This window comes from Ascaphus truei, chromosome 2 (genome assembly GCF_040206685.1).
Source record: "Ascaphus truei isolate aAscTru1 chromosome 2, aAscTru1.hap1, whole genome shotgun sequence".
Classification (NCBI taxonomy): domain Eukaryota; kingdom Metazoa; phylum Chordata; class Amphibia; order Anura; family Ascaphidae; genus Ascaphus; species Ascaphus truei.
This window is the reverse complement of record NC_134484.1, coordinates 41,034,763-41,106,851: the sequence shown is the minus strand read 5'-3', so window position 1 is coordinate 41,106,851 and position 72,089 is coordinate 41,034,763. Positions and strand designations below refer to the sequence as shown.

General features: G+C 42.7%; 1 protein-coding gene across 1 annotated transcript; it reads right to left on the bottom strand.

Annotated features, from left to right (window-relative positions):
* Positions 1 to 13,475: 13,475 nt before the first annotated feature.
* Positions 13,476 to 40,112, bottom strand: FBXO32 (F-box protein 32). The gene is made up of 9 exons (XM_075582238.1): positions 39,840 to 40,112; positions 33,741 to 33,850; positions 33,535 to 33,584; positions 32,630 to 32,722; positions 25,938 to 26,031; positions 23,526 to 23,710; positions 21,872 to 22,054; positions 20,344 to 20,487; positions 13,476 to 19,936 (listed from the first exon to the last, which is right to left on the bottom strand). The coding sequence occupies exons 1-9, from the start codon at positions 39,950 to 39,952 to the stop codon at positions 19,847 to 19,849; spliced, it is 1,062 nt and encodes a 353-aa protein (XP_075438353.1). The 5' UTR covers positions 39,953 to 40,112; the 3' UTR covers positions 13,476 to 19,846.
* Between the last annotated feature and the right edge of the window lie 31,977 nt (positions 40,113 to 72,089).

Here is a 72,089-nt window from a genome sequence, read left to right as displayed (position 1 = left end):
CTATGGACTCCTCATCAGGCCCACCAGAAGATACCCCAGACGTACCCTCAGATCGCTCAACAACTCCTTTATACTGGGAGGTGTTTCTCACTGTAATACTTAGCACACTAGGGCAATCGCTGGATACCGACACTTGTCGGGACATCCTCCCTCTTCCCTCCGACCCATCATCCGAAGTTCCCAAGTCCAGGCTTCCAGTCCGATCATCGGAAGGACCCCGTGACTCCCCAGACAACCCTAAGCTGGAACTGGACCCAAATAAAATAGTGACGGGTACAGGGGCTTTAGCTAGGGCCTTGGGGCTAACCTTGGGTGTGGACGGGGTTTGGGGACGGCACCGAACAGTAGGCATTGACAGGGTTACGACCTGCTCTCCAGCGATACCTGCCTTAACGTCGCCACAAAGTCCGTTCTTGTCTCCAGCAGCTGGGCTTCTGGTTCTGCAACTCGAACGCCCGTTCCCCCTGGTAGTAGGGGATCGTTTCCCGCTGCTCGACCGCAGAGGCGCCACCATCTCCCACTCGATGCCGCTCTGGTCCTCCGGAACCACCTCCGCACACGCACGTGCTGCGACGCCATCTTGGGTTGGATCCCCAATCGGGATCTCTTCCTCCACGAGGACATCCGCCAACGCCCGTCTGCTGCGCGATCCAGTCTGGCTCTGGACTCGCTCTTCCTGCTCTTCCACCCCTTGGGTCTGCAACAAGCACGGTGTCTTAGTACCTCGCAGGGTCGGGGTGGATCGACCTCCGTCCGATCCACTAGTCACCACGGCAGTGGGACTCCGGCGATCGGGTGGTCGCGGTACTGGAGACACTCGACTCCGTGTCTCCACACCACGAGGAATGGCATCCCTCCATGGCGTACCAATGGTATGACAGTCTCTTCTTATGACTGTCTTACTCGCCAGCCTAGCACACTCCTCGTCCGAGGATTCTAGCTTGCAATTCGGCTGAGGCATCCCAGTAGGAGACCGGCGATGGGCTCCTCGGTGATCACCTCTCCGATGGCTAAGTTTCTCCGTCGGAAGCACCAGACCTGACTCCGACTCCGCGGGACTTGCACTCTTGTTCCAGAGGACTCCCGGCTGTTCCTCTATCGGCATCGGGACATTTCCGGCCACTCCCACAGCTTGCACCGGTACGAACGTGGTCATAGGCCACATATACTGCAGTCCACAGTGGGGGCATCGGGCCTCGCTGCCCACGGCTCCGCCCGGCAGTCTGCACTGCAGAGTTTTCTCGTTGGCGCCAATCCTGGCCAACAATTAGCAAACTGCAAAGTTGCAAGACCTTCTGCAGCATGCCCACGCGGTGTCCCGGGAACGCGGGAACCGCCATCTTGGTAAGCATTGTCCCTTTTCCCATTGAAGGCAGCGTCTGGCTGTTTGTTAATTGGGGTATAACAAAGTCCATTTCGTTCCTCCCATCGGATCACACTGTCATGCTCATTATTCTCAGGGGTATCATCCCGAGAACAAAAACATGATAAACACGGCTCAGCCACGGCTTTCACGCCATTCCAGAGCAAACACACAAGAGTCTCTCCTGTAGCTTGTTCTTCATCCACGCACAGTTCATATGCGTGTTCTTCCTCTGACCGCAATCCTGGACCTTCTGCTCTATGCAGATCCTCCATTCTTGTGGTTCTCTCTCCCCGCCATCCTGGACCTTCTACTCTGTGCAGATCCTCCATTCCGACAGGTCTCTCTTGATCGTTGAACACCGATTTCCTGTACGTGGAGCTCCACTCTGCGGGGCAGCTACCACATCTGTACAATAAACATGCCTTGTGCACCACCTTGTGTACCTAATGTAGATCTGACTCGTGTTTGCACTACCTCAGGCTAGGCTCACTCTTTCTGTGTCTACTGTAACACGTTCCTCCAGTCTGTGCTCCTTGGTAAGTGATCTGGAATGAAGACTAGAGTACTCTGGCTCTTCCATGCAGTACCTTGGGCGTCGACCTACTTTTGGCTAGCCTAGTGCGGACCCTTCCAGAATTCCTGCCCTAAGTTACCAGTTTACCCCTTCAGGCGTCCCCCGCTAGCGCTACCTCAAGGCGACTAGGACAGCAATAGCCCCCGGCTCCAGACTCACTAACCCCTTACGGATCCCAAGGCGTCTGTGCGGCATGCAGCTCCAGCATCTCCCTGACTACCCCTGGCTCCGTCCCACGCAGCACAAAGTGGCAGCAGACACTCTCTCTGTTTCCTAATGTGTGCCTAGCAAAAGCCTGTCCTGTTAACAGGCATCTCAGCAGCGCCTCCAATTGTAACGGCTGGACCCCCCTTGTCTGACCCACCCAATCTCACATTGGCCCGTGTGGTCTAACCGGTCCCCATTACAAGGTCGTGTGTGGTGGTGCACCTGCAAGTAACAGGACTCCTGAGTCTCCCGCTTGATGGTATTAGGGGATGTCATCAGGACAGGTAGCTGAGGTAGTGGGTGCGAGTCCAACTTACTTCATGTGCAGCGCCTCCACCTCATCAGGATCTATGCTTCCGCAGGGAGATGGTCCTGGTGAGGAACTCCTTCTCGGTGGTGACCGCCACTGCAGAGTAATCTCACACTCACACAGTGGGGGTTTCTTTGAACAGGGCACCTTTATTATAGACTTGGATGCAGCAGACTGCCCCATGCAGCTGCCGGCTCTAGCCGCACATTTTTCCGTGCTGTCCCTTTGCCAGGTACGCCCTCCCGTATTGAAGTGGGATTCCCTTTCTCCTAGGGAGATCACCACTGCGCCAGGTCCCTGGACACAGTGTGGCTTAGACAGACTTGATTGGTCACTCTGCTACCGCTAGTTACAGCACTAGGGTCACAAAAGTGTTCCTCCAATCCCTTATGCAGGAAGATACATTCTACCAGATGCTTCTCTGCCAACCTTGCAACAACACTAACTGACAGTGTTGTGCCCTTTATACCTCAGGGGGCAGGCGCATCTCTGATATCACTATCCAGGGACTCAGAGCATACAGCCACTCCCTTCCTTACACAGGGCACCACACCAGGGTGTGAGGGAAAACCTCCATAACTACTGCTGGCAGGCCTGTACTTACCAGGACTTACTGCCAACAGGGAAGATGTATGCAGTCATTATTATGCATGGCTACACTGGAGTCTATATTTATACGTAAAATTTTACTACTGCAAATCTTGCTGTATGTGTGATCAATGCAATATAGCTATATATGTGAACTAGAACCAAAAGCGCTACAATAAACAATTATCAACAGTGCTAAATAACACAACATTAAATTAGTGACTGAAATGAAACAATTAATAAAGGGAGGCGCTAACCCGTGAGGACTGTACTTTCCCTAATGTTTGATGCCAATTGGGTCCACAACCCCACAGGTGCCGAGAGGATTTACACGATGTAGATAGACCTAGGTGCAAAAAATAGCAGAAATAGCAGGGGGTGGGGGGAACAGATATAGAGTAGTGTGTCTGTACTAAGACCGTGGTGGGTGGTTAGTATTGCACTTACAATTAGATGAAGATTATGGAGCCTTCATCCCAAATGATGGGCCAGGAACAGTACAAGGGCTTGTACTTTGCTGTAAACAGAAATCTTGATGGAGTCTCGGGTATATCCTTATGCAGTTCAGCTGCCTCAGGATCTTGGACTGCTTTCGATGCAGATATTCTATCTCCGTCTCAGGGAAATGTCATGGGGGGTGAAACAAAGGTGGTAAACAGACATAGCATAATACTGTTTATTTAAAAATGTATTTAAAACCAGAGACAAAACATAAAACACAGACAGAGCTCAGTGCACATCCAGTGAAACTCATACACGGTACAGTGCCTAAATATATATGTATAAATATCTATTAAATAAAATTGTCTTTTAGTTTAACATTTTTGGCCAAAATTGTTGTAACCCCCTGAGCCACTGCACGGCAGACCACGTTTCCAGGGGTCCCTAACCTTAATATAAATTCTTAATAACCTGTGCAATACCAGGAAGAATGATTTATAATAAATCTGTCAAACAGACGTAGCATAATACTATTTAAAAATGTAACCTATACATACAGGTATAAAACTCACACTTTGCGAGACAATAAAAGGCAGTAGGAGAGTTTGTGCAGACTGAGTCTCTCACACTCTATAGCTGTCCCGATCTGCCGGTATCTGCCTTGTGTCACGTTGGGGGTCTCACCGGAGCTCTCCTCTCTGTGTACCAGCTCTAACTCAGTGTCTCGGCCCAGAGTTTCAGAATTAACATTGGGGACCAATTCTTGAAGCAGACTTGGCACAGGTTGATGGCAATAAAGGCGCCCAAACTCAATATGATGAGAAGTAGGGTAGCACATAGTTAAAAATGCATCAATATGTATTGCAGTAAATGGAAGGTAATACATTACTATTTGTTATCCCTCTTTTTTCACTGTGTATTCAATAGGGGGAGACTCTCTAATCCTGTTCTAGTCTTGAAAATACCAGAAAGTGGTTCAGATACAGTATCATACAGATATTCAGACTAGGTATGAACATGCAAATAATTATACTGAGTACACCTGTAATGCTACAGTTTTCAGGATCATTTTTCTTCTTCAGGTGGCACAAAGATCTGCAAAAACATGTTGTTTTGAAAGCTCCTGTGCAAAAACAACTGTAAATAATTGTAAATGTAGTAACAATTATTATGATAACAACCGACAAACAATCCCGGAGACATTAAAGAGATGAGGCACAGCTACAACATCTGTGCTGTATGTTGATACATGGTTTGTGCTTAAAGCTGCATCTACTGGCAGTATTTCAATCATTGGATCAGTGGATGCGAGCCAATGTATTTATGCACAGACAAACCACCTATTAACCGTGACCTCAAATTATTTGACTAGTAATTCATTCTGTTTAAATAATACATCATTCTTTGTAGGCTGTAATGGCTTTTATTGGTCCAACATAACAATAAAAAATACGTACATAATGTTTTCAGTCATTGGTCCAATTTTTTTTTCACGTGAACTGCGATTTCCTCCTAGCGCCCTGTTTGCTTAGTCTCCATGGATGTAATAAGTTGTGTTTTTGGTCTTGTTGGCAGTGAAGGGGCAAGTGCCGCTTCCATGATTAAAAAGAGTAAGATCCCTCTTAGGCTGGGATACCTTTTAGTGGACCAACATATCAATCGTACAAGGTTTTCTAGTGCATGAGCTTATGATGCTGCAGAGGTCTCTGTAACGAAATTGTGGGTAATCAGCGCGTTAATAAAGGCAGTGTGCTCCGCTGCTTACCCCTATTTTCGCATTGGGGATGAAGGGGTTAATTTTCCATGCACTGTACATGTATGATTTTTCCCTCTGTCCCTTGTTGTCCCCATTTTGCAGGATTGTATGTGCTTGCATTGGTGTATACAATAGTAAACTGACATTCTTGGTTTTGGACACAAGATGCCGCTGCGAGCGCTAAACCATGAGTTAATTGGATACGCGTGGCACGGTCTCTTTGTTCCATTGCCAAGTATAGGTATCCATTACTGAGACTGGAAGCCGTAACCGTATAATTTGGTGTGCAGTCCCAGAGTAACACCCCAAGCACATAAATATCAAAATTATAATTGTGGGATAAGGGGAACACATATTTTTAATAAAGTGGATTTTTGTGGCAGATTTTAAAGGACAGGCAGGGTGCCTTTTTTCTATCTGTCTTTGCTATTCAACTAGCTACCAAATGTTTTGCATACATGAGCTTGGGGCTACTTCCTACACAAACTTCACAGACACCCTGATTGAGGCGACGCCTCTGGGTCTGGGGAAGATTTGCAGTTGAAAGACCCCAGAGCCGCCAAGTGTGAAATAGCCAGTATGGTTGCTCAATGAGAGATCCTGGGCTAGTTCACACCTTGGGGGACAAACCCTAGCCTGGAAGACGCCAGGTAAAGAGGGGAGTGCACCTATGCTAAGTAGCCAAAGTGGCATTGTCGCACAGGCGCTGTGTGAACAGAAAATCCCAGATTGCCCACTTTGCAAACTGTGGGCAATTCGGGATTGGTGAGTGGGAGAATTCCCATGAGAGGGATTGGGTGAGTATGTTGGAGATAGGCTCTCAGACCATATATACATGCCGCCCAGGCTATCCACGGTGTCTTTCATTTTTCATTTAACCATGTGAGCGGACTTCCATCACGCTTCTAATAGCGGATAAGAGCAGCATCAGCGAATTCAGAACGCAACAAAATCTTTCCATCGGAACCAAGTACAGGACTCGGCTTCAGGAGTTCGTTAGTGCTGGGGGTTATCTAACGAACCCCAACGGACCAGAACGAACGTTGCCATTTTCACGGAGATATTGAATTTACAGTGTGCGCCGCTCGCAACAGGACTGCATGTTAAGGAGACAATATTCCGGGGCTTTGTTTTATTTCTGGACATTATATCCCGTTCCCTGTTCAGTAAGTGTTTTTATTAAGTGTATTCTAAGGTTGTCATGTGTCTGTCTAGTAAGGAAATAAATGACAGTTTATTTTGCTCAACTTGTATGCTCAATCTAAACCCAAAATATAAATGTGTTGATAATAGTTGTGTCCATCGTGACAGTCACATCATCAGATGTGCAAGAGGAACCACAGTCAGTGACATGTAGTATTCCTGTTTCCCTTTCAAATCAGACCTATTTTAATTCACATTTCAAAGCTAGCTTGTAAACATGGTTATCTGAAGCCATGCAGGCCTATCACTTCCTTTAACTCCAAAGTGAACTCTTGAATGATACTATTCTATGATGGGGAGGGAGCAGGACAAGTGCGGAGCAAAGACTTGAATGACACTGTCACGATCAGGGTGGCTCGAACCACCGAGTGTCTTCGAATCGCCAGACAAAACACAGAGGTTTAACAAACCGGAGTTTATTTAGCCAGAGCTACTGTAATAGTAAAATCATACCATACATATAAGCACAATGATGCAGTACCAGCACAAGGGGACAACGGGAAACGTCTAATCTTACTAGGTGCAAGGTGCTGCCGTAGATAGCTTACCTCCTGGAGACCTCTTCGTACCAGAACAAAGAGTAAGCGCAATCTACAAAGTCCATAAAAGTATAACGATGTGGTCCCGGCACACGGGGACAGCTGGGAACACCTATTCCCGATAGGACGAAGCTGGCTTGCCTCCTAGGATCGTTTTAAAGTCGAACAAAAAAGTGTTTCTTTTTAGGGCACCATCCTGAAAAGGACTTGCATGTTCGCGCTCAGATAGTAACACACACAGCCTTTACAAAGGCTGTATGTACCCAGGTAACCTGATCACACGGGATGCAGGTCTGAGCATACGTACTCGGGGAACATGGGGTCCCGGGACAAATTGTTATACCCCTTACCAATTAGCAAGGTGACTAGGGGTCTGGGGGACTACAAAGGATTTCACACCAGCCCAGGTTCCCAAGTGTGAAAAGGTGTTGCATACGGTCACTGTCAGCCAGAGTAGCAAGTTGGTGGGCTCAGGATCTATGGAAGGCAGGGCCGCCGACAGGGGGGGGGGGGCATTGTCCCATGCCTGGGGGCTGTGGGGCCTGACCGGCGCTAGCATTTGGGCCCAACATTCACATCTGGCTGCTGGGCCCCAGCTCTCCCCGCTGGGGTCCAGCCTTCACTGAGGCCCCACCCATGTGTGCTGGAAGTTGGGCCCAACTTTCCCATCTGCACGGAGCGGCACCCAATGCTTCCCCCCATGGTAAAGTGTGTGCGTGTATTGGGGGAGGGTGGTGTGTAATGAGGAAAGGTGAAGGTGGGGGAAGAGAGCAGGGATAGAGGAGAGAGAGAGAGAGAGGGGGAGAGGTGGGTAAGGGAGAGGGTGGGGTGTAAGTGAGGGGAGGATGAGAGGGAGTTGAGAGAGGTAGGTGGAGATGTGAGAGAGAGGAAAGGGGGAGAGGTTGGGGTGTGAGATAGAAGAGGGTCTTGCCAGGCTGCCAACATGGGGGGGTGGGAAGGGGAAGAAGGGTCAGTGAAAACTCTAGTTCTGGGCCCCGGGAAAGCTGTCTGCGGTTCTGTCAGAAGGCATGGCCAGGGATAGCCCTAACCTGGGGCGCTATATACCCATATACCCGGCGGTCACACATTGGAACCACAGGCCTCATAGAAATAAATTGCCACCATAGGGAATACATTTACAGGCATGGAAAATATATTACAATCAATGATAACACAGTATAGCCATAGGCATATAGTACAACTATGGGAACACATTACAAGCGTCCGGGAACCTAATCCAGGCTTGTTACACCGGGGCCTCCAGGGTCACACTTGGCAAGTGTGGAGGGCAACGGGCAAGTCTGGGTGCACAACCGGAGCAGAATTAAAGCAACTTTCTCATGCATCGAGAAAAGCTTGGGAAATACGGAGCCGGTAAGTATAAAAAGAAAATGAAAGATGGTGCAATTGTGTATGTGCAATGGAGCAAATCAAACAATTCCCACGAAATGCACACACACAATCTCACAGCAGTATTCAGGCCTCAAGCTCCCATAGGGACTCTCAATATGATTCTCCTGATGTGGTACTTAGATGTGATGATGCATCGTACAAGAGAAGCAGTATATGGATTCCATGCAAAAAAAAGAGAAAAGCAGCATAGTGCAGATGGTCACAATGTATTATCACGGGTAACCGCAAGTCAAATGCCAACTCACATTTGAACCCTAGACATAGGGCATTGCATGTACAGCAAAGTGATCTTAGGAGGGTGTATCACGGTCGGCGGGATTCGAGTAGGGGGCTGGTGAGGCGTAGGATGGCGTGCAGCAGGGACGCTACAATTGAGTTTCATTGTTATGATCGCGAGCGCGCTCTCACCCTGGACGAGGCCTAACATCACTTTTTTTCTGTTGAAAGACAATGCAGTTTTATCCTGAAATAACCTAATGTTATACCCCATAACTTAGGAGCTGGAGTACGGCCATTGCTTCTGCATATTATTGTCTTGGTTAATAGGTTAGTAACTCAGGGAGAATTACGTCTGTTCCTGTTTTAGGTTACATGAGCGCTAACACATGCCGAACCTGTGCCTTCTGCGTGGCACTACCCTGCATGTTTTTACTTATACTACACTGCACTATTCAGTCTTACATTTTAACTTGAGTGTGACACAAACCTTAAAACTCTAGTTTGTGGGTGCAGTTTTGAAGTATTAATTTGGGCAGAACATTTTCTGTGAGTAATTTACTTCCGTAAAAAGTCTCAATTAAAACATTTACTAATGCTTAGTAAGACAAGCTTTTAGGACACAGTAACTTCCATTCCTAAACCATCATTTATAAATGAACATTTATTTCTTATTTACAGCATATGTATACATTTTATGTTTCTTGCTTCTTTCCCATATTATTCATACATTTTGCTTACATGCTATTTTCTTTACTCATTTTCCTTTTACCTTTAATAAGTGTAGAGATAGTTCAGAGCAACTAAAAAAAAAAAGTTAATTTATTGCGCGAAGGTGATCTACTAAATTGAATAAAGAATAAAGAAAACAGATCGTCCTGCCAAGTACAATAGCACAGATTGCTCCAACTGAAAACAGACTTCACGGGAGGGATCCAATCCAAATACACAAAGCGCTCCGATACAAGTGTAACGGGTATTCCACCCCACCCAATCTCATATATTGTGTGGGTGAGTAGAACATGTGGTGTTACCAGTGTGGTGCGTATACCTGTAGGCTCACAGGAGGTCTGAGCCTCCGCTAATGAGAGCCTGGGGTGAATCCTCTGGAACGTTTCTTGTTTCAGCGCCTCCACCTATGTAGGATTCTAGGGAAATGTAGAATGACCCTAACATAGGAACCCACTCAGAAACCAGATACACCAGTATTAGGGATAACAGGGTTACTGAATGAACAAACACTAACAAGGACAACTATTACATCATCTCTAGTACCATCACAACAGTATAACATCCCCACACGGTGCCCACAGCCCAACCCTTGTCCCGTGGTCAGCGCTGCCACTATGTGTTAATAGAATGTTACGATCTGTTGGTGCACTTGTAGAGTACCTGCCGAGTGCTCCTGCACTCGGGCCTGCAACTACTTCTCAAAGGATCTGTCGACCTGGATCCCGTCTGATCCGGTGCTGTGAATCTTTGCTTGGGTTCCGCCAGGGGTGATCCCACCCGGGAGATAGTCTTTATCTTTGAACACCGACTTGAGCCCAAGTCGCCTTATGGGAACTGCAGCATCCGCTGATCCCTATCTAACCTTGGCACTACATGACAGGGTCCCTAACCTAGGGCATGTCCCTGATGTACCGCAACCTGAGGTGACTTGGGGAAAACTCCTAGGGCCTGCGGGGTTAATAACCTACCCCCCTCCCCTACTACCCCAAGTCCAGAAACCTCACTAACCACTAGCTCCTAACTCATTAATCCTAACACTAACACGCCTGCAGCCGACACAGTTCTCACAGTCAGTTCTCACAGTTATCCAATCCAAATACACAAAGAGCTCCGATACAAGTAAGAAACATGTTGTCTAGTGGCAGGAAGATCTACAAAGACAAACATCCAGCTATAGGGGCTCGGAAGTGTGTTACTGAAATTGGTACCTTGATGTGTATTACTAATGTGTATATCATCTATTAGCATCAGCTAATATACAGTTGTGTGAAAAAGAAAGTACACCCTCTTTGAATTCTATGGTTTTACATATCAGGACATAATAACAATCATCCGTTCCTTAGCAGGTCTTAAAATTAAGTAAATACAACCTCAGATGAACAACAACACATTACATATCATGATGTAATGATTTATTATTACGTGTCATGATTTATTTAACAAAAATAAAGCCAAAATGGAGAAGCTGTGTGCGAAAAACTAAGTACAGCCTTACTGCTTCCATAGGAATTAAAATGCTAAGTAGCAGACAGGTGCTACTAATCAAATGCCCTTGATTAATTGATCATCAGCAAGTGTGACCACCTCTATAAAAGCCAAAGTTTTAGCAGTTTGCTGGTCTGGAGCATTCAGGTGTGTTAACAATGCCAAGGAGGAAAGACATCAGCAATGATCTTAGAGAAGCAATTGTTGCTGCCCATCAATCTGGGAAGGGTTATAAGGCCATTTCCAAACAATTTAAAGTCCATCATTCTACAGTGAGAAAGATTATTCAAAAGTGGAAAACATTCAAGACAGTTGCCAATCTTCCCAGGAGTGGATGTCCCAGCAAATTCACCCCTAGGTCAGACCATGCAATGCTCAGAGAAATTGCAAAAAAAAAAAAAAACAAGAGTTACATCTCAGACTCCACAGGCCTCAGTTAGCATGTTAAATGTTAAAGTGCATGACAGTACTATAAGAAAAAGACTGAACAAGTATGGTTTGTTTGGAAGGGTTGCCAGGAGAAAGCCTCTTCTCTCTAAAAAGAACATGGCAGCACGGCTTAGGTTTGCAAAGTTGCATCTGAACACACCACAAGACTTCTGGAACAAAGTCCTTTGGACAGACGAGGCCAAAGTGGAGATGTTTGGCCATAATGCACAGCGCCACATTTGGTGAAAACCACACACAGAATATCAGCACAAATACCTCATACCAACTGTCAAGCACGGTGGTGGAGTGGTGATGATTTGGGATTGTTTTGCAACCACATGACCTGGAAACCTTGTAGTCATTGAGTTGGCCATGAATTCCTCTGTATACCAATGTATTCTAGAGTCAAATGTGAGGCCATCTGTCCAACAGCTAAAGCTTGGCTGAAATTGGGTCATGCAACAGGACAATGATCCCAAGCACACCAGCAAATCTACAACAGAATGGCTGAAAAAGAAAAGAATAAAGGTGTTGCAATGGCCCAATCAAAGTCCAGACCTCAACCCGATTTAAATGCTGTGGCTGGACCTTAAGAGAGCTGTGCATAAACAAATGCGCACAAACCTTAATTAACTGAAGCAATGTTGTAAAGAAGAGTGGGCCAAAATTCCTCCACAACGATGTGAGACTGAAAAAGTCATGCAGAAAATGATTACTTCAAGTTATTGCTGCTAAAAGGTGGTTCTACAAGCTATTGAATCATAAGGTGTACTTCGTTTTTCACACATGGCTTCTCCATTTTGGCTTTATTTTTGTTAAATAAATCATGACACGGTGTTGTTGTTCATCTGAGGTTGTATTTACCTAATTGTAAGACCTGCTAAGGAACAGATGATTGTTATGTGCTGATATGTAAAACCATAGAATTCAAAGAGGGTGTACTTTTTTCACACAACTGAATATATATAAAATAAAAAATGAGTAGACGATACTGTTCTATGTCTAACAAAATGCTTTGATTTGTGCAAGCTTTTGAAATACACTGATCTCTTCTTCCGGCGTTGTTACAATGGATAACGCAGGAGAGGTTTTTACTTAAAAACAGTGCATCCTGGAATAGATCTGTGACTGAAGCCTATCCCCTCCCCCACCTGTGCAGTATGCGATTTATGACTTACAGTGTTAAAAGGTCCCTGAATGTTACTGATGTAAGAGTATGTGTGTGTATACGTATGCAGCCAGCAGTATTTGAACACTTACCTGGGAAATCCTGGGAGATTCTGGGGCAGTCTCACAGTAAATGCCTCAACATTTCTGTGAGATTCTTAATGGCCCGTCGGATTAACACAGCGGGTGTCCCTGCAGTCCCATTCAGTTTGATGCAACGGAGGGTGCTCCTGTTCACACTCCACGCCGTCGTCGCAGGGACATGCGAGGGGTTAACAACATCAATTACTTCTCACCTGCGGTGCACTCTGTCCCTGCCTATCACTGGACAACCTATCTGTAATTATTCATGACTCAATGCCTGCAAGCCTTCCTATTGGCTCCCTGCTCCTTATATGCTCAGCCAGCCCTGAGGCAAATTGGCTGAGCATAAACTTCTGTTTATGTTTCGAAGTGCTTGCCTCAAGCATCCTGCTGCCCTGCTGTTGCTCTTGCACTCTGCCTTGATTTCTCAATATTTATTCTATTGGTTGTATGTATGGTGCTTATGACGAACAAGCAATATAATAACCACAGACACCAATAAAACATCAGACTCCGTGAATATTCATTTATTGAATGGGCTATCAACTAGTCTGAACATTGATCCTCAGTGCATGATATTTGACTCGCACACTCTGCTCAATAGCAGTAGTCCCTTCTCTAGCTACCTATGAAGTTGACCCTGACTAGGGACTGCTTTACAGTGGATACCGAAATACATTTCAGGAACCACTATCATTGTTAGGATCCTGAGCACACACACGTACTCAGTACTTAGATCCGGCAAGCTTTCAGATAGTCATTTTAACACCCAATATTTTAGTTTGTTGTATTAACAAAATTAATTTTAAAGTACCTCCACATTGAATTAAGGATTTTTCCATAAAAAGAAAAAGGTTGTTTAATTAGTCCAGAACCCCCAAATATCATGATTGGATCCTTGGAAACCAATACCTAGCAAATGGTATGAAATACAGTATACAAAATCTGAAAAATAAACAGACCAATTTGATTCAGAGTACCTTTTATTGCCATTCAGTGTCATAAAAAAAATCTAAAATATACATCACTTATTTAACAGTAAATAGATATTGAACATAATAAAAAAGGCTTGTGTGTCAAGTCCCTCATGAAATCTGTACATGCGAATTCATATGAAAGGTTTTCCCATTGCCATCTTACATACAGTATATAGAGATCGGAAAATGAGTTGATACAAGAAGATTTTCTGCAGCCTTTTGTTTATCACTAAAGTTTTTTTGCAGCTGAAGATACGTACAGTACCTGCAATTTTTAATTAATGGCTAGATTTGGACACATCTAACATACAGTACCAGCTCAAAGCAGCCATACGACAAATTATTCCTGACACACAGTTCTATTACTTTGCTTTCATTATCCTAAATCACAGTTGCACTGCTTATTGGGTGTTTTATTACAGTGTTTTCCATTTGACACACACAAAAAAAGAAAAAGGTCTGCAAATGTTTTGTATTGTCAGCCATTTTATGCATGCAGCCTCATCACTGCATTTTAGGAATTGCAGATGTATTTTACCGGCCGCATCCCAATAGTAGTGTATCGGTTAAAAATTCTGTTTGCCATTATGTATTTTGAGCTGCAATTATTTCACAAAGGCTAATTTTCGGCTTGCATTAATATTTATCCAAAACAATGTGAGCACGATGCAAAGTTAAATCATGTGGGTGATATGTAATGATGAGCCTCTGAAACGACATTTATCTTCATGACTCCGACTGATATATAAATAACAATAAAAATGTTAAATGTATGTCAATTTTTTGACAGAGCATGTATAGTGTCAAGTAGGATGCCAGTGTCCTAGGCCCCACTGGCAGCAAAGGAGTTAATAAATAAATTAAATTAAAAAAAATGAGCAGTTCATTCAAAGCCACGGGCAAGGAACATTTGGACTCAGAAACATAAGTATCAGATAGTATTTTATTGCCGTGTATGGATGCGTTAGCCAAAAACATCACTTATTGTGTCAACAGGTTTCTGCTCCTTTTTTTTAACATGATGCTCTCAAAGCAGATATTTCTTTTTAACATGCACATCAAATTGAATGTCATTTGCAAGTTGAAAAATGCATCATGGCATTTGCTTTACAATGACTAACTGGTTTTGCACTAGACCCTTTCTAAAAGCCATACATCAGTCTCCCTTCAAAGGCTGCAGAATGACTTACAGGAAGCCCCAGATTTACTGAGCTGCACAGTCACAAGGCCCCTGATGGCCCATTTAAATGAATAGACCATAAACAGATTATTAATTTCATTGGCGACGATCAAGACACTAATCGCACAAAAACTCCCATTGACTTTCCATGCGGTACTCTTCCAAAATCCGGAACTGTTGCAGTTTAATGAATAACCAACACAGGCTGGGAATCACAGCTCGATTTGTGCCCAAATTGGCAATATCTGCCATTGGCTTTATTGGCAGGTATCGCCGATTTGGTAGTAATAGCACAAATTGTGCTTTGAGGATCATGGCCCCGAGTTTCCCACACTTGCAGTATAGAATAACTTGTATGAGGACCGATTAAAAATGTCTGCATGTAAAGTTACATGAGGAAAACAAAAACCATACAAATCGGAATACATAGGAAAACCATCACAAAATGTGCATTTTGCAAAGTTTGCCATTATGGCAAAAGATACAAATACAGTATAAATGAAGTGCATGGATATATTAAACATCGATCATGTAAACACTCAATAAATACAAGCAAAATGTCATTCAGCGCCATGTTTATGTGAACTTTTACGGAAAAATAAAATACTATTTCTATCATAAGAGAAATATCAAGGATCATGTTTTATAAAAGAATAATCTACATAACCTAGCGTTTTGCTCCGAATGGTAACTATAAAACGAAAAACCTTTCCGAGCTGAAAGTGCCTGCATTGCAAAAAAAACAAAAAAAAAAACAATCACACATTTATATTATAATCGGGCACTTGCATCAAAAAAATAAGATTCTGTTGCGTGGGTATTTTTTTTGCAATTGCTTAGGAAATTATACAACAAAAACAGAAAGTAGTTTAAAGCACGTTGCACCCTTTCTTAGCACATTGTCCTGCAACAGATTGCTCCACACAAATTGAAGTATTTTTCTGAAGCAAAAATAAATAAAAAACTATTAAGAATCAAACATTCTCTTGAACATCTTTGTTACAAATGTCATTTTTTTTGTTATAAAAAGTGTCAGCACCTGTAGTGTTGTTTGACTTCCTCAGCAAGAAAATGCATCAGTGACTGTACCATGATTAATACAAAAAGGAGGACACAGAAGTCCAGGAGAAGCAGCCACAGGTGCTTAGATTTCCACAAAAAGCATACCCGTTAGATAAAAAGCCGGCACTCCAGAGGACTCTTGGTGTAAAAGGTTTATTGAGAGATCAACTTTTCGTTTCCCATTTCGACCTTCGTTAAGACCATTTTGATTAAGGTCCAAATAGGGACAGAAATGTTGATTTTAATAAAACCTTCACACCAAAAGCCCTCTGGAGAGCCAGCTTTTTAATCTAACTCATCAGGGACAGTACCAAGCATGCCGATTCTACAGCCTAAATTCACTGAAGGTCGATAAAATTTGCATTATTGGTCTTTAACGATTTTTTGAACACTTTACCGTGATACAGTATTTTTGCGTTGTTTTTAGTGCAGTGTATGCAGGTGAGTAATAAACACCAAATTACGTATTTACGTATTTACATGCTTTACACTGGACTCCGATACCTGGTGATATCGGACTATCCCCAATATTTAATGACCCATTGTGTGTGTGTGTGTGTGTCATAATGGCCACTATATACATAAACAAGGTAAGACTACTAGCCAAGAATTTTAACCCAGGGAGTATTAGGACCTGCAAACAGGGTCTGCCTTGATGTGGCTCGCAGGCTTACAATGCTTTGGCCAAAGGGTTAAACTAAATGACCCTTTTTCAAGAGAATATATAGGTATTGCACTGTGTATTTCTGTCACTCTGGAAGTAGCTTTGGGCATTTTTGTCTGTTTTTGTTGTTGAAGACTTCTAGCCAACCTAGAATGGGTGGTAAAAATATACAAGTATTTCTACAATGTTAATGTCATTTATTTAGAGAGAGCCTACAAAGTATGTAGTGCTTAACAATGTTATCCACTTACAAAGGCCCAATTGTCTTAATATTTAAATATGAATATTTGGGTATTATTTGCCGGTTGTGTACATTGTATGTTAAACCCCCTTTCTTTTGCAATGCATTGGGAGCCTCAGGCATCAAAAGGGGGGGGGGGGGGAATAAAGAATTTGTTGCCATGGGGTTTTGTAAGAAACCCTATTACATAACCCTGTGGTAGAAAAGTGCGATACCTCCTACCTCCCCCACAATTGATTTACAGAGTTATCACTTCTTTGCAATCGCTCGCATTATGTGCCGGAATTAACACATTTTTCATGCACGCAAATAAGCCGCGCATCGCAGGCCCATGGTATGAACAACTAATTAGTGGTGAATACAGCAGTAATTCCAAATAATATTGTTGCAATACCATTTTTATTTCTTCATTACACCGGGTTTTAAACATGGCTAGATTGACCTTCAGTGAATCCAGACCTACGGGCCTCATTTATTACCCTGCGTGAAAACCGACACTTGCCAACCTGAACAGCAGGTTTCCCGCCATCTTGCTGTGACCGGCAGTAGTCCGAGCTCAATTAATAAGGCCTTATAGAACCAAATCAGACTTCTGTAAAACGTTGTCTCCCATTCAATATAATGAAGAGACGCGGTAACACAGGTAACTGTCAACGTTGAATTCGCCTCTATTCAAGTAAGCGGTTGCTACCCTGCATCTCACTATATCAAATGAGATGGAATCAACGGTGTTTAAGAGAATTTAAGATTTTAGAAGCATAAATACGAGAGTAATGAAGCAAAACCGTCTACATAGAATTAACACGATACTTCAAAGTGGCCGTTTTCCGAGCAAAAAAATCCCCACTGACTTAAATGGATATATGCAGCCAAAAACAGCCACTTCATACACTCCCAAGTGCTGCTTCCCACGTGGCTAACAATTTAACAACTCAAGCGATTGCAGTGTACAGCTAGATCCACACTCTATGGCTGCACCATTGGTGCATACAATATATGCTCACATGCTGACAAAACAAAGCACTGTTGTGCTCAATCAGACCAGACGGAAATATTTCCCTTGTTATGAATAGTGTGACCGACGCTGCAAATAACCCTCAAGAAGTAAAAAGTGCATTTTATTTTTGATTAGCGAATTGAATGCTGGTGCTTTACAATGGGACGGGACTATTGTGCCATGCGCTGGGATCAATGAAGGAAGATTTGTTTTTAACCAAAGGCGAGATGCCAAAAGGCAAATGTGGAATGCCAAGGATGGCGGAGGCGGGAGCCCACCAGTTAGTTTCTTTCTGTTTAGGTTTCTGCCTTCTAATGTCTGCTATGCACATCTACTCCCATGTGTTAGGCTGCGGCCCCAGTGCCTGCGCTGCACACGCGTCTGCGAGGCTGGCGGCGCGTGCAGCAGAGTCCCCCGGTCTGCAGTGAGCTGCAGGGAGAAAAACAGGGGGGGGGGGGGGAGAGCGTGGCCGTGACGTCACCTGGCAGGTTCGCCCTCCTTGGCTGAACCACCGGGGAGGGGCGTGGCCTAGCGCTCCGTTGCGAGTCCTGCTCTCAATTTTCTTGAGAGCAGGACTATAAGAGCATCTATAAGGCACCAGTGCGTTCTGCAGCGCGGTACGCTGTAAGGTAAATTACAGTATTAAATCAAATGCAACCGAAATGGCAGCTGGGTTCAACGCGGTGAGATGCTAAATGGTTTTTTTTGTTTTTTTTTAACCGTTTCCCTAAACTCCTCAGCAGAGATGTGCAACCCTTGGCTGTTAATTTAGCAATTTATTTCCATAAAAATCTCTATATAAAAATCTATTGGCTTCTGGTCTCTGCCCTTTCAGCGACTAAGTGATGAAGTGTAAAATATGTTACAAATATGACAAGTTCACTGATCATGCCCTACCCATCCTGAGCATTTCAAAGCCTCTCAGCCCTCTCTGTATGTACATACATTTGCTTTATAGAGGCTGTGCTAATATAACCACAAATAAAAGTTTAAAAAAAAATAAAAAAAAGTGCTTTCATGTGAACCAATACATGTTATATCATTTGTGCTAAAATTATATTATTTGTGCTAAAAAAAGTGCTGTGAATGGACTTGGAGATTACCTGCTTGGAAACTGTGTTTACCTTTCTCAGTTATTCTTAAGACATGTAGGAAATGTTTTAGGTACCGTAGGCACATCAAACTCGAATGCTAGATTATTTCTAACATAGTACAAGAAGAAAAAAAAAAAAAAAAAAAGGCATTATGATAAAAACGTATTTGTTTAAAACTTCAAAAACAATGGCATGATCCATCAATCCCCCTCCCCACTTTTCTTTAATAATAAAAAACAAACAAAAATAAAACCCTTTTCCTCTATGCATCAAGCATATATTTCACATCTTAGTCTAGGACACATGGATCGTTCACTATTTTTCAGCTACTTGAGTACCAAAGAGAAAATTAACATCTTGTGACCCCTACTGTACAGAGTAGGTTAAAAAAAGAAGTGCTTTCTAAGCAAGAGGTAGAAATTGGTGTGGTATGTGAGAACGTATCTTTGGGTTGCGTGCTACTGACTAATTAGCAGAGTTACAGAAGGAAATCATTTGGTATATAACCAGTCACCAGTTTGTTTTCCAAGAAAATACAAAAACATCTATGTATAAATAGTTCATCGTTTCTCAGTCATGCTTATCAATTCATTCACATGCTTAATATCCTTATTCACCCATGGTTTAAAGAAGGGGAGCTCGAATCCAGTCCTCACACCCCCCCTCCTCCAACAGGTCAGGGTTTAAGGATATCCCAGCATCAGCACAGGTGGCTCAGTCTAAGACTGATTGAGCCACATGTGCTGAATCAGGGAAATCCTAAAAATCTGTCCGTTTTGGGGGGGCCTTGAGCACCCCGGTCTAAAGGATCTTCTTCAAACACATGCTTTTCGAACCATTATTAATGTTGTCTTCTTTGCAACGCGCTGAAAATTCCCAGTTTATTCAACGCAGTCACCTTGAGAAGTCCAATGTCCATATTACTCTTTACGCAATAATCCTCTGATATACTTCTTTGTTACAAACCTTCCCTTTATCTTTTTTCCCATATCCTGATCTTGGAGGGTTAGTCCTTCGTGAAATGTACCATATTTACAGATGAAGTGTCCAGCTCAGCCTGGAAAAGTGTCCCCCACAGGAATCCAATGCAGTTCCCATAAAAACAAAGTTCAACCAACAGGTCAGAATCGGAACAAATTGATGTAGTCTTGTGGTGAGAGACACACCAGGCAACTCTCTGGGTTATTGGCTGTACACGGGTGCTCTGTACCCTAGATGGGAAAATACATAAATTAGGAATTGTGTTTTGTGCCAAGCAATGTGTTAATTGTGCATAAAAAAGGTGTAAACCCCTTCAGTACACAAAGTGTGACTCTACTTCTGTTTCGCCAACCGACTTAGGCCAGTTGGTCAGAGGAGTTGCTGGAAGGCCGCATCTATAAAAATGTGGAAATCTGAATTGTAGGCTTGATCATATTAAAATCTAGCCTTCTCCACACTAACTCAGATGGAAAGGTAAAATATGGGATGTTTATCAATCCAAATCTGGCATGAAGGGGACAATGCAAGCTTTTTCTGGGCACACCCGTCAATATACTGGATTTACACATTAGCTATTAAATATCACACCATAACGGAGTGAGGATGCCAGCTGGTAGAGTGGTGTATATTGGCTCACCTTCCAGGACAGGATGTGGCAGTGTCGGCAGAGCTGAAGTGTGTCTCCGTACTGCTCTCTCCTGGGATAACACCGCACCAGCTTAAAATACATCTTCTTCCAATCCAGCTGCCCTTTGTCCGACAGGATGAGTCTCTTGCGAATCTAAAGAAAACACAGACATGCATTTTTACATACTACTTGTTATTTTGTGACTTTCAAATAAGAAGATCTTGCTAGATGTGTGACCCATTATCTATGTTACACCAACCACTCGACTTTTTCATTGCTATACAGGACTCACCAGCACTCATGAGATTAAACCCCTTCTTGGTCAGAGTTTCTAATGCCTTGCAAGCTACCCTGGCACAGCTTGTTCAATAACTGGCTGCTATCCCTGCCAAATAATGAACAAACTGCAGTGTAAAGCAAGAAGCATTAATTCCAAACATAATGCAATGATAATAAAAATGGAAGTAGCCAAAATACATAGGCCAGACGGGTGTATGTCTATAGATCTCTCCTTTCCCATAGCAGTAGTGTCTGGAAACTGTTAGAGGTCATTAGGGCAGCGAATGGAAATCAGCTACTGTATATAATTATTGACGGCATGTAAATAAGACCCTTCTTTATGCTGCCAGTCTCTTTAAACCTCTCTTTAAACCTGGGAGCTGCTGTAGAAAGGCAGGTGCCACATTCAATCCTGTTATTTGCTGTGGGATTAGCTTTTTCTGGGGATCTCACACCCTGTAAAATTTGCGGTTGTTAAAACTCTGAAAATACTGGCGGTGATATTTTGGCAGAATCGGACGTCTGGCCGCCACCCGTGTTTGGCCGCCGGGGGGACCCTTACCGCAGCCGCTGGACACTCAGCCGCATTGCCAATATAGCAAGTACATTAAGGGGTTTTAGCAGTTAGGGCAGTGGGTTAAGGATAGGTGTTGGGCTTTTAGGGTAGGCAGTTGCATTAGTAGGAGGGGTCAAGATTAGGTGTTTTTAGGGTAAGGGGTAAGATTAGGGGCTTATCTTGGTGGCAAAATAGCTGGGAGGAGAGATGTCCCTACGGCAAGGTGAGTGCCGGCTAAACAACGGCAGTGACTTGGCCGTGGAAAAACAGCCATGACAAAATGTCCTAGACCAGGGGTCTCCAAACTCAGTCCTCGAGAGCCGCACACAGGCCAGCTTTTATGGATATCCCTGTTTGAACTCAGGTGGCTCAATCAGTGGCTCAGTGCTTGACTAGGCCACTGATTGGCTATCCCTGTGTCAGCACAGATGGCTCATAAAAGCTGGCCTGTGGGCGGCTCTTGAGGACAGGTTTGGGGACCCTTGTCCTAGACCAATATTTTGGTGTTTGCATACGTTACAAACTGGCAGGACACGAGTCAGTCACTTTTGTATAGTTTGTGTTAACCAAGGTATGTAATGTGGTTATATTATGCAAGCCAACAGGTTGTATAAACGAGCACCTGCCTTTATTGCATGTTCTAGGTGACATGTATGGCAGGCTACACATTTTGTTTTTTTGGTATCCGCTAGTGTAAATTACCTGTCTCTCTGTGAAATGATACTGGCAGAGGTTTTTCCAAAGCAGACGGTCCTCACTGAGCACTTGCAAATCCGATGACACCTGGCCGAGGCTTACAATGTCTCTCCCATCTGCTAGCCTCTGCATGATATTCAATTGTAGGCACAAGGGCAAATCTGTTAAGATCATTCCCTTCACAGCAGGCTAAAGATAGAAGAACAACACGTAAGCTCTGTGGAATGTGGAATCAGGCGCACAGACACAGACTCTGGTGTCAGAGATTAGAGTTTCAAAACAAAGGCAAGTCCAACCAGCATTTTCTGATCAGGGAAGATGCTGTGGCCACTGGAAAGGATAGTGATAAGGAGTACCACTATACATTCCTAAGTCCCCCATACATACATAATAGATATTGGAATATACAGAAAAAGGGAGGGTGTACCCGGGCGCTCCTATCTGCTTATAGGTTTATCTGGAAATTGCAACTGCAAGACACGTGCTAGTGTCCCATACAATTAATATATAACCAGTGGAAAAACCTTAATATAAAGTGTATATAACCTTCACCAAAAGTGAAAAGGTGAAAAATAGCAGCTCTAAACCCTTTAGATGGACCGTCCTCTGGTCCAAAATTGATCACGATGTCTTCCAGGCAAGGGGAGCGCTTGTGGATAACAGCGTAGATATGTGAAAATAAAAAAACTACAAATAATGGTGTAGCCAGTCGTGAATAAGTGACAATCTATCTATATAAATGTGTTGGTTCCACTTAGATTTCTTGGTGTATTATATAACAAAGATCCACCTCTCTCTGATGGGAGGACTGGGTAATGATTTCTCCCAAAAAGGTGTACTTTAACTTCATCCAGTGTGACTCGAAAAAACAAGGAAACTCACAAATGGTGTGGTATGTCTACGAAAAGGTGTATTCTACAAACTATCAACATTACACGCACATTTTGCATATGGGTAATGTTCGTTGGACAGTACTAAAAACGGAGGTCTTTGGCCCTCTGCTGGTCTCTGCACGCCACGATCCTTGCTTCTGCATACATCACTTCCTGCGACGTCTTTACTCAGGGCGGATGTAGCAGTCATCCAGTCCCTCAGCTCCAGGGATTCAGACTCCAGTCCTCTCGGCAAGATTCAACGCATTTCGCCTTAGCTTCATCAGGAATCGACGATACATCACAGGAAGTGGACGTATGCGGAAGCAAGGATCGTAGGCAGAGACCGGCAGAGTGCCAAAGACACTTTTTTTTAGTACTCTCCAACGAACATTACCATATGCAAAATGTGAGTGTAATCTTAATAGTTTATATAATACACCTTTTCGTAGACATACCACACCATTGTGTGTTCCCTTGTTTTTTCGAGTCACACTGGATGAAGTTAAAGTACACCTTTGGGAGGAATCATTACCCAGTTCTCCCATTAGAGGTGGATCTCTGATATGCTATAATACACCAAGAAATCTGTGAGTGGGACCAACACATTTATGTAGATACTGTAGATGGTCACTTAGTCACGGCTGGCTACACCATTATTTGTAGTTTTTATTTTCACATATCTACGCCGTTATCCACAAGCGCTCCCCTTACCTGGAAGGCATCGAGATATTGGAATATGTATTAAATAAATTATGTAAAGTATATCACTTGAGATGTCATCTTACCCTGGTGATTTGGATGTTGTTCAGCTGTTGTTGCCAATTAACAATAGTCTCCATTCTGTAGACCCAGAAGTTAATGTTTCCAACCAGAACAGACTTGCCCACCCCTTGGACCAGGGTGCACAAAGATGTGTAAAGGGTCTGCAGCAATTCCTTAATCAGGCGAATGTTTTGCTGATCTTCAAGGACTGAGAAAATAAAAAATAAATTGTAAGTTTACAAATAAAAGTTAAATAGCTTTTATATTAGGTGTATTACATATTGCAACTTCATATTTGAAATCAAGGTCAAGTGTGACAGTTTAACCTGAAACCCCTATTCTACATCATCTAAAGCCCTTTTCGATCCACTGCTGTATAAAGGACTTCCCAATGATCTTTCAGGTACTGCGGTAGAAGCTGCTCTGACAACATTTCTGAATTTCATTATCCCATCTTATTTTTGGTTGTCGTCTTGGTCTTATGATACCCCCCTTGGGATCCAGTCACGTACCATCCCTGTCCAATGATGGCAATTTCTTCTTGCAATATGTCCAGTCCACTGCCATGTTCATTTCTTCACCCTTGTGATGTCACAGGCTGTTTGGTTTCGAACCCATGCATTCTTTTTACTGTCTCTTTGGGTGATATTCAGCATACATCTCTCCATATTTCTGTGAGTTGTCTGAAGCTTCAGAATTATCTTCACCTTTAGGGTGCAGGTTTCACATCCATACGTGAGCACCGGCAGCATACACTGACTGAATACTTTCCTTTTGAAGCACAGTGGAAGTTTCACTTAAAATATGGTCTTGTTTCTTCCAAATGCTCTCCATCTCATCTTCATTGATTTTAAATCGAAATTGGTATTTGCTGGCCAAGGTAGACAGTCTTTGACGTATTCTAATCTTTGAGCATTGGACACATATGCGAACAATCACTTTGGTCTTGCCGAGATTCATATGAAGACCAACCTTACTCTCTTCGCTGAGCTCTCGGATTTGTTGCTAAAGATCTTCTGGCAAAAATAATGCCATCTGCAAACCATAGGTGACTCAAAGTATCCACTGTTGAGTAAATTGTCTTTCCTTTACAATGTCCTACACAATTCTTTAGGTGTTGCTGTGAAAAGCTTTCGTGACATGGTATCACCCTGTCACACTCCTTTGCTGATCCTTATCTTTAGTGTATCTTCATGTAATTTAATGGCAGATGTCGGAATTTTTATAAATGTTCTTTATAATATCTTTAAATATAATGTCTTTAAAAACATGAAGTTGTAAACAGAATCAAATCCTTTTTTGTAATCTATGAATCTTAAACGGAGTGGTAAATGGTATTCGTTGCTTCGGGAAAACACTTCTTGTACGACTGGCCTCTGACTGTGGTCCATGGTGTTGTATCCATGGCAAAATCGCGGTTGTTCTCTAGAGTGGACAAAGTCCAGGGTTTGGGGTAGCAGATTAGTATCTTTGTAAAAATCGTGTGAGTGGATAACTATAGCATTGCTCCATTGTTCTAGAAATGTCATTAGTCATGCAGCATATAAAGAATTTTGCAAGGATGATCTCTACTTTGTCCCTCGCTTCTTTCAAGATTTCATTTGTAATAGCATCTTCTCTGGGGGCCCACCCCATTCTTCATGGATTTTATTATTATTAATATGCATTGATTTGCTTCTTCCAAATCATAAGTCACTGCTTCGTCTTCTTTATGTCTCCATCATATATCAGTTACATTTTCTTAAATCTTCAGTTACATATACGCTTGCAGATCGTCTTGCACAACTCTGCATATTCAATGCTTCTTGCACCTTGAACGGGTTTTCATTCCTTAACGTTTTCACAGTAACGGTTCTGTCTCATTTGATATGTTATGATCCTGTTTGATTCCCCTGTTATTCACTGCGCTTTCAACCACAATCTTCATCAACTGTTTGTTAAAGCATCCACATGCATTTCCAGCAAGCTGAAGCGATTTTTCAGTTCACCTTTAAAATTATCTGCTGTTATTCTTAAGGTTGATCGTTTGTCGTTATAATCAGTTTTCTTTTCATCTTTGTATTTAGATGTAGAGTATGATTTAGATATATATATCTATCATGGTCTCTACATCTAAATGCAAAGATGAAAAGAAAACTGATTGGTTAATTATAAAGACAAAAACAATTATAATATACATATTCTTTTTTAAATTGGCTCCCTTTATTAAAAAAAAACCAAAACCTTTCAATAGAGCTTTACCAGCACTCCAGTAATACGTGCTTGCAATGTTAGCATTTTTGGTGTTGGCATTTCTTTTGTAAGAAGTTAGCCAATGTTAAAAAAAAAGAAAAGAAAAAAAAGTTTTTTTTTTTTTTTTTTTACTACTTTTCCTTTTTTTTCTGGTTCTGACAGGCTGCATGAAATGTGTATGCAACACTTGGACGTTTTCCTACCTTTCTGAACCACTTTTTCCAAAATATTCATATAATTCTTCTGGGCGATGCCACTCAGGGACGTGAGCTGTGACTTGGCGATCAGCTCCAGCAGCTGGAGAGAACACAACACAGTCAGCTATATGGCCAATATTAACCAAGAAGTGCTATGCCAGTACAGGAAAACACCTTACAACCCATTCAAAGACAGCCTTTTCTAGTAGGTTCTGAGTGACTTTCCTGATATATATTTATTTTATAGTACTATGGCGATTGCATACATACTGGCCCAGATTTACTAAATGGTGCTAGTCCAATGGACACTTACCAGACCACACAAAATGATATCTCCCCCCCCCCCCCATTCATTTATTTATGATGGATGTACATATTTCTCACATTCATATATGCACAACAGGAAATCCCCTGAGAGCCTCTGATAATAATAATTTTATACATTATGGAAGTATTCTTTAATTATATAATGTACCCTACAAAAGGGGCATCCTCATGTAGACGTGATAATGGGAGACGTCACTGTGCTCAGTCAGTGGCAGCGCTCTTTCACAGAGCCGCCCCCAAGGTCATCAGCAAATCATACTTATTTGAAGCTTGCGAAGGTACTTGTGTTGGTTTGTTACATCGAACGCTTAAAATCAACACAGTTGAGTGGAAACTATGGTGATATTCCGGCTGGTTATCCCAGGTCCAGCGTTTGGTTATTATTCATTTTTTGTTTTGGGAGAAATACAGGGCCATGGTTTTCTAAGCAGTGCTAAGTTGTAAGGCATCTTGGATCGTGTTTACTAGAAGGCAGCTTATGGATATACATCCCTATGCTCTATTCACTTAGCACCCCTCAGTAAATATGGAGAACAGTCCTTTAAAAAAAAAAAAAAAAAAAGGACAACATTTGCTTTGCAGTGGGGTTCTCGTGCTTTATTTTTCTTTTATTTCTGCCCATAACTCATAATATACATATTGAATAGTGAGACATTAAAACCATTATATTTTATGGAGGAAATAATAAAAAAAAAAAAACAATTATTCCTTTATCCCTCGAAACTCTGTATTGATCTCTGAAAAAAAGAAGATCTTTGAAGGTTTTTAAGGCAACTTAAAAAACACACACAAATAATATGGTGCCTTGCAAGAACCTCAGAAACCAATGGTTTCCAACCTTTTTATGTTTAAAGAACCCCATGTGAAATTCTGAGGAACCCCAACCCTCTCTAATAGCGCGTCTGATGCATTGTAAGGAACCCCAACCCTCTCTAATAGCACGCCTGAGATCCGATGCATTGTAAGGAACCCCAACCCTCTCTAATAGTGTCTGAGATCAGATGCATTGTACATTTTTCTTTATTTGGTACAATTTAAAAAATTACCTCAAAATTACATTGAACCCTGGTTGAAAAACACTGCGCTGAAGACCAACCAAAAATCCAACATGACAGAGCAAAAAAAAAAAGTGCCGCTTTACAACTGTGACGACAGTGAAAATCATATGAAAAATAATTTCCTTGACGAGGAATGGCTAGAATCTACACTTCTAAAGTCTTGCAGTGAGCTCGTCAAAAGGCATATGATATCAAGCACTTGCTCCTGTCATTCTGCTCTGTTACTGGCAATGTGACTTGTTGTCACCTACGCACCACTGGTAGCTCAGCATGACTAGTGACTCAGCAGGACTGCTCTCAACTTCCTTTCCACTCTGTGAGCCAACTTGAAAGTCTGTTGGCGTTAGTCCCTTTAGAGTGCCTGATTGGAGCTGTGCACATTTGGGGATCCAATAATGTAACTAAATTAGTAATAAGAATATAGAGTTTTACATCATTATTATTGGTTCGTGTTGTACTTCTAAGAAACTGGATAAAATGTTTGTTTGCATTTGGGTAAACTCTCCCTGGTCCTATTCTAAGCATAGTCGTCTTTTAGAGTGTAAGCTCTTTGGAGCAGGACCCTCCTTCCTTGCCTCCCATTGCATTAATTAAAAAAAATTCAGATGAGGTCCATCTCCAACGACCAAAATGACATTATTTTAATGGTAAATCCCTGTCTTCTATTAGTGAGAATCCTTACCGTTTATGAGGCTACTGATTGTTTTTTTTACAAGCATGGAGCCCGACTGCAAATCTTTGAGAGTTAACAGGTTCTGAATACACAAATGGTTTTAGTTTGATAAGGTGACTCAGATATTGTTAAGTGTTCATTAATAGGGCGACACCTGCTCCCATTGTGGAGCAAACTTCCCCCCAAAAAATCACGAGCTGTGCTCCTGCCCCCTGCATTGACTCACCCACATTAACTTATCTAGCTCCAAGCTACATGTTGTCATCACCACAGAGTTATTGATCATGTGATTTTTAATCCACATGTACTTAAATTTATTGCCAAGTATGTTTTCAACGATAGCGATAGAGATATATATTGTGAAATCCTTTGAAGGAGAGAAGTACTCTGATCTCTTGCTTTAATAGGTCTTATAAAAGAGTTGTTGTCATATGCATTTAAGTAAAGGTGCAATACACCACTAAGTGACTACTTACAAATACTATGCTACAGTTTTTTCACCAAAAAAAAAAAACAAGTTAAATCTCCAGACTGGAGTACCACTGTATTTGAGGCTCCATGGGTGCTACTTCCTCTGCCAGAATCCCCTGCTTTTCTCATCCTCAGAGTATACTGAATGGGATACCCCTCCCTCAACTGGTTATTTTCATCTTAATAATAACTACTTTATTTCATATAGCACTTTTTTCCCCCAATGGGACTCAAAGTGCTTCACAATTACAGTATAGTGTGCGGTACCTATACCACTCATCTTATCGATGTCCATTCTCAGTGATTTGCAATGTGATACCACCTGGCAGCAGAAAAGGTTAACAAGGACAGTGCTATGGACGTCACTGGGGGGAGATGTGTACTAAAGCAAGGAGGAAAAACAATATATTGCAGCAAACAACTGCATAAGTTTCATACAAAAATGTTTTTTTTTTTTAAATGGGATTTTTCTTTGATAGATATGGTTATGTTTGTCTCCCAACTTTGTAGCGTGGAAAGGGCTATATGGATATACTGTATATACACATATACCCCATCACGTTTTAAGTTATGGTGGGTGAAAAAGGCAAAAAGAAACCTCCACCGTATTGCATATAGCAAATAAAAAGATCACTTGTGAGCATATTCACATGTCTCAGGCAGGTTTGCTACCCTACCTTTCACCATTATCCCCAGCATACAGTGCTTCAACTGCAGCAAGGGATTCTGGGAAATTACATGCAAATGAGCACACAATGTGTCACCTTTTGTCTTTTAGACAGTGGAAGCACGGTATGCTGGGGATAATGCTGAAAGGCAGGGTTGCAGACCTGCCTAAGGCTGCGTCCATAGAGGGGGGAGCAGTGCTGAGCCACGCTGACGCTGAGGCTCGCCTGCTGAAGCCTGTGCAATTTCATGGACAAGCAGACGAGCCAGCTTGCGCGATCGGAGGCGGGTGGAGGCAGGGCAGTGACGTTGCTGGGCCAATAGCCCGTGATGCACCAACGTCAACGTCACGGCGCCGTGACGTTGACGCCGCTTTGCTGTGATTGGATGTTTTCAGCCGACAGGGCGCTGAAAAATCCAACTCCTCAGCACGCCTGCGGATGCTCGCGTGAGCCCCCACTCAAGACATCCTCATTGAGGAGGCCGGGGCTCAGCACGGAGCGTCCGCACGGCTCAGCGCTGCCTGTCCTTCCATGGACGCAGCCTCAGACATGTGAATGTGCTCACAAGTGATCTTTTTATTTGCTATATGCAATACGGGGGAGGTTTCTTGTTGCCTTTTTCACCCACCATAACTTAAAACGTGATGGTAAACCCTACAGTCTTGAAAATTGCAAAGCCAGCAGTACAACCAACTTCAGACTGATAATCCCACTAAGGTTGAAACATGTCTGTGAATGGTTTCTCTTGCTTTGCATCTGATTCCCATGCTGTGCTGTAAAGCTGTGTTAACAACGAGCATTAGCTCATATGGGCTAATAATGGTAACAATGGTTTTTCAGACAAAAGGTGTAACGGTGTGCTCATTTGCATGTCATTTCCCAGAATCCCTTGCTGCAATGGAAGTACTGTATGCTGGGGATAATGGTGAAAGGCAGGGTTGCAGACCTGCCTAAGACATGTGAATGTGCTCACAAGTGATCTTTTTATTTGAGAATATATATATATATATATATATATATATTATATATATATATATATATATATATATATATATATATATTCCATCCCCCTCCTTTGGGCCATGTAAGTAAACATCCAATGCCCTGCATGTTACAGTGGTTGCAACATAGGTCATTAATCACTAGCTTTGTTTAATCTTCAGCAAGTCACGTTACCCTCTATGCAAATCCATTAACATCAGCCAGAACAAATACCAGATCAGAAACCCTGTAGCCAGTTTCTGCTTGAAGTGTTTACAGACCCAGAATATGTGGCCTTTGATGACAGAGTAACCAGTAATAGTTATGCAAAGACAGCTGTACAGTGTCAAATAAACATGGTGTAGGATTTTAAGAAGACTGGATTCAGTGGATTCTAATGCTGCATTCTTCAAAATGTCTCATTACCAAAAGCTATTGGTGGTTCAATAATAAAAACAACCTTGTGTCATGTTAAAAAAAAAAAATTACTCTCTCAACTGGTAGTTTTTTTTTTTACCAGATTAATTTACAGTAATTGACTGTTGTTTATAGAAGGCATAAAAATACCAGCTTGCTTAGTAAGGAAATATTTCCAGACTTACAAGAACGTTGTTGGATCTCAAGGGAATGTATCAAATAGGAATCCATGGACCAAACAACAAACAAAACACAGGGGGTTCACATATTGAAAAGTGGCATCACAGTACAGAACACGTGACAGCCCGAGTGAGGACTCCGCTTATCACATTCTGATCTGAACTGCTTTTGGACTAGTTGTAAAAAGATTGTGTTTATGAGCCACTGATGTTTCTCTCTGTGATGCAACTTGATTTATACATTCCCTGTGCTACAGAGTCCTGCCAAATGCTCATGGGATTCTGGTTTTGAAATGGATACACATGAGTGCCTGGAAATCTTGTCAGACTTTACAGTACTGCACTTGACTGCTGCCAGTGTTGCATAAAGACAACTTGAAAATCATAAATTACTCAGGCCTGCCAAGACAAAGGTAAATATTATTACAAAGGAAATGTTCCTCAGGACAAAATAATCATATTTTGCGTGATTTATCTTTACGGCTTGCAAGTCATTGGCAGCTGCAGCCTAACAGTGCCTCGCTAACTGGCTCATGGTCAGCTTCAGCTTCTCCTTGGGACACACACACACACACACACACACACACACGAGATTGCTGCAGGGGAGCCTGGTTCAATACCCGGTGTCGGCTCCTTGTGACCTTGGGCAAGTCACTTTATCTCCCTTTGCCTCAGGCACCAAAACATAGATTGTAAGCTCCATGGGGCAGGGACATGTGCCTGCAAAATGTCTCTGTAAAGCGCTATGTAAAACTAGCAGCGCTATACAAGAACATGCAATTATTACCATTTGTAATTATTGCATGTTAGTATGCTTCTGCAATAATGCTAACACTGTTCTCCTTTATATAAAAAAAAAAAAAAAAAAAAAAAAAAACTGATGCAACTTTTGGTTAGATGGAGCTGTACAGCATCAAAACAAGGGCAATGTAATATTGAAGTAAATAATAGTTGCAAACACAGAAAGGGCTGAGGCAGCCCTCCAAGCTGACCAGGAAGGGATGTACTCAGCCAGTATGTTAACCAATTGTGAACCTACATCCCGGTTTCCAAATGCACAAAACACATTGTTAATGATTTTAACTGTGATGCAAAATATCCTTTCAGCCATTCTATTAATGATCAACCTAATGCAGGATTAAACTGCCATGGACAATTGGTCTATTGAAGAGACAGATGAATGGTGGAAAAAAAAAAAAAAAAACCAGGGGCAGAAATCAGGTTGACATCATGCGCTCATCTCTCTGGCATAAGAGAATAACCCTATCCAACCTTTAGGGGAACAAAACACCAACCTACTCACCCTTCCAGCACGTCACTCAATCTGTGCTAGAAAGGTATGACTCACAGGGGACTGGAAAACAGCCCGTCTCAATACATTCATACCTCTCAAATATCACATCTCCAGGAGCGCCACAATTAATAAAAAAAACTTCAGTATACTTAAACAAAATGATCACGGATTGGCACACAGGTAGCCCAAGCGCCTTTTTGTTTTCATAAATTGCAATAACGTATTGCTTATGATATCTGATCTCCAGAAGATCCTATATCAGAGACGTATAGATGGTATTGAAAAGTATCTCTTCACCATGTACAAATAGAGGTCTGTATTCATTCTCGTGTTTCTTATCACTTAATGGTTTAATATGATCAATCATCATAGCATATGAGGGGTTAGTAGTCAACAGCACTGTGTAAGGTTATGTAGTTTAAATAATACATGTTTATTAGACTGCAATAATGAAATTATAAAACACGAGTAGATAAATAGTATAATTCCACACTAACACTAGTAATATAAACCAAGAGAGTCATGCACTGGTTGATGAAGTAAAAATGATGCTGTCACGATTTAATCCATATTACATTAACATACTGTATTATTATATAGTGAATTAGTCACTAGTCATTTGATACTCACTCTGACCACATAGTTGAACCTTCTCGAATCCAGGATAGCAGTAGAAAAGTCTAAGCGATTGAAAGCTTCGCCAAGGGTGCAATAGCCATGCCGCTTTAAGTTAAAGAAAAAAGGAGTCATATTAAATGATATATCGGTATCCAAAACAGACAGAAGAGCAGAGATGGTTAATTAACCAAGTACTACTTCAAAAGCAAAGTTTGCTACTTTATCTATATAAAAACCTTTTTTAGAGTTAGAACTGAACTAGAATAAGTGGACCCTTCCAGTCACAGGAATCAGTGTAAGGAACGGGTTCCTGCGATCAGGAGACTCAGTTTTGACCATACAATGGTCAGCATGGATCAATCTGACCCAATTACTATTATGAAGCATCAGTGGAAAGCCATTGTATCTGGTGATGTCTCAATCCAGTTCTATAGCTCTGGTGCAAATTCCTTAAAACTTATGCCAGCTCAGACCCAGCAATATTGTATTATCCAAATGACAAAAGGAAGCCCAAATGGAGCAAAGCTATATAGTAGGATGCCTGTTTAAAATATTCTTAACATCAATGTAACAGTTTTGTCTACGATGTTAGTATATGGACCTTCAGCTGTTGATGCCCTCTCGTCCCTTTTCCTGGTCCTTCCCCAGCACCCTGTATCCTTTCTTTACCCTTCCCGCTCCATTCCATGTTACCGTTGTAAGATTGTGTTATAAGAATGTCGTAGAAGAACAACCAACCAGTTTTGGAGTTTGATGCATTGCACCTGTAAACCATGTTTCCATAGTTAAAATAACTCCAACCAAACCCTGAAAATGTATGTAATCCCCATTAACAACTCAAGATAGGTTTGTTTGATATCACTGATTTGTATGGCTATGCTTGTGATTAAAAGGACAAGCTGTCCTTATAATCTTACCTCTTTCGTACTCCCTTTATGCACATAGATCCATATATCCTGGTGGAAATCTGTTTAAAACGATAAACATCATTAGTGAAGCACAGTTTCAGGAAGCTAAACACGACTAATGTGTATGCCTGATCCTCTCCCATGCAGATATAGTGAAGGGACCATTAGCTGTGCACTTTTGCTGATTGTAAAGTGAACAGAGAGGGGAGACTTACATTGTATCTTTGTGTTGTTGTTTAAAATGTCCTTCTTCCTCTTCTTGGCAGCAACGTCATAGTTCAGATTATTGAAGAGGTTCTCCTTGTTGTGGTCCTTTTTGCAGAAGCTGCAAATGACATAGGACAGCATTGTGATTAATGACAGAGAAACGGACACCAGGGATTCAAAACCTGTGCGAGTCGGGTGTTCTGGCTCCCGAAAAGAAATAAAACCTTTGAAAAATACAGCATTTTCATGTAAAAATCAGCGAAACTTCAATAAACTCTGAGACCTCCAATGCTAAAAGTCAGTGAGATTTGACAGGCCTGCAGTAGATATAATTTTCATATGAAGACACAGGCCTGAAAATATAATCTTTGGCTGATCTCGGATTACCGTGCCACGTATCCGGATCCATTTGAGTATCTGTACGAGTGGGATCGAATAGCACTTAAATAACTAAATTCAGGTAATCGTCCAGGATTAGAAATAGCTGGGAGTGCAGCAAACCCTCACAAGCCGGGCACTCATTACCTCTTTGTGCATGTTTATCCTGATTTCTATGTCCTTCTATTTATGTAATTATCACATCTCTGTAACCCCCTCTCCCACCCTCCACAGTACTGTGCTGCTGAATATTTTGGCGCTTTACAGATTAATAATAAAAAAATAATACTCTGCATGAATATTCATTGTAGAACTCCATATTTGTTGGGGTTTTGTTTGCCACAGAGGCAAGGAAGGCTTTAGGGGCCAAATGTGAGTGCAATACAAAAAAAACCAGTAGGCCCTATAACAAATACACAGTACTCAGCATGGGGTAATGTCTGCAAACATTAACTTGTGTGCAAAGAGTAAACATTTGTAAATGTGACCAGTTTGCAAGTATATCATTTGTTTTGAAGCCGAATAGCTCCTCAGTTGGTCAAAATATTGCCCAACTGTAGTTTACATAACAAAGCAGATGGACACAGCGTAACAAATTCTGAGCCAATGGGTTGCAATGAAGGAGAACTATCCAGCTTTAAGGAATGAGAATATTGTTCTAGGAATCCATAGCATAAATAGAATCACTAAAAGACCTGGATGCTCTGGCTGTGGAAGGGTTTCATGGAGCTTCTGCAGGAGCCAGCTACACACCGAGAATAATCACTGCTATCACAGTACAATACAGAGGTCAATTGGCCTTTTTCTGTGGCACCTCTCCAGCATCAATAACATTTGAAACGTTTCTTTAAACCCACTGTCAGGTTTCCTGTATTTTACTTGTGTGTGTCTGATGTACCCAAGTTTCACTGCCTTGCAGCCAAGATTCAACGAATGTTAACAAAACGTCTGACAGTAGTAAACAAAACATAACTTTCTTGCAGGCAACTCCAGTACCGCTGCAGTGTCTACTGCATAAATGTAAATATATGATAGACAACAGATGTGCCCTGGCAAAGGAAGAGCTGCGGACCACCCCCCGAGTCTATGAAAGCTCCTTGTTGTTATACCCATTTTTTTTTTCAATAATAATTTCAGTGAGAAATCAAGAAACTGGTCACGTCCCAACATTGGTCTCATGCATGAAATGTACGCATCTCACCGAGGACAAAACTAGCGTGAAGTCACAAGAAATCTCCTCTCAGAACCAGACAAGGTTACGCTCGTCTCTTCGAGCTGGAAATCGTGTCTATGTTGAGAAGAGGCCTTGGCTCTTACTGTTACTAGAACACCTGTGTTACTAGGTTTATACATTATGTATAGTAATAATAACTAAAAAAAAAAAAAGGTATGGTGGAAGCAATACGTACTCGAGGGGTTACGTCATGCCCTTAGAGTGCTTGTTTTGTAGGGGAGGTCACATCAGGAGCCCGGGCTGAGATCTGTAGTGCAGGGAAATGGAAGAGGAGGGCTCCTCCTCTGGTGTTTCAAGGGACGTCGCAATCACGTCATTGCCGGCGCCCAAAGACTTAATAGCCAACTCGTGGTTAAAACGAGTCATTTTTCAGGACTACAAAAAAAAAAAAAAAAAAATGGTCCCTTCAGGCAGATACTAATATATATTTTATCTATCTATACCTGAAGGGACCTTTGTGGTCCTGAAAAATTGCACTCTTTTTAACCACAAGCTATTAAAAAAGATAGCACTTCTACCTTACATTTGTTTGTCTATTCTACTGGAAAACATGGCACCATCCTCTATTTGTTAAAAAAAAACACCACACACACACACACGTACAGCTAAACCCCGTTATAACGCGGGTCTCGGGGTCCACCCCGAGACCACCGCGTTACTAACGGGGTCGCGAGAAAAAAAAATGGCCGCCGCGCTTTAGCGCATATTCATCCCGCGGGACAGGAGATGGGAGCGGGCATGTCCCTCCGCTCCCCGCTTCCCCCTGTCACCGCGGGACAGGCCGCGGGGCAGGAGATGGGAGCGGGGATGTCTCTCCTGTCCCCGCTTCCCCCTGTCACCTCGGGACAGGCCGCGGGGCAGGAGATGGGAGCGGGGATGTCTCTCCTGTCCCCGCTTCCCCCTGTCACCTCGGGACAGGCCGCGGGGCAGGAGATGGGAGCGGGGATGTCCCTCCTGTCCCCGCTTCCCCCTGTCACCTCGGGACAGGCCGCGGGGCAGGAGATGGGAGCGGGGATGTCCCTCCTGTCCCCGCTTCCCCCTGTCACCTCGGGACAGGCCGCGGGGCAGGAGATGGGAGCGGGGATGTCTCTCCTGTCCCCGCTTCCCCCTGTCACCTCGGGACAGGCCGCGGGGCAGGAGATGGGAGTGGGGATGTCCCCTCAGGTCGCCGCTTACCTCAGAACCATGCTGCCTGCATGGAGGTTGTAGCGGGGGGTTTCTTCTCCCCACCGCTGTCCCCGGTGCTCCCGCTGCCTGCGCGGGAGGAGGGGGGGGAGCGGGTGGTGGTGCTGGTCGCGGCCCGTCTGTGTAGAGTGAGAGAGTGTGTGTGTATGTATATATGGGAGAGAAAGTGTGTGTGTGTATATGGGTGTGTGAGTGTGGGTAAGTGTCTGAGTGTGTGTGTAAGTGTGTGTGAGTGTGTGTGAGTGTCTGTGAGTGTGTAAGTGTGTGTGAGTGTGTGTGAGTGTGTGTGAGTGTGTGTGAGTGTCTGTGAGTGTCTGTGAGTGTCTGTGAGTGTCTAAGTGTGTGTGAGTGTGTGTGAGTGTCTGTGAGTGTGTAAGTGTGTGTGAGTGTGTGTGAGTGTGTGTCTGTGAGTGTCTAAGTGTGTGTAAGTGTGTGTAAGTGTGTGTGAGTGTGTGTGAGTGTCTAAGTGTGTGTAAGTGTGTGTGTGTGTGTGTGTGTGAGTGTGTGTGAGTGTCTGTAAGTGTGCGTAAGTGTGCGTGAGTGTGCGTAAGTGTGTGTGAGTGTGCGTGAGTGTGGTCAGTGTGTGTGCAGTGTGTCAGTGTGAGCAATGAGCAGTGTGTGTGCAGTGTGCAGTGTGTGTGCAGTGTGGCAGTGAGCAATGAGCAGTGTGTGTGCAGTGAGTGTGTGCAGTGTGTCAGTGTGAGCAATGAGCAGTGTGTGTGCAGTGTGCAGTGTGTGTGCAGTGTGGCAGTGTGAGCAATGAGCAGTGTGTGTGCAGTGAGTGTGTGCAGTGTGCAGTGTGTGTGCAGTGTGGCAGTGAGCAATGAGCAGTGTGTGTGCAGTGAGTGTGTGCAGTGTGTCAGTGTGAGCAATGAGCAGTGTGTGTGCAGTGTGCAGTGTGTGTGCAGTGTGGCAGTGTGAGCAATGAGCAGTGTGTGTGCAGTGAGTGTGTGCAGTGTGCAAAAAAAAAAATGTAAAAAAAATTTTTTTAAAAAAATTTTTTTTTTTTTTTTTTTTTTTTTTTTAAAAAAAAACGGGAGCCACGGGAAAACCGCGTTATAACCGAATCGCGGTATAACGAGGCGCGTTATAACGGGGTTTAGCTGTATTTAGCCATCAGCACCACAAAATAACATGGTATTTGTCCTAGGAAACATATTCGATATAAAATACAAAAAATGAAATTATTTGATGCTCATTGAGACTAATGTCTAGTGAGTTCATTTGAAGGGCATTCTTCTGAGTGACTTCATGCAAGTGTTGAAGTTGAAGCTAGTTATAGTAGTGTGGCAATACAGCATGGAACCATGGCCACTAACAAAGGGCACCTCTTTCACAACTGCTGATGTTTGTTTAAGCAGTTACAGTTTGTGCATCAACATTATTACAATCTTATTGTAGCTCTGCTTATTGTAAAGCTTCCGCAGGCCTGCAGGGGTGGGCAACTCCAGTCCTCAAGGGCCAACAACAGGTCAGGTTTTCAGGATATCACTGCTTCAGCACAGGTGGCTGAATCGAACACTTATACCTTACAACACTAATACTCAGAATATAAAAGCCAGCACCAGCGGAGCTATTCTGGCTCCCAATCAAGAACATGTCAGAGGCCTAATCTGCCTGTCACAATGATACTTATTACAGCTAGGTTACCCTTAGACAAGCAATAAGCTTTCCACGTCTCAAAACACAGGTTTTTTTTGTTTGTCTGAATGGGATTGTGCCTTTCAGGGAAATCAGAAGTGTTGACTACAGACACTGGATTTTGTTTGTGCAATTCTGTACAACGGGGCAGCTAGACGGTTCCCCATCAGTAGATCAATCCTCTTTTTTAAAATGTCTTCACGGTCAGGTCCCTCCAAGCATTGCAGGATACCAGGCAGATACACGTTGTAAAACAAAGCTAAACTATGCAAAGTTCCTTGTAGCACTGCAGAAATCTCTACATGAACCCTGAAAATCTACAAAGGTTTAGGTACGTCCCCACGCTTTCATCCTGTCCCTGTCAGTCTGTCCTTCCTACAGTCTTCCTTCTTGTCACATTACAAAAAGAACAGGATCAGATTTTACATCTTTACCGCCAGAAGGTCTAGAGCAGGGCTAGCAAACTCCCACCCAACAGGTCAGGTTCAGGCTATCCCCTGCCTCAGCACAGGTGGCTCAGTCAGTCAAAGACTGTGCTGAAGCAAGGATAGCCAGAAAACCTGACTGTTGGTAGCCATTGAGGGTTGGACTTTGACACCCCCGCTCTAGAGCTTTGACAGCGTAAACGCTTTCCCTGGCTGGGGCGAAAGGGTTAACTAGATTGTGTTCTACTAGAAATGAAGTAGAATACCACAACTTTTTACTGGCGCTTTAAATCAATGGATGCGCCCACCTCATTCCCAAATGAATGTAGCAACAGAATGGTTTTACTGCCAGGATGTGCACTGAGAGTTTGCTAAATGCCAAACAATAATGCATTGTGAATGGTAACTTCCCCAGTAACAGGATTCCTTCCAGGTTCAGTGTGACAGTCAGTGACTCATATAACCCTCTGATGGAGCCTGTGTGTATCACAAGTCACATGCTTTCATGGAGAAGAAAAGAAAACACAACACACAACGCACTTCCATAGCTTTCCAAACAAGCTCAGATCACAGGCAGAGATGGAACTAGATCTATTAAAAAATAAACTCTGATCCAAAACACTGTTTACATTGTATTCAGATGAGTCATATACAGGAAGCAGCATTATAGTACAATATATATTATATTATTACATAAGTGTGGCATCACAGCTCTACACACATCATGGGATGATGTGTCAAGTGCAGCAAAACAAATAAAAGCCAAACAGATGTTTTAATTGTTATGAAGTCTCACTGCTTCCTTTACCTTTGTCACCTGTCTTGCAGCAGGGAAATATTGGATTTGTTACCCCAAATACAGGTAAGCCAATGTCACAGATATGGTGGATAACAAAGTGAATGTCAGTGACCCAGTTACCAAGAAACACAGCACAGCAGAGAGTGGCAGATACAGAGCATCAATTCCTTGCTGTGGGCATTTTAACCCCTGGAGTGCCACCGGTGACAACAACAAGTTACAAAGTCACACAGAACTGCAAGTGGAAATATACCCCCAGCACTTTGTATTTATTACAAACCTACTCTTGCAAAAGGGAATATATGCTGAAGGGACAGTCCCACTTTTCACATGACGTCATTGTGTGACCACAAACCCCCTTCATCCCTTAGCATTTGATTGTCATTGACCCCTTCTGCACACCACCACCACCACCACTTTCTCTCCTCTGTTACCCAGCGCTCACCTGTTGATATCACTGACACAGTTGCTTTGCTCATCCAGAAACCTCTTCCAGCCATCCTCGGTTTTCACCCAGTTCTGCCCAGGGGACCTCCAGTCCTGTCCTAGAAAGGGCATTCTGATCACAAGGAAAGAGGCTTGATCCTCAGATACTCTGCAGCCTCCTCTCGCCTGGGCTGACAGCTCCTCCTGCCCCTGCACTGTCCTGCACACACTCACTGTCAGCTCTTTGCAGTATTTTCCTTTCTGCCTGCTCTCTTGCTCTCCTGCATTATTTATAGCAGCTGCCCCTTTGTTGCCGGAAATGTGAGCCGCTCCTCCCCCGGCTCGGACACGTGGCTTTGTTTATACCGTCTGATCCTGATCTTTGTTATTGCAACATCCCCCAGATGGAAACTCTACACTCGGCCCTGTCCTCAGTGCAGCAGCTGCCGCCTTGTCACATTATTATAACCAGCTTTTGCATGCTAGGCCGGTCTGCCTCCGCAGGTGGAAATATATACCCCATGTTTGTCTGACGGCGCTATAAACACTAGAGGGCTATAGGGTAACAAGATACATACACCCTTGTGTGCCACTGACCTGCAGTAAACTGTTGTCAACAAGGATGCAATCACATACTGTAGCATGTGCTCTGGGTGATAATAATAATTATTATTAATAATAGCATGTTTTGTATAGCTCTGCTACTTTTTCTGTAGCACTTTACAGAGACATTTTGCAGGCACAGGTCCCTGCCTCATAGAGCTTGCAATCTATGTTTTTGATGCCTGAGGCACAGGGAGATAAGGTGACTTGACCAAGGTCACCAGGAATTGAACCAGACTCCCCTGCTTCAAACTCAGTGCCAGTCAGTGTCTTTACTCACTAAGCCGCTTATTGGGTGTGCTATGCTACAGAATATGGTGGATCTTTACAAATAAATGATACTCATAATAATATTAAGGCACAGCGTACCACTATCTTTATTATTATTACAAACCTACTCTTGCGAAAGGGAATATAGGCTAAATAAAGGGACAGTCCCACTTATCACATAAAATCGTTTGGTAAACCTCATGTAATTGGCTTCCACAAACACGTGTCCATGTTCAGTTGGGGGCAAACTAGGGCAAACTTTTGGTTGTTTTAGTTTCTATGAAAGTGGTCAGCGTGGGAGAGGAGGGGCGTGCGTCTCATTCTACCCACTTCATATAACGCTACCAATCGGGAGAAGAGGGTGGTCACTTTGGCTGTGGAAGATAGGGCAGGTGCTAAACAACACACAGGGACATCTGAACAAAGGGGGTATTTAGATCAGGAGTGGCCAATTCCAGTCCTCAAGGGCTACCAACAGGTCAGGTTTTCAGGATATCCCTGATTCATTCTGACTGAGCTACTGATTGAGCCAGCTGTGCTGAAGCAGGGATAGCCTGAAAACCTGACCTGTTGGTAGCCCTTGATGACTGGAGATAGCCACTCCTGATCTAGAGCAAATAAAATCCCTCCCAAGTTTTAATTTAGGTTTAAACACTAACAAAGCGTAATTTCCACCTGGTTTTGGAAAAAAAAAAAAAGTTATATTATATATATATATACAGCTAAACCCCGTTATAACGCGGGTCTCGGGGTCCACCCCGAGACCACCGCGTTACTAACGGGGTCGCGAGAAAAAAAAATGGCCGCCGCGCTTTAGCGCATATTCATCCCGCGGGACAGGAGATGGGAGCGGGCATGTCCCTCCGCTCCCCGCTTCCCCCTGTCACCGCGGGACAGGCCGCGGGGCAGGAGATGGGAGCGGGGATGTCTCTCCTGTCCCCGCTTCCCCCTGTCACCTCGGGACAGGCCGCGGGGCAGGAGATGGGAGCGGGGATGTCTCTCCTGTCCCCGCTTCCCCCTGTCACCTCGGGACAGGCCGCGGGGCAGGAGATGGGAGCGGGGATGTCCCTCCTGTCCCCGCTTCCCCCTGTCACCTCGGGACAGGCCGCGGGGCAGGAGATGGGAGCGGGGATGTCCCTCCTGTCCCCGCTTCCCCCTGTCACCTCGGGACAGGCCGCGGGGCAGGAGATGGGAGCGGGGATGTCTCTCCTGTCCCCGCTTCCCCCTGTCACCTCGGGACAGGCCGCGGGGCAGGAGATGGGAGTGGGGATGTCCCCTCAGGTCGCCGCTTACCTCAGAACCATGCTGCCTGCATGGAGGTTGTAGCGGGGGGTTTCTTCTCCCCACCGCTGTCCCCGGTGCTCCCGCTGCCTGCGCGGGAGGAGGGGGGGGAGCGGGTGGTGGTGCTGGTCGCGGCCCGTCTGTGTAGAGTGAGAGAGTGTGTGTGTATGTATATATGGGAGAGAAAGTGTGTGTGTGTATATGGGTGTGTGAGTGTGGGTAAGTGTCTGAGTGTGTGTGTAAGTGTGTGTGAGTGTGTGTGAGTGTCTGTGAGTGTGTAAGTGTGTGTGAGTGTGTGTGAGTGTGTGTGAGTGTGTGTGAGTGTCTGTGAGTGTCTGTGAGTGTCTGTGAGTGTCTAAGTGTGTGTGAGTGTGTGTGAGTGTCTGTGAGTGTGTAAGTGTGTGTGAGTGTGTGTGAGTGTGTGTCTGTGAGTGTCTAAGTGTGTGTAAGTGTGTGTAAGTGTGTGTGAGTGTGTGTGAGTGTCTAAGTGTGTGTAAGTGTGTGTGTGTGTGTGTGTGTGAGTGTGTGTGAGTGTCTGTAAGTGTGCGTAAGTGTGCGTGAGTGTGCGTAAGTGTGTGTGAGTGTGCGTGAGTGTGGTCAGTGTGTGTGCAGTGTGTCAGTGTGAGCAATGAGCAGTGTGTGTGCAGTGTGCAGTGTGTGTGCAGTGTGGCAGTGAGCAATGAGCAGTGTGTGTGCAGTGAGTGTGTGCAGTGTGTCAGTGTGAGCAATGAGCAGTGTGTGTGCAGTGTGCAGTGTGTGTGCAGTGTGGCAGTGTGAGCAATGAGCAGTGTGTGTGCAGTGAGTGTGTGCAGTGTGCAGTGTGTGTGCAGTGTGGCAGTGAGCAATGAGCAGTGTGTGTGCAGTGAGTGTGTGCAGTGTGTCAGTGTGAGCAATGAGCAGTGTGTGTGCAGTGTGCAGTGTGTGTGCAGTGTGGCAGTGTGAGCAATGAGCAGTGTGTGTGCAGTGAGTGTGTGCAGTGTGCAAAAAAAAAAATGTAAAAAAAATTTTTTTTTAAAAATTTTTTTTTTTTTTTTTTTTTTTTTTTTAAAAAAAAACGGGAGCCACGGGAAAACCGCGTTATAACCGAATCGCGGTATAACGAGGCGCGTTATAACGGGGTTTAGCTGTATATACTTAAGTTATGATGGGTGAAAAAAAGTGACAAAAACCCTCCACAGCAAAGCATATAGCAAATGGAAATATTACTGTATGCTCATTTGCATGTCTAAGGCTAAGGCCCGCTGCCTCAGACCACGGGCCGCACTGCAGACAGGAGGCACGTGGAGAGGCACTTGGGGCTTTTTCCGGTCCGAAGGGATCATTTTTGCGAGCAGGGGGGGCGTGGCCAAAACAGATGGGGGCGCGGCCATGACGTGGGGGGGCGCGGCAATGACGTGAGGTGGCGGGACCGCCCCTCAGCCCCTCAACCATGTATTGATAGACACTGTCTAAGTTGTTTGATGTTGCATTTATTTAATGAATGTACAACTCCTCAGCCGCTCACACACACAGACAGGCACTCAGGCACACACATACACACACACAGACAGGCACTCAGGCACACACATACACACACACAGACAGGCACTCACGCTGCTTTCCCCCCACAATCTCCCCACTCCCCAAAGCCTCCCCACCTCATTGGCTCACAGCCACACCACGTGACGCGTCGCCGCTTGGGATTACAATTCTGGGAAATTACATGCAAATGAGCACACAGTGCCACCTTTTGCTTCAAATCCATTCAACATGGTTCCCCTATAGGCTTAAGCTTGCTGCAAGGTCAAGCTTGGAGCACAGCCAGGATAAGGCCTCGAGCATGGTCAGTGCTTATGCGCTAACCCGTGCTGAGGCGTGCTGCTGCTCGAAACTGAGCCCCTGCAGCCGCAATGAGAGCGGCTTTAGCAGGGGCTCGCGCATGCTTCCGCACGCCTGCGGAAGCGTGTGTCTCACAGAGTTTTGAAATTTGGCGCTCGCCGGAGCGCAGGGCCGGTCACGTGAGCAGTTCACCCAATGAGGGCGAACCAGCTCCGTGACGTCACTGGCCGCCCCCGTCCCGCCCCCCTGACGGCACGCTGTGTAAGGCCAGGGAAAGCAGGGCTTTCCCTGAGCCTCAGCGCGCCTCTGCACTGTTTGGGGCACTATGTCCCAGGCCTTAAGAAGACAGACAGACAGACAGACAGACAGACAGACAGACAGACAGACAGACAGACAGACAGACAGACACATAATGGGTCTCTTCAGTGTGGGGTTGGTTATACTGGCTATGCAAAATGAAGCAGGGATCAGTTTTACCATACTTAGTTAAGTTATGGTGGGTACAAAAGTGACAAAAACCCTACACAGCAAAGCATATAGCAAATGGAAATATTATTGTATGCTCATTTGCATGTCTTAGACAGGTCTGCAACCCCGCCTTTCACCATTATCACCCAGCACACAGCACTTCCACTGCAGCAAGGGATTCTGGGAAATGACATGCAAATGAGCACACAGTGCCACCTTTTGCTTCAAAACCATTCAACATGGTTCCCCTATAGGCTTAAGCTTGCTGCATGGTCAAAGCTTTGAGCACAGCCAGGGTTAAGCTCAAAGCTTTGACCATGCAGCAAGCTTAAGCCTATAGGGGACCATGTTGAATGGTTTTGAAGCAAAAGGTGGCACGGTGTGCTCATTTGCATGTCATTTCCCAGAATCCCTTGCTGCAGTGGAAGTGCTGTGTGCTGGGTGATGGTGGTGAAAGGCGGGGTTGGAGACCTGTCTAAGGCATGCAAATGAGCATACAGTAATTATATATATATATATATATATATATATATATATATATATATATATATATATATATTACCCTGGGTGGGAAGCAGGAGGTCTCTAGAACTGAACCACTTTGTTTTCAGCTCTGGGAACCCCTTCTTCTCGAGAAACATACCTCGGTAGCAGCTTGGGTACGTGAGGAATATAAATGTTTAAAGGTCCAACATCACGCAGGCCAATAGGAAGCAGCAACATCATCCATTGCTGTTTCCTATTGGCCCTTGGGACGTTTAAACCTGCATTAGATACTGACATCACCTTTAGAGGTATGTATCTGTGGGAAGAGGTGGTCCCCGGAGCTGAAATGAACACAGTTCAGCTCTGGAGACCCCCTGATTAAAAATAATAATAATGAATAAAAAATAAATAAAAAGGGAAATGCTTCTTTAACTATTTGAGTGCCGGAAGACCGGTGACACCCACTTCCATATCTCAACCACGTAATCGCTTGGTGAAGAGAAGCCTGGGCAGGACCCCCAGGACATGAACAGGATTGCGTGATTGCCCTCTAGAAAATAAGCATTACGTGGCCTGTATGCCATAGGGCCCCTACCTTGCCAGCCCTCATGAAGTTCAGGGTATATCATGCGGCACTCAAACGGCTAGGTCCTAGGCAGGGCAACAATCCCAGCTATGAACTTTAAAATAAACAATAATCTTACCCTGTACTGCTGTGTCCCCTGAAATTAATCAATGGTCCCCCCACCATCCAGAGACCCCTCGGTTCTGGAGCAGTGAGCAAACTGGGAAAACAATATGGACGTCGGGTTAGTGCGTGCTCCTGCAGCCAATAGAAAAGCAGCAACATTACTGGGAGAGGCCACGGGTTTTTCCTGGTGACCCAAGCGGCCATGTGTGATTAAAAAAAAAAAAATAGCTATAAAAGTTGGAGCTACCACACGTCCCGGTATGAACACATGGTCAGAAATAAGTCCCCCAAACTAGGATTTTCTTTTAAATAAACTTTCACAGACTACATTTTAGTACTGTACATCCCTTGCTCATATAAATGTATGCTGTAAAAATAATAAGGGAACAGTCTTCCTAAACTAAGGTGAGAGAGACAGACTCCCATCAAACCTCCCACCAAATAACATATGGAGAGACACATGCTCAAAAAGGAGCACAACCTTAGATACCTGGGAGATATGCTAATAGCTGTGAACAGTAAAGCTCAAAAACATGCTGTGAGAGTGGGGCTACCTAGCAGGTGGTTCAGCTCACACTGCTAGAGCTGCTGCCCAGAATAGCAGAGGTTGTGGGGTTCTGATCCTGTAGGGCCTGATACTAGTACTCCCTAACGCACAAGGTGCCTTAGACCTCATCCAGGGTAAAAGCTGGCGCTCGAGCGCCGTGACGTCGGGCGCTCATGTTGATTGGGCGATTTCTGGCCAGCTAGTTGCACGTGCTGGGGGGTGTGCCCGTGACATCACGTGAGCGGTTCATCCTCTTTGGCTGAACCGCGCATGTGACCAGGGCAAGCGCGACAAATACAAAAAATGTGTCTCTGCAAGCATTGTGCCTCACCACACTCACGTGCATGCACGTGCGCAGTATGGACGGGGGGATTGGGTTTCATTGTTTTGATCGCAAGCGAGTGCGCTCTCACCCTGGACGAGGCCTTTGGCTTGTCAGTAACGTTTTTATGGAAATCATTTTAGAAAGTGTGGTGTGTGAGCCATTTAAAATAACTTTGCATAGCATTAGCATATCTCCCAGGTATTTAAGGCGTGCATCTTTCTGATCACAGCTGTCTCTCCATATGTTATTTGGAAGGAGGTTTGAGGGGGAGATATACACCATTTATTATTATATATTTCTTGCTCATTCCTTATGAAAATTGGCACAATTGTGGGTCTGTTATGTAAATTAAGACTATATAGCACAATGTAGACAATCAACTGATGTTAACCACATTGATGTCACTGTATTATGTCAACAAGTCCCAGATACACTGTGGGAGGTTCATGTTCATTAAATAAGTGTGATGAAATGGACAACCAGGCTTCCTAAAAATCCCAGGAAGCTCTGCCTGGCTGCCTATTCTCGTCAGCGTTACTGTAGGTAACCTTAGGGTTTATGGTTGGGCATCTGGATTTTGCCCCTGTATTTCAATGTACCTTCTGTTATGCAATATACAAAAGCAGTGATCCTGCTCCAATGCACAGTATATTGTATGTACTGTAATGTATATGGTGTCTTTAAAGTCGGTGACCACAGTGGTACTGCTTTATCCTGATGTACTGTAATTCTATATGCCCTGTTTCAAGCTCTTTATTACGTGCTTATCGTCTTCGCTAAACACCATTTTGTAACCATGCACTTGATGAGGTCATCACGCTGTCACCAATTCCAAAGAATATTTATCAGATTATCAAATCATTCTTAAATGTAATCATCTACCGTGACAGACCTATAATTGGTCAAAGTCTCATGAAAATTGAGTGATTTTTCCGATTTTTATGACGAAAAATAAAAGGGGTCCCTTTTTTCTGGACACTGTGTATAGCGCGAGTAGTTAGCCTAAGTAGTATCTTGATACAAAATGGATTCCAAGAGGTCTCAGAATGTTAAAACAATCGTCATTTGGTGATGCAGATTTTAATGGTGAATGGAACACAATTTTGGACAAATGTTCATTTGATTTAATGAGGAATATTATCAAGTTTAGGACTAAGAAATTGGAGCAGGAACCTTAAAAGCAAATTGAGGAGCTAACCGTTTTACCTAACTCCTCTATCAATACATCCATGTTCTGGGGCCCCTAATCTTTTCAGTCTTTATCAATGATCTTCCTACAGCTTGTAAGGGAGCTTCAATACACATCTATACAGATGACACAATACTATATACGCACAGCCCTCACCTCTCCGACCTGGAACACTTGGACTTTTTCAGATTTGAAAATTGGATTTCCCAAAACAAACTGTTTTTAAACACTGACAAGACGGTAACAATGGTATTTGGGACCAATGCAACATTTGTAAAGCTACCAATGACTGAGCTTCAGATCAGAACCAGCTCTAATACCATCCTACCCCGTGTTACTAGTTTTAAATATCTGGGCATATGGTTTCACTCCCATTTAACATTTGGGTTGCACATTGATACCGTGACACCCAAAACCTATGCCAAACTAGGGGTACTTTATAGGAACAAATCCTCCCTAATCCCGCAGGTCAGACAGCACATCGCACAGCAGATGCTAATGCCAATTATAGACTATGGAGACATAGTATATGGTACACCACCTCAAACTCACCTTAGCACATCACTGCGAAATGCTCAAAGAACTAGGTTGGTCATCATTTGAGTCTGGGTGCAAAGTTCATCTTTCCTGTGTTGCCTTCAAATACTTTTCTGGGCAAACTACCTACCTATCTGATCAAGCTCCTCACCCGTATCACACACAGCACTTATCACCTAAGATCTGACTCCAAATGATTGTTTGCAGTCCCAAGGTTCAGCAAAGTATCTGGCCGCTCCTCCTTCTTTTACCGTGCACCTCACACCTGGAATAATCTGCTTGAGACTCTCAAAGCCGCCTCCAGTCTAAATTCTTTCAAAACTAAAGCTGCCACACATTTTAATCTGGGCTGTAACTGTGTCATATGCCTAAAAGATAACATATGCTAAACTGTTCATGCAATGTCTTTATATAAAATGTATAACCCTGTTCATTTAATGTAACCATGTATTTGTCATCACAACTCTGTGCCCAGGACATACTTGAAAACGAGAGGTAACTCTCAATGTATTACTTCCGGGTAAAACATTTTTTTTTTAGAACATTTTTATTGGGCAATCACAAAAGTCATACACATAGTAAGTTACATTTTGTCCAATACAATTTTTTTTTGGAGAAATAAGACAGAAAAGAATGTCTCCCACATGGGTGATGCCCCTGGGTCTATATTTGACCCTACCAGAAAGGAGAGGGGCTAGAAAAACGAAAGAGAGAGTGAGGGGAATGGAGGATGGGGGAGGGGAGGGGAGTCAAAAGCCGACCTCCTCTCCTGACGTCCATCACCTAAAAGTAGACTATACCTTTTAGCGAGGAATCAAAGAGCCCTCGGATCTTGTCTGACGTATCTCCAGCAGAGAACAGTATTTGCTGTTTCTTTTTACTTAATCAACCAGGGCTCCCATACTTTGTAAAAGGCCTCTGAGGAGTGTTTCAGATATGCAGTTAACTTTTCCATCTGCATTATTTCGTTTATTCTGTTTTTTAACTTCTGCTTGGAGGGGTGGGAGGGCACTTTCCTCCAGGAGGCCGCAATTGCACATCTCGCCGCGGTAAGAATAAAGGAGATCAATTTCCTTACTGGACAAACAATTCGGTCCAGTGGCTTAGCCAATAGGAAGGTCAGTGGATTAATAGGTATCATGAGATCTGTTATCTCTTTTATCAATGTTTGAACCATAAGCCAATATTTCAAAAGTTCTGGACATGACCACCAAATATGTTCCATGTCTCCCTTTTGTCCACAGCCTCTCCAGCAGAGGTCGGAGGCCAGAGGATAGATTTTTTGAAGTCTCACTGGGGTAAGATACCAGTGGAATAATATTTTATAAATATTCTCTTTTGTCGTGGTGCATATAGAAGTTCCTGAAGCTGATTCCCATATAGCTTCCCAATCCTCCTGGCTGATAACCACACTTAATTCTGTTGCCCATTTGAGCATATAGTCATGTGCTGGAAAATCTGCTGAGATCTCCAACTCAGCGTATAATTGGGTTATCAGGCCTTTTTGGTATATACCATCTTTACACATCCTTTCCAAATTAGTTAGAGGGGGAAACTCCAATTTCGGGGAGATTTTTTGTAAGAAGTGTCTAATTTGGAGATATTTGAACGCGTCTAACTCTGCATTCTCATGTTTTGTTCGCAAATCTTGGAACTTCAGGAACTTCCCTCAGCATAGGAGGTCAGCAATCGTTTTAATTCCTTTAGATGTGAATTGGTTAAACTGTCTAGGCTTGCAGCCCGGTGGGAATTTCGGATTATCAAAAATTGGGGTAAGCTGCGAGCAGGCGGGGGCAAGGTTGAATCGGGATTTGTTTTTTTTCCATACCTCCCATGGTCCCTAAGTAAAATTTGTGTGTTTGAATCTCTTCTCTATCCATACCCCAGAGGCAAACTGGCAGAGAAGGCATCCCAGCGTGATGGGACTCTATATCCTTCCAACAATAGCTTCCCGGGTCAGCATTCCATATCACTGCTTGTCGCAATTGGGCAGCTTGGTAATACCTGGATATATCGGGAACTCCCAGGCCTCCTCTTTTCCTCGAAGCCATTAGAACCGATCTAGCTATTCGGGGCCTTTTCCCCTGCCAAATAAATTTAAATATTTTATTTTGGATGTTTTTCAATTCAAAGCCAGGAATATGGATCGGGAGTGTTTGGAAAAAGTAGAGAAGTCGGGGGAGAATATTCATTTTTACCGAAATCATCTTCCCAATCCATGAGATCTGGTAACCTTCCCATTTATCTAAATCTTGTTTGATTTTCCTAAAAAGGGCTGGGTAATTATGCTGCTATAGAGAGTGGTAGCTCCTTGATAATTCACTCCCAGATATTTAATGTGTGAGGAGTTCCACCTATAGCTAAAATTGAGCTTAAGCAACTTTACTTCTAAGTCACTTAGATTTAAATTTAGAGCTTCTGATTTGTCGCTGTTGATTTTGTAACCAGAAATTTTCCCAAAGTCCAACAATTCCCTTTGAAGGTTAGGAAGGGAAGTTTGGGGATGAGATAATGTTAGAATAACATCGTCAGCGAATAGGGAAATTTTATAATTTGTTGGTCCAATTACTATCCCTCGAATATTTTGATTTCCTCAAATTTTAGACGCCAAAGGTTCAATGGTTAAGGCAAAGAGGAGGGGGGACAAAGGGCATCCTTGTCTCGTCCCATTTTTAATATTAAAACTCTCGCATAGTCCACTTGGAAGTCTGACCACAGCGGATGGATTACGGTAGAGAGCTCTAACCCCCTCTAGAAATAATCCATTAAAACCAAATTTCCTCAAAGTATGGTCAAGGAACAGCCAATCTATATGGTCGAACGCCTTCGCTGCATCTAAACTTAATAGAACAGCCTTGGTATCGGTGAGATGAACATGCTCTATAATATTAATTATCTGCCGGGTGTTGTCTGAGGCTTGCCTACCCGCGACAAACCCAACTTGGTCAATATTGATTAACCTGGGGAGTATGGGGTTCAACCTATTCGCTAAAATTTTGCTGTACAATTTGAGGTCATTATTTAGGAGGGAAATTGGGCAATAGCTCCCGCAAATCATCGGGTCTCTGCCTTGCTTATGAATAATTGCAAGATTTGCTAGAGACATTGAAGCCGGGATCTGACTCCCCTCTAGGAAAGAGTTAAACAAACTCAACAGGTGGATAGACAGGATCGGCAGAAACCTTTTATAGTAAACATTCGTAAAGCCGCCCGGCGTCAGTGTTTTCGAAATTTTTAGCGATTTCACCGCCTCTTCCAGTTCTTCCTTCGTTATTTTAGCATTTAGTAGTAGGTTTTCATCTTCGCTTAGTGAGGGAAGGTGGCAGCTGTCTAAATATTCAGAGATTAGTTCTGTTGCAGCGGGGCCTGAACTTTCATTCTGGGTTCTCAGATTATATAGTTTGTTGTAAAATTTAGTAAATTCTTCTGAGATTTTTTTTTCATTGTACTGGACCTCACCAGTTCTATTTTTGATCGCTGTAATCTGGGATCTTGTTTGTATTCCTCTTAACTTGCTCGCAAGAAGTCTGTCGGCCTTATTTCCCTTATCATAATATTTCTGGTTTGTCCATCTAAAGGCCTTTTCTACATCTTCCATCTGAGCTTGTTTTAGCTCATTTTTAGCCTCGGATAAGGTTTTATAATTTTTTTTGAGGGGTTTGCTTTATGTTGTGACTCCAATTGAATAATTTTATCGGTCAGATCTTTAACTAATTTTATTTTGGTCTTTTTCCTGTGAGATGCAATCGAGATGAGGTTGCCTCTAATTGCAGCTTTATGAGCTTCCCACAGAGTCGCTGGAGACGCGACTGCACCCACGTTAAAAGAGAAATACTCTACTAACGCTTTTTTAACCTTTATTTCTATTTCTGGATGATTCAATAATGAATCGTTTAACCTCCAGGTATATGATTTGGTTTTTACAAATGGCCCCCGAAAGGTTTAATTTAATAGGTGCATGATCCGACCAGGTGATTGGGCCAATATCCAAATCTAAAGAGGCCTCCAGAACATTCTTGGTCACCAGGAAATAGTCTATACGAGAATAGGACTGGTGAGGGGTGGAGTGGAAAGTGAAATCTTTTTGACCCTGATGTTGGGCTCTCCAAACGTCTATTAGTGAAAATTCTTTAATTAACTCATTTAGTCTTTTCCCCGTGCGTAGGGAGGAGTCAGAGTGAAGGCGCCCTACTGGAAGTGATTTGTCTTCAGCAGGGTTGAAGACCATATTTAGGTCCCCACCTATTATTAGTGAGGATAAATATGTGGGTTCAATTTCCTCCATGACCGACCCAGCTGCCGATCCCTTCGTCCCTTCTTGTCCCGCCCCACTTCCCATTGGAGGGAAGCTCCTTTATATACCTGCTCAGCACAGACACACATCGCTGAGCATAACCTTGTGTGACGCTGTGCCTTGCTGCAATCCTGCCTTGTTCCTGCTGCTGCCTGACCCCTGTTTCGTATCTGGACTCCGCATCTCTCCTCTCCTGACGTACGAGCATTCTGAACTCTCTACTCCTGACCTCGGCTATCCTCAACGACTACTTTCCACTCTCCAATCCGGACCTTGCAAAGTACCCCAACGATCCGCTACTCTCCTATCCAGACCCGGCAAGTATAACGACTACTCTACCTTCTAAACTTCTGACCCAACTTGCAAGAGCATTCTAAACACTAGGCGCGCTCTCGCGGTTGTGGTTTGGGGTTTATAAAATTCCCTACCTCAGCCTCGCGGTCGCTTCTGGTTTGTGGTGAGCTACGCATTACACTAACAGGGTATCAGATCAAACTTTTTAATAAAGGTTTGTCATTTTCCCGCAATTGTAGGCCGAATGAATTTGAACTCTTTTTAGATTTAAATAAGATTCATTAGGAAAATAACTTTACAAAGAAATTTTGGAAAGTCAACAACAAACTCTCTCAGAAAGAAGTTGAGCAGATTAATTTACTATCTAGTCAAGACAATTGTTACCTTAAAGATTTGGAATCTCTGCACCTGGAGGGTCAAATAGATTGTTCCAATGATTGTGGTGATGTGATAGCTAACGATCCCTTGTTTGAATCAAATGAGTTCTCTATTTGTCTAGAAGGGGAAGAGATTTGGCTAGGGATGTTAACACGCACTTTAAATCAGCAGTCCAAGCTGCCTTCTTAAATAATTTTTTTCGCCTTCAATATGTGCATCAATACAAACCACACAATAAGTAATTAGCTAAGTTGCCAATTGATCCGTTCTCCAGTGAACGATCGGCGAAGATTCAGCTCGGGGGTTCACTAAATGGCTCTCAGTGCCGCAGAAGAGGACCAAAGATGCAAAGTTCTGTGGGGAAGATCATGTGACCAGGCAGTCACTAAGTACAATTGGTGCACTGCTAGAAAGAGGGCAGGGCTCAAAAAGGGGTGTGCCAGAGCCTGTTTCAGAAGAAGGGGATGTGACTTTGTAAATGGTTGTTATAGAAATAAAAATATTTGTTACATTATAATACATGAAAAATTTAATAGTGGGGAAAAAGCAGCACTTCAAAAATTCTCATGAATGACACCAATTTGGCTATGACAGGCCAAAGGGAGGGAGTATAGTGGTACAAAACAAAACAGATTATGTCAGAGAAGCTCTCAGACTTCTTGAAGATAAATTATTTTATACAAGATTAAACCAGAATCCTACTACTGAATTTCTTGGTTTATTATTGTCTCTAGTGTCCAAAGAACAGGGAGACAATATCATCACGAAGTCTGAGAAAGAGTTTCTGTATATTAAACATCCAAATATTCCTTTGCTCTACCACCTACCTAAAGTTGTGGTATAATTGTGCAGAATAGTGTCATTTTGGTGTTTTCTTCACCATTATCCCACCTTATCAGAGAGCCAACAAAGATAAGGGGAGATGAGGAGGGGTGGGGGTAGGGGGCTGTTTGTAGAAGCACTTGCTAAACACACAGTGACATCACACAGGGACATCACACAATGACATCACACAAATTGGAGCACAGAAGTATAATACGTGGTGCTAAGAACTGTATACAGCTATAATGATAATATTATGAAGATAATGAATCCTATATGAGGTCTGGGATATATTCTTGATTGTAGGGGGTTACTGGGTGTGGTATCCTAGTTGGTAAACCACCATTGATGGCAGTCAAATTGTCCAGGAACCCAAAGGCTAATGATCACCCCAATGAATAGTACCCTAATCATTTTGTGGAATAATGATATGACCATGTAGCAAGCAAGAAAACTCAGGAGTCTGCTGCAGCGTCCACGTTGATCCCACCAGACCTCTGGGTGCGCCTCCGACCTTGGAGATGGATGCAGATGAGAGAGAAATGGCAGAGCACAACAGGAATCATCCGAACAAGAAATTAGGAGGAAAGTGCATTATCCATAAAAAATTTAATAGTCATGGAAGGAAAAAGGGCAAGGCATTACCCTACCAACATGTAGGCAAGGCCTTGATAAAGTTCTCTGTGTAGCACGAAACATGTTGGTAGGGTAATGCCTATGCCCTTTTTCCTTCCATGACTATTACATTTTTTATGGATAACGCACTTTCCTTCTAAATTTCTTGTTCGGATGATTCCGGTTGTGCTCTGCCACTTCTCTCTCTTATCTGCACTCAAATTGGAGCAGCCTGACTAAATAAAACCCCTTTTAAGTCTAACTTTAAAAAAAAATACATACAAGATAATTACAGGTGTCAGATTTGGGTAAGAAAGGCATTGATCACCCGGACGAGACCCCAAAACCTGTCACTGGAATTACTTCACTTTGGTTTTAGGAGGTATTGCCCCTCGGACATCCTAGAACGGTGTATCACACATGTAGAAACATCTCAGCCTACTGATCAGGATTGCAGTCCTACCCCAGTCACTAGTAAACAAAACGTAGAATCAAATTAGATGTCAAATGGAGAAATTAAAAAAAAAAGTGTCACCCTGAAGATAAGACAATTTACAGCAATATAGCCAGCATTACTGACTAATACCTAAAGGGGGTCGCTGTGGAGAACAAGTGTGCCACCTTCAGTGACAGCAAAGGAGGGCAACTCCCCCCCCCATCTCATTTATTATTTAGACTGCAAGCTTACACAACCAGTCACTACTTTACCTTACCGGTCACAGTCCCCAAAAAACAACCACTTATTGTGACATAATTGAAGTATTGGGGCAGAATATGTAAAACGTGCGTGTTCTAATAAAGTCATCGTTAGTGTTCTGCTCCCCAGCTACAACTATACCTGTTTATTGCACACCACATAATAGCGACAATTGACAGAAAACTAGAAGCAGAAAGTGCAGCATAATTGGCGAAATATCCCTAAAATCATTGCTCATACTGAGGATGGCATTATGAGCCTCACTACTTGCTATGACTCAACAGAGGCCCCTTTTAATAGTTATCCTAAGTAGTTGTGTGTGGCGCACAGCAAAATAGAACAGGTCATGTGGCAAATGAAAAATATTTATTGAGGCTGCATTAAAAAAACAGTGGAGGGTACAACACTCCTACGCGTTTCGTGCTGTGAGGCACTTTATCAAGGACAATACTTTATTGGTTATAAAAATTAAAAAACAGACCGGAATGAATGTTCGGGAATGTAGAGTCAACCCACACACAAAAGTATCTAAAAATGAGTAAAAAGAACGGATTCATAATAAAATTAAGGATTGGGGACATCCCATATCCTACAAAAAAATAAAATAATGCTAAAAGTGCTTTGCTTACTGTCTGATCTTGATGCAAAAAACCCACAAATATATAAAATACAATGCTTTCTAGAATTAACTAGATTACCTAATATACAGATGGAACGCTTAAGAAAGGGAGAATAAGTCGCATGACGCAAATGGGAGACAAGAAAAGAGAACACAGATGTCAGACATGGGTATAATCAATACCAGTAAATATTCAAATGTAATAAAAAATGGGAGGTGACAGTTTGCATAATGCATATGTCTTAATCACACAGCAACACAGGGGGATATCATTGATACTGATATAGAGGGGACAAGGAGTCCTATAACATCAGGGGAGAAATATGATGGAAGCATATGAAATCAACCACTCTCAAGGCCACATATACAAGTGATATAAAAAAATGTGGTCATAAGAAGGATCCAATATCTATGTCTACATTAAGACCTCCTTGGCTCATCGATTTTAATCTATGAATCCAGAAGGTCTCCCTCTGGGCCAAGTCCAGGGCTCTATTACCTCCCCTCCAATGTGGAGTCACTTTCTCAATTCCTTTAAAAGTCAAACCTTTTGGTTTTGAATTAGGACGTGTATTCACATGTTTTGGAACACTGTGCGTCTGCACTTTTCTTCTTTTATTTCCTATGTGTTCTAGGATCCTTACTTTAAGTGGATGTGTGGTCCTTCCTATATATTGTAGCCCGCAAAGGCATTCAAGAAGATGTTCTATGTGGTCCATTTTACAGTTGATATACTGGATAATTTCACATGTCTCATCTGTCACTCGTGATTTAAAAGACATCTTTTCTTTAGAGCAGAATTCGCAGCCCTTACAGCTTCCGCAACCGCAGGAATCCTCGGGTGATTTTAACCATTTATTATTTACCTGTTTCTCAATGTTCAGTGGTTTGAAGGATACGTGGAGCTAGTTTACTTTTCAAATAGTTTACTTTAAAAAAAATTATATTTGGACGATTAGGGATCTCACTTCCTAGTACAGGGTAATTTTTTAGGATATACCTGTGCTTGGCAATGGCATTTTTAATCTACGTCGCTTCTCGGTTATATTGTGTGATAAATGTCGTTTGAAATTCCTTTTTTTGAATGCTGTGCTTCATCTTTATTTTCAATAAGGCTTTTCTCTCCAATTGATTTGTTCTATTGATAGCTTCGCTAATAATTTTATCCTCATCATTTCTTTCTTTGAATTTCTGTATTAAGATCTCTGGTTGTTCTTCAAAAATGTTTTTTTTTTTTCGGAGCAGTTACTTTTAAGTCTTCTCAGTTGCCCAAATGGAATATTAGATATCTACTTGGGATGATGACAATTTGAGTTCATAATATAATTGTTGCTATCGACTTTCTTGAAAAATGTTTTGGTCTTGAGCTCTGTATCTTGTATATATAAGACTAGGTCCAGAAATTCTATTTATTTTTTACTCTTTTTAGAAGTGAAATTTAAGTTTAAATTGTTTTGATTAATATATATGAGAAACCTATCAAGTTCCATTTCATCTCCCTTCCATATTAGAAGCACATCATTGATGTATCTCTTCCAGAGGACCAGGTTCGCCCCAAACTCATGGTCAGACCAAATATAGTCATCTTCCCATATTCCCATGAATAAATTAGTGTAGCTTGGTGCGAACCTGGTCCATATTGCCGTGGCACATATCTGCCAGAAGAATTCTTGATCAAACCAAAAGAAATTGTGTGAAAGGATGAATTTTAACCCCTCTAGTATAAAAAAAAGTGTGTGTGTGCCGAGAACGCGCATTTTAAGTGAAACTTCTTTGTGTTTTGTCACTATTTTGTCGCAGAAATTGTATTTGTGATGGTGATGTTTTTAATTAAAAATCAAAACAAAATTTCTGTGCCAAAACGCAAAGAAGTTTGACTTGGAACGTGTGTGTGCGGCACCCCCCCTCGTTTACCTATTTGTACTTCTATATGTATAGTATCTGTAAATTCCTCGTGTGCGTGTCTCTGTATGTGTGTCTTTGCGTCTCTGTGTGTGTGTGCATCTGTGTGTGTGTATGTGCGTCTGTGTGTGCACATCTGTGTGTGTGTGTCTGTGTCTCTGTGTATGTGTGTCTGTGTGTGTGTCTCTGTGCGTGTGTGTGCCAGTGGCTACTGCGTAGGTGTCTCTGTGTGTCTGTGTCTGTGTGTGTGTCTCTGTGTCCGTACGCCTCTGGGTGTGGGTGTGTGCATCTATGTGTGTGTGTGTGTGTGGCTGTGCGTGTCTGTGTGTGTGTATATCTCTGTGTGTGTGCGTCTCTGTGTGAGTGACTGTTTTTCTCTCTGTGTGTGTGTGCATCTCTGTGTGTGTCTGTGTGCTTCTCTGTGTGTGTGTGTCAGTGTGTCTCTGTGGCACATGCATTTAGATGAGATTTTACCTTTACAACATATTCCTGAAGAAAGTGGTCAATATACTCTGACAGATTTGAGGTCATCGAATTTTGATCTTTATGTAGTTTTATATTTTTGTACTTTATGTAGTAAAAATTAGAATATGGGAATTTTAGGCTTTCCGTTCCATAAATATTTGAATTCTTCTTCTTTCAGTATTCCTTTGTCTTTTCCTTTAAGGAATACTTCAATTTCTGAAGGAATTGTATACAACCGCGTGACTCACTTTCTCTCCTCCATCACTCTGCTTGACTCTTTACAATCTGATTTTCGCCCTCTACACTCCGAGACTATAGTGACTGATTACTTGCAGCTCAATCTAAGGGTCATGTCTCCCTACTAATTCTCCTGGATCTCTCTGCTGCCTTTGACGCTGTTGTTCACCTCCTACTCCTAAACATTCTCCACTCCATTGGCCTTTGTGACGGAGCCTTCACCTGGCTGACATCCTACCTTTCCAATCAATCCTTCAGTGTCTCCTTCTGGTATCTCTGAACAACATTTTGTGTAATCAGGATACGTTCATCATATGTAAAGCAGCAATCCTACATTCCCCCCTTTTTTTGTTCTTTCTTTTTTTATTATTTGGATATGTAAAGCATGTGATAATTCTACATTCTTACCTAAGCTGGCAATCGTTTGGTGCGTCTGTTATAAATGTGTAAAAATCCTGATTGTGTGCCTAACATAATGGCTGCTTCAGTCAATGTAACGTAATCAGCTACAATGTATCCTTATATTATTACTAAGGTAACATTATCTATTGTTACTGTTTGCGGCTCAAACTGCTGGGAACATTGGCAACAGATTATCCTAAACAGGAAAGTGTTGCAAAGATGTTGCACTGCTTGGGAGGTGGGCTAAAAGCTGCTGCAAAAATCAAAGGATGCTTTAAAACACATTTAAAATGGCATTAAGTGTTGAATAATAATAATAAAAAATACAGTAAGTATTATCCTATACTACAGAACGGATTTATTTAAAAATAAAATAACCCATAACATTTCACATGTTTTGCTGCTTTAAGTGTATATACTCATTTTTATGAAGTGACGATAAAAAAAATGAATTCTTGAGAATTGTGCCTGTTTTCCAACATTTCTCAACAACCTCCATAACATTCAGGAAGACGGGAGAAGTACAGACTTGTTGAGAGAAGATGCACGTACTGTACACCTCATTGGAGATAGTCCAGGCTTTGGAATTTACAAGTGGAACAGGATATTGACACAATTATAGGCACCACGCTGCCAGACTTAAACCGCACTTGGCAATGTGTGTTGGCAGACGGCAAAGACATGATGCGTTTAATTATGAAAATAGAGGAAAACTAATTTATGGCATAATAAAGGAAACAAAAAGAGAAAGCTCGAGCAGGATACATGTCATAATTTCTGGACCAGATTTGAGATCTGAAGATCACTCACCTGAGACGTTTACGAGATATTTTAGAATGAAGTCCTAGTCTTTGTCGAACTGTGTGTCTTATAATGTCTTGACAAATATTGAAAACAGAAGCGAAATGTGACAAAAATGAGAAAAAGAAGTATTGAGGAAATTGAGTAAGGATACAAGATACTGCTAGCTTCAAGAAAGCGGATGGAAGTCGAGGTATTTTGGCTCAAATCTGCTCGCTCAAATCACTAATATTGCTCTATTTATAATTATCACATCGCCGATAATGACATATTCCTCGCATATAGTGTAAGTAATGCAAAATGACACAGGAAAGCTAATGACAGTATTTTGTTTGGGCAGATGAGATTTCTTGGAGAAAGGGTTTTACTTCCCATCTAGTTCACATGCTCATTGAGTATATTACACTTATGATCTTGCATATTATTTACAGATAGTATACAGCGGTAAAGTTTTAGGTGTTTAGACATTTTTTGTACACAAACTATTTTGAAACCACATTGATCACAAGAGGTTTAAAGGATTCTTCCAAAGTGTATACATTTAGGTCATGCTATACTGACTATCATTGGACACAGCAATATACAATAAAAACCGCCATCGATATTTGTCAAATATTTATTTTGCGTTTTCGCTGCCCTATGGACCTTACTGGTACGGCACAGAAACTTGCTCGACAGCATGAAACTGCTCATTTTATAGGGGGATGATCGGGCTCAGCTGACAGCTCCATTGATATGGTCGGTCCTATCAAAACAGAAGTTCCATTTATGTCAGCCCTGGTCGGTCATGGCCATGTGATTGCTACCAAAGCATTCACATGGCCGCGAATGTTGGAAATCTGGCAGTGCCTGGGAGCCCCCCTGTCTTCCGGCAACATACAGGTTAAAATAAATCAATGTTTCGATGCACAAAAGAATAAACGATGTACATGGAGAAGCTAACTGCCCAACTAAACCAAACCATGGATCAGTTTTACCGAACATGGGAGCCTTGGCTCCAAAGATAAGTAGGCAGCAGGAGAGTAAGTGCAGTACCAATCACTGTATTAAGTTCCCCTCCATCCCCACCCTCTCCCTTCCTTTCCTTTCCTTCCCCCCCCCTCCTTCTAACTATACGTAACTTTTTTCTATCTTATCTCATCTATCCACTTTAAGTTCACACCTGAGACTAAGGACCAGCAGCTCACTGTTAAGAAGCGATGGGAACAACATGGATTCGTATCCATAACTATGGATCTTAATACTGTATGAAAATATTTGATATAATGTGTGCCACCTCTAATGTGATGTTCCCCTTGCAATATAAAGATGTATATGTCTCAAAAAGTACAATAAAAAAAGATTGAAACAAAAATAAATAAATCAATGTTTCAATGTCCGTGTCTGTCTTATCAGTACAAGTTATCATAACAATCTATTGCGTACCATTTTGTAAAATTCAGTTCCCATGATACATGACCTCCCCCCGAAGTCAAATACTTGGAAATAGACGCGTCTACATTAATGAACATTTGTTTGGAAAAAGAGATCTAAGTAAATATACAGACATTGTTAGGAAATGCACCCAAAGGGGATATAATAAGAGCTAGCTCAAACAAACCAATGGCAGAATCCAACAACAGAACAGACCAGCGTTATTAAGAAAACAGAAGACATCACCGGCGCACACCATTCACAGACCTTAGATTGGGATAATAACCGTGTAACACGCAGAATTTCGCAAAATGATCTCTCCATTACAGATAAACATAAAAAGAAGGGCGCTGCAGTGTCCTACGGGACATGAAATTGTTTTGTGGCTGCAAACTTGCCATCATCTCCGCAGTACAACCAACGTTATTGGAACTGCGGGCACTGCAGCTCGATATATTTATTTATATTTATAAAAATGTTTTACCAGGAAGTAATACATTGAGAGTTATCTCTTGTTTTCAACTATGTCCTGGGTACAGAGTTCTTACAATACATGGTTACATTGAAAGAACAGAGGTTATACAGTCAACATTTCATGGACAGATAAAGATGGAAAATTGGATAGAAAGGATAAAAGGGCTGGTGAGTTTCAGATTGAAATAGAGACGCTTTGACATCACAAAACATCATCGAATGGCAGCAAACGCCTCACACCCTTTAGCTGCCCTTCGACTGCGCCAAAGGCCACCTTTGGGGCAACACTGATGTACACTGAAAGGGTTCAGATCGAATGCAGCTACGAATACAAAGTTATTTGTGACCTCTTAGCTCATTAACATTCCAGTGGGTGGGGTTGACGTTCCACAAAGTACAAGCAAATGTTAACCCTTAGCACGCTGGTCCTGTGCAGAGGGGGGAGCATCTCTTGGGGAGCCCAATCGGGCGTCCCGCCTTTGGGGCGACGCAGATGTACACTGAAGGGAGAAGCCTGAAGGGAGTTTGCATTAGCCCTACGTAAAGAAGAGGGTGGGGCAAGTTTGCTTGATATTCTTTATTACAAATATTATAAATAGGGCACAGACAAATACACCATTAGCCTATTGGAGTTTGAGTTGTTAGTGAGTGATATTATGGTGTCTATGGATGGGATTTAGAATTTATTGGGCTGCTGAAGGCAAATTGCTAAGCAAAGTATTGTTTATCCCCACTATGGCTGTGCCTATCTGTGTGCAATCATTTCACTAATAAATTCATAAGATAAAGTGTAATGAGGTGCACTACATGGAGCAGGATATAGACGCACATGATGATGACGTTTCTTAATACAGGTAAAATATCATATTAATGTTCCTGTTACTTATTAAGCAGTAAAATATTTTTTGATTGCTATGGGATTCTTTCTTTAGTAGTGTAAAGGTACAGTAGTATGCCGTTAAACCTGCTGGCAGAAAAAATGGTTTATGGACAGTAATGATCTCCTAAAATAGGGCTCTTCAACTGGCGATCCAAAGGGTCTTGGAGTGGGCCTTGGATAGTCTTCTCCAGCTAATTGCAATGCAATTTTGTTACACTGAAATTCACTTGTAAGCTAAAGTAATGTAAATATATATGGTGCAGGTTTTATAAATACTTGCAGAAGGTAAAAGTATAATATTTTTTTAAGTCTTTAAATGTGTCCAAAATTACATTATAACACTCTTGTGGCCCTTCGACTCCTAATTTTTTTGGGGGGGCCGTCGTCTTAGGACAAGTGGATGAAGAGCTCTGCTCTAAAACAATAAAACCATAACAATAATGATATAATTGCTATACTTCCTAATAACCTACTTGGATTTTACAACACCGTCTCTTGCATAAACTATTCTACTCTCCGTTTATTTGACATGATGATGCTGAGTGACAGAACAATGTTGCTTATTAAAAACATGTTTGCAGAGGTGCCACAGACATGTGACCTGGTATTGACCAGGAATTCTCACTAGATGTATTTGTGGAAACTTGCTCTATGAATAAGGCACAGTTTGTAACATATGACAATTATGAAACCATGAATAGATCGTGCAGCTGACTGAACAGCTGAATTAATAAGCCACAATCCCGGGCAACAGTGAAACTCTAGCATAAGTGTGTCAATTTAATTGCCCTGATTTAAGTTGATGATTAAAAGAGTCTAAGAAACAAAAGTCGCATCAAAACATGTTTTCATAAATGAGTTGTATTTTATTATTATAGGTTTGTTCTAAAATATACATATTTCATGCTATGAGCAAAACAAATCTCTTTTATAGCATTTTTGCAATTGTTTAAATTAATCAAGCTGGACAGCAACAATATATTCCCTACCCACAACGGTGTAAATAGTGGGGAGACTAGCTTGTTGTAGTCATTATTTGCTGTACATTGCCAAATAGTCTTTATTATTAATATTATTATCATTTATTTGTAAAGCGCCAGCATACTCACTTGTTGTACCTGTCCAAGTTTGTACCACAGGGCCTAACTTTTAATATTCCCTTTCTCATAATTCCCCTGCAATTGGGGCCGTGGAGTTAAAATTAGGCTTTATTGCGCCTGTCCCTTTAACACAGCAAAACATATGAAAATAAGCCAAACAAAAAGCTATCTCCGCTTTGGAGACTATCTACACATGTAGCTCAGCCCTCTCTGACTGGGTTGGTTAGCTAAGCTATTTACCAGCCCCAAAATATAAACATATATACCGATATATAACAGTTCCAAAAGGAAGTCTTATCCGTCTTCTGAAGCTGTAAGGGGAGTCCTCCCTGCTCTCTTGGGTAAGCACCTTTGTGTGCTACAGCAATATCTGTCCAGGTTTTGAGGTCTGGTCCCCTTGTCTTGCTATCAGCATACAGTCCAGTCCTTCTGCAGATCAAGACAGCCGTTCCTCTGGTCAGTCCCCCCAATTGTGAGACTCAGGAATCTCTCTTCATGTCTCAAAGGAAGGCTTTTCTAACAAACCTCTAATCAGCCAGGTGGTGTTGGTTAATTGACTACCAGCAGTTAACCCCCACACTGCTGGATTAGAGGCACATTTTTGAACAGGGACAAGTCCCCTGTTACAGCCCCAATCACCACTATGGCAGTTTCTGTGCGGTAGTGCCCCGATCACCACTATGGCAGTTTCTGTGTGGTAGTGCCCTGATCACCACTGTGGCAGTTTCTGTGCGGTAGTGCCCTGATCACCACTATGGCAGTTTCTGTGCGGTAGTGCCCTGATCACCACTATGGCAGTTTCTGGGCCGTAGTGCCCCGATCACCACTATGGCAGTTTCTGTGCGGTAGTGCCCCGATCACCACTATGGCAGTTTCTGTGCGGTAGTGCCCCGATCACCACTATGGCAGTTTCTGTGCGGTAGTGCCCTGATCACCACTATGGCAGTTTCTGTGCGGTAGTGCCCCGATCACCACTATGGCAGTTTCTGTGCGGTAGTGCCCCGATCACCACTATGGCAGTTTAATTAATTATCCACTTAATGTTCTGAACTTAATGTAGTTCTGCGCTATTTCTGCCCTTGCCTTTTCTATATCGAAAAACGTGTACCATCTTTGAAAGCTTAAAGTTACACTCCTGGTGACACTTAAATAAAATAGGTTTGAAGCAGGGGATCTCTGGAGCTGATTCACGCTAATTTCAGCTCCTGGGACCCCCTGCTTCCTGAAATATTTACCTCGACATGAGGTGCTGGTATCTGCTGTGGCTGGGCTAGTTGGGGCTAACATAATGGCGGCTTAAATGTCCTGTAGGCCAATAGGAATCCATGACATCATCCCTTGCGACTTCCTATTGGCCCACGTGATGTGGGACTTTTCAACTGAGCAGATACCAGCAGCACCTACGGAGGTAAGTATCTCGGGAAGTAAGTGGTTCCCAGAGCTGAAATGAACGCGGGTCAGCTCCGGAGACCCCCTGCTTCAAACCTATGTAAAAACAACAACATGTAATGCTGTTTCAAAAGTGTAAGATTAAAAATAGATATAAGAAAAAGTAAAAATACTGTATCTACATGCTGAGCTTGATGCCCTGACAATAACAATGGCGACTGCTACTTTTACGACAAAGGTGTGTACAGACTGTTCTGTTTGTCCATACAAGCATTTCAGTGCAGGGAGTTGTGACCGACGTTTTAAAAGAGCTTTGTGTAACACAAGATATGCAGCAAACTCGTACTGTAGTCATGGTACAATTCACCATGGCACACAGTAATTGTGGCTACATCTGTATGCATCCACCATCCTTCAAACTGTTGGGCCCCTCCTACACGTCTCCCATACAACATTAGGGTTTTTTGTTGCCTTCCTCTGGATCAATATACTGTAAATACAAATATAAGGTAAGTATCTGTAGTCTAAATGTAACATAAATTGAACTTGGTAGTTGTTGGTAATTGAACTGAAAGTATTCCCTCAAAGATGCACCCAACCTCTCTAATAATGGAACTCTATACTGGAAAGAGATGGCATTCTATCTCCATTAATACATAATTCTTTTTATTTTTACACAAAAGAAATTAGTTTTAAAACCTATACGACGTTAGCGCTTTGAAAACAAGTTTCTACATATATTCTAGTGGACTTTTTAATAGGCATGCTGCACTTTACCCACTGTTTGGTGACTTAAAATAATTCACCACCTATTATATAATATCACAAAATGGGTAAAGTTTCTACTACCATATCCTATCCCCGTATGCACCCCCCATATACACTATATACATTAGCTGAGCGGAAACTGTCTTCGTATCTAATAAAATGAACTTGGACATACAGTATATATTTATTCAACCTCATCGACTATGTAACTATGCAACTATGTTTTCCCTTGAAGATTCCAACTTGGTCCCAAATGCTGAAAAAAACCACTTGATTTCAACCTGTAACATGCTCGAAATGAAAATTCATAACTTCAATTAGCACGGCTCTATGATAACTTTTATTGCTAGTGTCAACTGTAAACAAGTCCTTTTAACTGTGTTCAAAGTCTTACTTTCTTTTATTTTTAGCGTTCAATGTTACATATCTATTTTTTTTAGAGGATGTTAGCTGGAATATGTGCTTTGTTCAGGAGGTAAATCGAAACAAGTAAAATCACAACACTGAAAGCTTTAAGAGTTCTTTTAGGAGGATAGCTGCTTTGAACTAATTTGTTTTCTCACACCGTGCAAGGTCTGTAATTAAATATCATGTAACAGTAGTGGGCTTTTAAAAACCATTAAAACCACATAAATAAAACTTCAATTAAATATAATTACTTTATTATTTTATTGAGTACACATTACTGCTGTGCCTGCTGCCCAAGGCCTCATATTGTAAAGCACCCTCAGTGCTTAACAATATGAGAAACAACCATTTCCCTCTCTTACTGCACGCAGTATGCAAACCAGTGACCTTACCACTTAGGTTAAGTCCATAGTGCAGATGCCCACGCGCTATGGAGCGCATGGCGTTGCGCGCACCTGCTGCAGTGGCGATCGGTAGCCTGTGGCATTACTATGCCGTGAGCGACAGGGAGGCGTGGAGAAAGCGCGGCGTAGGCGTGGCCGTGACATCACGAGGCCGGTTCGCCCTCACTGGCTGAACCGCCCAAGTGATGTGGTCGTGATGGGGCCGCCGCGCCAAAACACAAAAAATGTCTTCTGGAAATGCGGCCACGCCATCGCTATTCATCGCACAATGGGTGGCCTCATAGATGAGCCGTCTCTTGTTCGCGCCGGGCACGGTGGCAATCACTATGGACGAGGCCTAAGATTGCACAGAGGGCGATAAACAGTGATAAAGGATTTATATATTACACTTTTTGACTCACCATAACTTACTTGTTTACCTGATCCGTTCCCCCCCCCATCCCCCAGCGATGTCACGGTGTAAGGATTCTGACGATCCGTGCCGGGTTTTGCTGCAGGTCGGGTTTTCCAGCTTGCCTGCCCCTTGTGGCCACTTCAGCCATTATGGTTGCTGGCAACCTGCTATATAAGGCTGTAGTTCCTGGTGGGAGTCGCAGAGCAAAGTTATAAGTTTTGCAGCTCCTGTGTGTCTACGCTGTCACGCTTTACCCATTTGCCTGATTGGATTCCCCTGTTGCTGACCCGGGACCTTGACCCCGACCTTGCTGCTTTCTGCCTGCCCATACCTCTGCCTGTCTCTTGGACTTTGCAACACAGCCGCCAGCCCTGAGGCCTTCTTACCGACTTCGGATACTCTAACAGGACTCTGTCCCTGGGCTCTGGTCAGTTATTCTACATCCCTACCTCAGTCCTGCGGGTCCGCTTCCTGATTGGAGACGAGCACCGTCACAGACGGCAGGCACCGTCTCTCTAGCTTTTTTCGTATTCAGCCGTGGATCCGGAGACAGAGTCGTGCTACATCTGTATGAGGGCTAACTATCATTTTTCCAGCAGCAAAACTGGTGCAAAAAACTTCAGCATCCGCCCGCTGGATTCGCTCTGCGCCGGAGGCCTCCCCCCAATGTGGAAGTGTGTGTGGGTCTGTGGGTGTGTTGTGTTGGTTGGGAATTGTGTGTCTTGTGCGTGGGGGGGTGGTGGGGGGGAGGATTGGTTGGGGAGGAGGGTGCATCCCATAGTATAAATACTTAAATGTGACAACCCTAAACACTCCCCAAAATTCTCAATGCCGCTTGAGGAGTAAAATTGAAACAAAGCATCTTGATCCATTCACGCAATGTGACACAATGTCAAAACAACCCATTTTGCATCTGTTTTAGGCACATTACTTCCGTTGTGACATTTCATACATATTACCTTTATGGACTTGAATAGAGTCTACCAATACCACATAATAACATTGGGCAGCTACATACTGTATCCGTGAAGGGGAAATCCTGCTTTGTCTGACTGTTTATCAGAAATTAGATCTGCATATCTGAGAATCCTAGACTTCATAATGAGATCATTATATCATATTGGGAAGAACATATTTTATGCTGAATCCCCCCCACCCTCTACCCCATAACTTTGACATTGGATTTGTTATATTTTTCCAAGAATCTGTGTATTCGAAAACCTGCATATAAACTGTGTTTTTATTGATTTACAAGACTGGTAAGCAAACAAAAATTCCTGGCATGAATGACATGCCAGAGTTATTTCTTCACCATGTCATTAGACATACACAACTTTTAATTACATGTCACGGATAGGTGACTGTGTCACTGTATAAGTTACGACATCAGTGGTATTTAAAATTATATGAGTGTAACATCCCGCAATGCTGTGTTTTTCAGATCCGATCTGGCTTTTCAAAGATAAAACAATACAAAACCCTTTGAAGTACATGTCATTAATATGTTTTGTGTGTTACGGAAAATAATGTGTGATGTTGTGGGAGGAGTAGCTTAATGTTGCAATCACTGTCTTTACAGCAGATTAATCCTGTTTGATTCACTATCAACTTTCCCTTTGACCCAAGTCACTTTGGGGTCTTGGTGTCAACGTAGGGAAAAGTGTGTTGAAACACCCTGCTAGGTTTTTTAAGCATAGTTGCAGTATTCTGTATGTATGAAAGAACAGTTTCTCAGCTGATGCAGAATATTAGAATTGTGCCACTTCAGATATGGAGGGTTTTGGGGGGCAAATAAAAGGGCAAAAGAACAACGCCCAGACGAGGAGCGTGATACATCTCAGTATAGTCTGATCACCATGTAACTCCTCCCCAACTCCTTCTACTGACACTCCCCACGGGGCAAATGGGGGGAAATTGGAGTAAAAGGCTTTGATACACAAATACAGTGTGAAAATCACCCCCAATTTTGCGAACAAAATTTCCTTGATGCATAAACCTCTTTATCTCTCTGTGCCTCAGTCACCAAAAATAGATTTTAAGCTCTTTGCAACTTTTGGGAAATAATATCTCCAGGGGAAATTGCAGACCAACATTTTAAGTAGCATTGCAGAATTTAGTTTTGTCACATCCCAGGGATTAGCACCTACCTGCACTACGGGCCTTATATATCCAAAGTGTCAGTTTGGGCCATTTTCGGCCAAATATTGCCTGGGTGGCTGATTCGGACTATAGATAATAACCCCCTAGATGGTAATCAGTGGAAAGATATTTAGTAAAATCATGTGTACAGGTGTTGGAACCAGGGTTAAGAATGGCCGATTTTACTTGATTTTTTTGTGAAATGAGTGACATTGCTGATTGTGAAATGCAAATGGAGGGAATTGTTGACAAACAAGTTTCTCTACACCTTTGCACTTTGATTTGAAAGTCTGAACTCAATGATAGCTTTGCACACAGAAGAATGGAGATCAGGATTGTAAAAACACTGCAAAGCATTTGGTTTCTATGAGCACAGTAAGCATTTAAAATAATATTTAAAAATACTAAACATGCCGCTGCCCTTAGTTCACTTTGGCCCTAAGAGGTACTGCTCCATTAAGAGTGAGCCCTCGTCTGTGCTACCTGACCAGATCACCCAAGACAGAGGTTCTGAACTAAGGGTTCTGAGCCAAACCGGGTTTCTGATGCAACCACACAACAATCTATTAATACAGTATGCAAGTAAGGTGAAGTAACCCGTGTGCAAGTGCCTTGGTTATTGCTGAAGCTCCCCACGTCAAATTTCCTCAATCATTTTCTCAACATACAAGCCTTATAATGGGTAAAAATAATATTTTAATATGTTTTTATCAAATTATGAAACGATTTTGTTCTAGGACGTCATGCTTGTACTGCTGCTCTATACAGATTGCATTCGATGATTTTTAGTGCATGTTCAGACATTTTGGTCTAGACTTTGAAAATGAAGTGCATGTGTTAAATTAATGGTTGCATGTGCGTATTAAAGCAGCAGTCCAAGCTGCCATTTTTTTAAACATTTTATTCACCCCTTTAATATGTGCATCAAAACAATCCACAAAATGATAAGTAATTAACTAAGTTGCCGATAGATCCATTGTCCTGTGATCGATCAGCGTAGATTCGGCTCGGGGGTTCACTAAATGGCTGTCAGTGCCGAAGAAGAGGACCAAAGATACAAAATTCTGCAGGGAAGATCATGTGACCAGGCAGTCACTAAGTACAATTGGTTCACTGCAAGAGAGAGGGCAGGGCTCAAAAGGGGCTGTGCCAGAGCCTGTTTCAGAAGAGGTAGGGGATGTGACTTTGTAAATGGGTGCTATAGAAACAAAAATGCTTGTTACATTATAATACATTACAAATGTCATTCACAGTTGTTTTAAAAAAAGAAATAACAAATATTACAAGTATTTTCTCATAGTATAAAACTGATTTATTAATAAAAAAAACACATGTAAGATTGTTTGGTCTGCAGCTTTAATGGGTATTGCTAGTGATAATTTGAGAGAATGTGAAGGGGCAAAAGGTGCTCATCTACTGTAAATCCTACATTGCACAATCTAGTATCTTGAGGATTTATAGCAGAAATAAAAACTTCCCGCTGAACTTGCTCCTGTGCTGCTTAACCCTATCACTGCCAGAGGGGCCAATTGGTCTGGGAGAGAAAGGTTAATGAGGGAGTCAGGGCATCACTGTCTTATAAATGCTGTAACAGTGCATTCCCATTTTCTAGATTACTCAACAGAGGCGTCAACATTGGTCCAAACTATAATTAGATGTTCTCCATTCACTAGCAGAAATAAGTGAGCCTATTCATCAGTGAATACATTTTATAATGTATTCTATAAATCGTACTAATTTATTCACTAAATGCATAAATGCACAATACTTGAGAGATAGACTTTCCATTTTCATACATTTACAGAGACCATAAAAGAGTCCTTTTTAAGAATATTATTTCGGACACAATCTTTTATCACAAGCATTTTTGGGTAGTGGAAAAGTGGAAAAGAATCATTTGGGTTTCAAGATAGTTTTTCTAAGGGGTTATCGCATTCTGTACTTAACGTGATCTGACCAGAGCAGGAACTCCCTCCTCTTCCGTTGGCGTCACCAGTGACACGTACCATCACATGATCGCTCCGAGGAAAGGTCACGTGATCAGGATGGGCTTGAGGGGTTGTTGCACTTTGGTGCTCAAGAGGTAAAACGAGTGAAATAATTTCTTCAAAACTGGGAATTAGATTATCTGGGGTAGCCCAGTCAATATGCTCAGCCACCCATACTTTTTAATGTTCATTTTAAATCAATCTTCTCTATGACAAGTAGAACACGCATATATGCCTTTTAAAATGTATCTACAGACCTCCAGAACAAGAAGAGGAATTGGAGTGGATTTTAATGTAAGACCTCTTTAAGATAACAAAGAGATGTGTGTCTGTTCCAGGCTCAGCCAGAAGCAGGCACATCCTGGATTCCTTGCAGGGGGCATCTCTCAAGCAATTGGTGATGGAACTCACTCGCAAGGAAGCAATACTGGATTTAATACTTCCAATTGGGAATTCATTGTAAATGTGGGTGAGAGCTTAGGTTCCAGTGATCATCAATCTGTGTGGTTTCGTACAGAGGCTGAGTCATACGACACCAAAATGTAAGTCCAGCAATTTACAAGATTCCAGACCACATGAGTAAGCCAAGATTAGAGACATTGATGTAAACTCCCTAGGATCTGGGCAGGGAGGGTTAGATATACAGTCTCTGGTATATTTACGGTTTGTACTCTCTGTATGCACTTTGCTAGCTACCCAACTCTCAGCCCGATAGGGAGATACTATGGCTTGTCTCATGGTGGGTTACCTAAATGATACCTCTGCTGTGTAACATCGATAATGCTCAATATCCAGAAACACCTGCTCCTATTCAGAGTCTAACTACACAGCAGCTCCAGCCCTCTCTAACTAGTAGCCGCCAGCTAAGCTGGTTATCAGCCCAAAACGTGTACTATTATATGTAAACCATATGAACAGTCTTAGGCACAGCAATATATTACTTAGCTCTTATCTGGTGGGGGGCTCAGCCCAATGAGAGTTCAGAGAATCCCTCTTCTCTGTAGTTCCAATGTTCTGGACAGGACATCCCTGCTTCAGCGCAGTCTCGTGACCTTCATTCTTCTTCCTGGGGTTAAAACCCAGGCAGTCCCAGCAGATTCCACAACCACCATTCAGTGAGCCTAGGGGACTGGTCCAGCCTCTTCCTGGTTGGGCAGAAGTCTCAATCCCC

Coding starts and splice junctions, on each gene's coding strand:
- FBXO32 (XM_075582238.1), bottom strand. CDS start 39,952: ATGCCCTTTCTAGGACAGGACTGGAGGTCCCCTGGGCAGAACTGGGTG. Junction 32,723..33,534: donor ATAAAGGGAGTACGAAAGAG/GTAAGATTATAA, acceptor TTTAACTTAAAG/CGGCATGGCTATTGCACCCT. Junction 23,711..25,937: donor GGAAAAAGTGGTTCAGAAAG/GTAGGAAAACGT, acceptor TTATTTTCTCAG/TCCTTGAAGATCAGCAAAAC.